The 71769-nt window shown below is 33.3% G+C and overlaps 10 protein-coding genes across 10 annotated transcripts; 9 read left to right on the top strand and 1 right to left on the bottom strand.

Moving 5' to 3' along the window:
* Positions 1–20056: 20056 nt before the first annotated feature.
* On the top strand, positions 20057–27044 carry LOC119611993. Its single transcript, XM_037967699.1, has 2 exons — positions 20057–20596; positions 26264–27044. Exon 2 carries the CDS (start codon positions 26270–26272, stop codon positions 26969–26971), a length of 702 nt encoding a protein of 233 aa, XP_037823627.1. The 5' UTR covers positions 20057–20596; positions 26264–26269; the 3' UTR covers positions 26972–27044.
* LOC119611991 lies at positions 22153–24516 on the top strand. Its single transcript, XM_037967697.1, has one exon. It carries the CDS (start codon positions 22153–22155, stop codon positions 24514–24516), a length of 2364 nt encoding a protein of 787 aa, XP_037823625.1.
* Positions 25254–26213, top strand: LOC119611990. Its single transcript, XM_037967696.1, has one exon. It carries the CDS (start codon positions 25254–25256, stop codon positions 26211–26213), a length of 960 nt encoding a protein of 319 aa, XP_037823624.1.
* A 17180-nt stretch (positions 27045–44224) lies between the features above and the next one.
* Positions 44225–46009, top strand: LOC119611998 (chitinase-like protein Idgf1). Its single transcript, XM_037967703.1, has 3 exons — positions 44225–44412; positions 44473–44997; positions 45204–46009. Exons 1-3 carry the CDS (start codon positions 44280–44282, stop codon positions 45911–45913), a joined length of 1368 nt encoding a protein of 455 aa, XP_037823631.1. The 5' UTR covers positions 44225–44279; the 3' UTR covers positions 45914–46009.
* Positions 46010–48460: 2451 nt separating this feature from the next.
* Positions 48461–50997, top strand: LOC119611995 (chitinase-like protein Idgf1). Its single transcript, XM_037967701.1, has 3 exons — positions 48461–48665; positions 48732–49283; positions 50278–50997. Exons 1-3 carry the CDS (start codon positions 48548–48550, stop codon positions 50928–50930), a joined length of 1323 nt encoding a protein of 440 aa, XP_037823629.1. The 5' UTR covers positions 48461–48547; the 3' UTR covers positions 50931–50997.
* A 542-nt stretch (positions 50998–51539) lies between these two features.
* LOC119611992 (chitinase-like protein Idgf2) lies at positions 51540–59090 on the top strand. The gene is made up of 3 exons (XM_037967698.1): positions 51540–51783; positions 57749–58306; positions 58371–59090. Exons 1-3 carry the CDS (start codon positions 51678–51680, stop codon positions 59021–59023), a joined length of 1317 nt encoding a protein of 438 aa, XP_037823626.1. The 5' UTR covers positions 51540–51677; the 3' UTR covers positions 59024–59090.
* Positions 59091–60568: 1478 nt separating this feature from the next.
* LOC119611994 (chitinase-like protein Idgf3) lies at positions 60569–62242 on the top strand. Its single transcript, XM_037967700.1, has 3 exons — positions 60569–60796; positions 60861–61412; positions 61475–62242. The coding sequence occupies exons 1-3, from the start codon at positions 60688–60690 to the stop codon at positions 62131–62133; spliced, it is 1320 nt and encodes a 439-aa protein (XP_037823628.1). The 5' UTR covers positions 60569–60687; the 3' UTR covers positions 62134–62242.
* A 2672-nt stretch (positions 62243–64914) lies between these two features.
* Positions 64915–66527, top strand: LOC119611997 (chitinase-like protein Idgf3). The gene is made up of 3 exons (XM_037967702.1): positions 64915–65149; positions 65224–65775; positions 65840–66527. Exons 2-3 carry the CDS (start codon positions 65607–65609, stop codon positions 66472–66474), a joined length of 804 nt encoding a protein of 267 aa, XP_037823630.1. The 5' UTR covers positions 64915–65149; positions 65224–65606; the 3' UTR covers positions 66475–66527.
* A 1823-nt stretch (positions 66528–68350) lies between these two features.
* Positions 68351–69840, top strand: LOC119611999 (chitinase-like protein Idgf3). The gene is made up of 3 exons (XM_037967704.1): positions 68351–68498; positions 68560–69117; positions 69173–69840. Exons 1-3 carry the CDS (start codon positions 68390–68392, stop codon positions 69829–69831), a joined length of 1326 nt encoding a protein of 441 aa, XP_037823632.1. The 5' UTR covers positions 68351–68389; the 3' UTR covers positions 69832–69840.
* Positions 69841–71257: 1417 nt separating this feature from the next.
* Positions 71258–71754, bottom strand: LOC119611989 (chitinase-like protein Idgf4; the record flags this gene model as incomplete). Its single annotated transcript, XM_037967695.1, is given in 2 exon segments — positions 71258–71502; positions 71505–71754. Coding segments are annotated over 2 exon segments (495 nt in total), but the record flags the coding sequence as incomplete, so codon positions are not given.
* Positions 71755–71769: the final 15 nt, after the last annotated feature.

Genomic DNA, 71769 nt, shown 5'->3' with positions numbered 1-71769 from the left:
GACAGATACCCATTAGATAAGCGACTGTGGGCCTAAGCGTTGGGAATGAGTTGGTAGTATAAATACAAGGCTTCCAGGCTACTTTTTATACCCACCATCAAAAAAATTGGTGGTATATTGTTTTTGTCATTCCGTTTGTAACACATTGAAATATTCGTCTAAGACCCATAAAAGTATATATATTCTGGGTTCTTATTAGATTCTAAGACGATCTAGCCATGTCCGTCCGTCTGTCACTGTCTGTCTGTTGAAAACACGATAGAGTCCAAACGTAGCTAGCGAGCTGAAATTTTGCACAGATACTTCTAGTTGATGCAGTTTGTTTGGTATTGAAAATGGGCAACATCAGTCCACCATTTCGCCTAGCCCCCATATAAGGCCCCTTTCAGAAAATGACTTTATCGCCCATAACCGGCTAACAGAAGCATCAATAGCGGTGAAATTCGGCACAAACACGATTTATTGGAACCTAAATCTCTTTGTAAAATTTCATAAGGATAGGTCCATAATTGACCCTACCCCCCATATAAAGTCCCCTTCAGAAAATGACTTTATCATCCATAACTGGCTAAGAGAAGCATCAATAGCGGTGAAATTCGGCACACATATATTTAATGAGAACCTGAATCTCTTTGTAAAATTTTATAAGAATCGGTCCATAATTGAACCTACCCCCCATATAAAGTCCCCATCAGAAAATTACTTTATCGCCCATAACTGGCTTAGAGAAGCATCAATAGCGGTGAAATTCGGCACAAACATGTTTTATAAGAATTTAAATCTCTTTGTAAAATTTTATAAGGATCGGTTCATAATTGACCATACCCCCCATATAAGGTCCCCTTCAGAAAATGACTTACTGACTCAAAAGTGTAAGTACAGGAGTAAAATTCTACATAAACAAGTTTTGTGCGAGCCAAAAGTTCTTCATCAGATTTTATAAAGATCGGTTATCCCCCTTGTAAGGTCCCCTTCTAAAAATGACTTTAAAGCTCATTACTAGCTTAAAACTGCGAGTATAGCGATGAAATTCGACTTAAACAATTTTCGTATTACTTAAAATCTCCCACTAAATTTTATGAGGATCAGTCTGTAATTGACCCTACCCCCCTATAAGGTCCCCTTCAGAAAGTGACTTTTACGCTCATTACTGACTCAAAAATGCGATTACAGCAGTGAAATTCTACGTAAATAAGTTTTGTACTAGCCAAAAACTTTTTATCAAATTTTATGGGGATCGGTCCATAACTGACCCCACCCTCCATATAAAGTCCCCCTCAGATAGTGATTGTAACGCTCGTTACTGGCTGTAACGCTCAAATGTGACTACAGCGATGAAATTTCACATAAACAAGTTTTGTATGAGCCCCCACCATATACCCCTATTAATGTCCCCATTAGAAAATGACTTTAAAGCTCATTACTGGCTCAAAAATGCGACATAAACAATATTTGTATGTACAAAAATCGTTCTAAATTTTAGAAGTATCGATCCATAATTGACTTATACGTAAAGGGCGCCTTTAACGTTCATTACTGGCATACAAATACGAGTAGATATATGCAATTCAACATAAGTGTTATGGGAACTGAAATCTTCCTACCGACATTGATGAAGATGGATCGATAAATAATTAACTCTCATTAGTTGCTTAAAATTACGACTTACGAACATAATTTATGTACGAAAGTTTATAAAAATTGGTCTATAATTGACCCTTATATAAGATTCACTCCAGAGAATCACTTTAACTCTCATGTATGGCTCAAAAGTTCTTCCAAATTACGGTAGTTTTTTAGGAACTGGAATTTTTCAACTGAATTTGATGAGGATCGGTCGATAACTAAACAAACACCCATTTTCGGTTTCCTTCAGATAATTACTTTAAATCTCATGACTGAACTAAAGATACAAGTAATAATTGAGTCTACCCTCCATATAACCACTCTTACAAAAAAACAGTTTATGGTTATAAATATTGGATCAAACAAAATTAATATCTTTAATTCGGAACAGCACGGTCCATGCTTAAGCCCTTATTAAATTCCCTCTTCCAAATATTTCCCTGATGTTCATATTAATATCGACATTATGATTCAACATAGATCGATAATATCAAAGTTTATTTATAAGGATGATTTGATGGTGGGTATATAAGATTCGGCATGGCCGAATATAACACTCTTACTTGTTAATAATAGACATTGCGACCAAAATGTTCAAAAGAACAATAGCATTTTGTTTCGATGCAACCAGAAGAGGAATTTAAATGTTCGAAGGTTCGATCGCAGTTTAGTTCGATGTGAACAGTTAATACGTGTGATTTTTTCTCAATGATTGTCACGAATAATGGGTTGAGTGACAAGTGAGACCATTCAGGGCTTACCACAATGTGTTCTCTGTGAGTAAAAACTTGTCTTTGGTTTATTTGATGGATTCGTATTTCGGTCTCCCGATTACGTCTCTAGATGCTGTTACCGAATCAACAAAGACCACCCAATCTGCGCTTTTGTAAAGTGAAGTGATATTTCTGCATCTAGTTAAGCAATAGGGCAGCAATGGTCAGATATAATGGTCAATTATTCGAGCTAAGTGCTGGCACATGGACCAACGGAACAAAACCTGGGCGCTGGTAAGTCGTCTCTAGCTCACCCTATGGTTGAAAAACTACCACCATGAAATAGGCCGTTTCGCAGGTGTTATCGTAAAGCACTCAAGTTGTCATCACCACACTACTTCATAAACGGTTGGAAGTTGTGTGAAAGACAAAGGTTCGAAAATTCTTTGAAGAAACAAGATTATACTGGTTATCCCAGAGATCAGACGGATTATGCCAAAGATCTCCAAAGCTCAATCATATGATTTTTGGGTTTTGACTTTCATCAAATTATATCAGCCAGTCTTATGGAAAATTCACACTGATCGGCCAAAGCAACACACTGTTCGGCCAAAGCAACGATGGAATTGAGTTCGGGAATTACATGACATCGCCTTCAATGATCAAATCATTAATAATGTATTATAAAAGGGTTCGCTCTAGTAAAATCTCACCAAAAAACTATGACCTATAGAGCTATTAGACCAAGTGGAAATTCCATGTTAATATTAAACATTTGATGAGACAAATCTAATGAAAGTATAACAAATATTCCAAAAATCTTAAAAAAGACTTTTCCTTGCAATTGTTTCTAACTAGAACTAAACATTTTTAACTCCAATTAAAAAAGATTTGCAATATGATCTATTATATCAAATTCAAGCAAAGCATTCAAAGTTTCAGAAAATATTTTCTGCAAAATAGTGTTTTCAAAACAACACTACAAAACCATTAAGAAATTCCTCTTAGTTTTAGTTCCTTTAAAATAACTTCCGCATAAATACCCCCATTTATTCATTGCTCTTCAACTTCGTCATCATCATCATCATATCCCACTGATACCTGATCTTTAGAAAACAAATAAATGAAATCCAAACTATTTGACTAACAAGCTCATTACAATTAAACAAAACAAAAAATAAATGTAAAAGACACCCAAATAATCACTGCTACCGCTGCTACAGCAACTAAATGTTAAGAAGGATAATGTTAAGGAAACAAGGCAGGATAATGTAAACACAAAACAAATCTTAAGTTTCATTATTAGTAGTGGTAGTGGAGTAGCAACACAACTATACAATTGTACAAGAAGACAAAACCTTTATTTACTCTTACAATTCAGTTGTTGGCCTATTTTTTTTGGCGAGATTAGAAAGATTTAGGATTGTTAGTTTGAGTGTGTGAAACTTAATGGGTGTATATGAGTCATATGTTTTTAGGAATTACATATAATAGAAGTCGAATAAATAATACAAATGATGACAATGCTTTATTTGTCTAAAGGACTTGGCTTGTTCTATATTTCGATGTATATGTGTAATGGATATGAAAAAATATTACACATGGGCAAACATTTTAACCAAAACATGATGATGTGAGGAGCACTAGAGTAGTTAACAAACTAATCCGTGGACTAGTCAATAGTTAATACCATAGACTAGTCAATAGTGGAGTCTATAGACTAGTCCTTAACCTAGTCAATAAACTAGTCCTTAGTCTAGTCAATAAATGACTAATAGTATACGCACAATTGGGACGAACGACGAATTTTTCGGAACGAATATTCGTCATCAGAAATAGAACACACTTTGGTATATGAAAGTGTACACAATCATTGCGTATGACGAAATTCGTCTTATTTCTATTTCTTACACAGACGAACGACGAATTAATTGGGGAAAATTGTTAATTGGGGAAAATTCCGGTAGCCCGAATTTGCTGAAATTTGGCGGTTGTGAGTACAGCTAATGACAATACAATATTATGTTCGAATATTCGAAATTATATTCGAAAATTCGATGTTATGTTCGAAAAATTTTTTATGCTCTTAAAATAATCTCTGGTTCATAAAAACTAAAAATAAAATTTTCGAAAATTCGAACTTAAGTTCGAAAAATTTTTAAAGCCATTAAAACCACTTGATGACACTACATTGCTATATTGGAATATTTAAAATTAAGTTCGAAAATCCGAAGTAATGCTCGAAAAAATTTTGAAGCTGTTAAAATAATCTCAAAATTTGGGATATTCACAAATATATAATTTTAGTTCTTTTCGAGGCCAATTTCTTACATTTTCTAATTTCGAAATAATGTTCGAATAAATTTTAAAGCTGTTAAAATTATCTCAAAATCGTGGAGATTCATAAAAATATAATTTTTGTTCCTTTTTCTTACTTTTTCCAATTTCGAACAAATAAATTTTGAAACGAATTCGCAGTACGAATAATTTGATTGTGTTCCATTCGACGAATTTACGCAACGAATTTTTGTCGACTAGTTCGTTGTGCTATACGAAATTTGTCGTTCGTCCCAATTGTGCGTATACCATAATTCATAGACTAGTCAATCGTCTATTCAATAGTCCCGTCCATGAACTAGTCAATAGTCTAGTCCACAGACTAGTGAATAGAAAAGTCAATAGCCTAGACCGTAAACTAGTCTAAGTATAGACTAAATAGACGAGTTGGTGAGCTAGTAAATAGATCAGTCCAAAGACTAGACCATAGTCTAGTCAACAGTCAAGTGCATAGACTAGTCCATAGGCTAATCAATAGACTAGTCTATAGGCTTATTAGTGAACTAGTTCACAGTCCATAGTCAATAGACTATTAAAAAGAACAGTCAATAGTTCATAGACCAGTCAATAGCCTAGACAGTAAACTAGTCAAAGTATAGACTAGTTGATAGCCTAGTCAGTAGACAATTACGTACGTTCATAGACTAGTCCGTGGACTATTCCATAGACTAGTCAATTTACTAGTCTATGGAATAGTCTATTAACTAGTCCTCGGACTATTCTATGAACTAGTCTATGTAATATTCTATTGACTACCCTATCAATTCGTCATCCTTAGACTAGTCAATAGACTTGTCCATTGACTAGTCAATAGACTTGTCCATAGACTCGTCAATAGTCTAGTCCATGGGCTATTCAATAGACTAGACCATAGATTATCCTACAGGCTTGTCAGTGGACTAGTCAATATACAATTAAATAGAACAGTCAATAGTTCATAGACATGTCAATAGGCTAGACCGTAAAATAGTCTAAGTATTGACTGGTCCATTATCTAATCCATAGACTAGTCTTTCGACTACTCAATAGTTTACTTCCTACAAATAGGAATTCCCTTTCTTCCCACGAATACCAACTATCTCGTAACCAATACAAGTGTAACAGTCGTTTATACCAAATACTCGACTGTAATTAAATAAGGAATAAGAAAATACTCAGCCGTATTAATGAGAGGTTTTTGTTTTTTTTGGCGCTAATCTAGTGTTGAATACATTTAGATTCTTGACGGTATATTTTCACAAACCAACTTGTCACACAGATATAAATCAAATAGACAATACACTCTTAAACCAAAAGAAAACAATGTAAAAAAGAAATCCATAACACAATGAACAGACAGTCATACATATAAGTAAAGACAAACATACATACTCAGTGATTTCAAGGATTTGCAAAAAAACAAAAAAATCAGCAGAAAAAGAAAAACTCTATTCAATAGCAAAAGATTCTAGATACAACAGGCAAGCAATGATGATTTTACGCTTCGTCGCCATTAGAAGACGTCAACGAAATTAATACTTATGTGTGTGTGTGTTTGAGTAATGGAATCTAGTGGCCATAGATAACAAAAACATGTCCTGTTCGTACAAGATGCGTACAAAATGTTATTTAATCCTTATTGTTATATTTTGACTGACTACTATTTATTACTGAAACAAACATACAGATACTCATTATTAGCGTAAAATTGCAAAAGGATAATGGTTACGCATATGAATACATGTATGAACAGTATTTAAGATGTATGTGAGATACAGTGGTTTTCGTTGCTATTTACTTGGGATACAAATTTTATTACTGTTAAGTTGGAAAATTGATGGATTGGTTGAAGGATACGTGGTACACTTCCGAGTGAAATTTTAACGCCTTTACTTTGGATAACAACGACTAATGGAATCCGGAGGACCCTAGCCGAGAAAGGACTTTAACCTGTCTGCTATGTAGATGATGTCGTTATACTTTTAAGTGGAAAGTATCCAAATCGTAGAGGCCCTTAACAAGACCAAGGGCTAAATGATAACTAGGCGAAGACTGGAAGTTGATTGGGCCATGATCACTACTTCAACCAAAGCGTTGGACAAATTGCTGATTATTTCCCAAATTGTCCCCCCGGAGCATGATATTTTTAAGATCTTCCTTCATCTAGGTGTTATTGCAATCCGAGAGAAAAGATGTGCTACCATTACCTCTAGTCTGCCGGTACTGTCAAATGTATTCTCGATCTTTCCTTGAAATGATTTGACCTAAGGTCGCAGAGTGTCGGCTATTATATTTTCCCGGTTATTGGAGAGGTCTCTTCGGGATGCACATGGTGGCTGAGGCTTAAACCCAAACACGAGGAAAGAGAATGTTGGGTGAAAGACTGATGGATGATGAAGTCTATAATTCGGGATAAGTTCGGTGCTGTTGCCGAGACAACAGATACCCTGCAGAGTACTTAAATGAGTTAGTGTTATGTGTATGTGATACAGGATGGATGTAGGGTTCCTTACCCACCCGTATACCTAGAGTGAATGTGTCGGATGAATGAGAAGTGTGTTGGGTTGAATGGGTATGTTCTGGGTTTACTCTGTTCATACCAAATTTCTCTGTGAGTAAGAACAAGTCCTCTGCTTACTTGAAGGATTTATGTTTCGGTCAACCGAACATGTCTCTGGGGACAGTTGCTGACTCAACAGATTCTATCCCATCTGCGTGGTTGTAAACAAAAGTGATGTTTTTGCATCTCGGATGTTAAACAGTGATTGTGCAGTCAGTGATTGGATAGCTCGAGTTCTTGAGAAAAAATATTGTATATGGATCGGCTAGAGCATGCTCAAAATTTGCCACCTGCATGACCATTTGAAGACACTCAAATAGGCGGTGGTGAGTCTTCTACCAAACTCACCCAGTAATTGTGAAAGTTCCACTGTGAAATAGACCGAAAGGCAGAGAATTGTCTAAAGTCGACAATCACACAGCAGACTTGGAATGAAACCCCACAAAGCGTTTACCTAGGAACCATAAAAGCATACTAGCGAAAGTCCGTGCTATAACGGAATATGAGAATGGATTAAAATAAATATGGCGTCAACAATTATTTGTTGATAGTCAGAAGGCAATTAGGGAGATATCAGCTAATAAGTTAAGGTCGTATTAGACTGCAAGAGAGCCATAACCGAATACTCTTCCACTGTTAAGCTCAGTATCGCAAAGCCGCTATGGAATAATCGGTAATAAAAGCGCGAAATCACGTACTATGCGGGGAATGTAACTTGAGAACATCAACTTGACTGCAAAACTGTTCGACACAACTAATTCTGAATTCAAAATATGTACGAGAGAATCCTTTACGGCGACTTCGAATAACGGAACGGTGGTTAAGATCATATAGATCCAATATCTGCCTCCAAAGCGTGGATAGAAGAGTGAAACGCTAGAACACTTCCTTACTATTGTCAGGCTTTCCTTGAATTTAGATCAGAATACCTTGGCAGATATGTTATTCCAGATATAACATCCCTCACAAACACTGAATGGAAAATTCCAAAAAATATGTAAAGAAAACAACATTTTCCATATTGAAGAGCGTAAACGAGGCCCGATAGTGTCCTATGGATCCTTTCATTTAACCTCATATGTTACCAACTATACATAAAACCTCGAGTAACCAACCCTGTGGAAGTGGACTTGCATAGGTCTGCAAACTTCAAATACCTGCCAACTTGATTGAAGAAACTTGATTTACAGGTATTCTGGGAAGACCGATTCTTGAATCCAAAAATATTCGTAATGTTGCTTAACAAACATTAGTGGATTTCATAATCAACACAAACCACTGTGTCCACATTCCACCTTATTCAGGAATGCGTAGTTTCCATATATTTAAAACTTTATAATTGTGTTGCTGTTCTTTACAACAATTCACTGCAAGAAGTTGCAAAAAGGTTGCCATTATATGTTGTAGTTGTTTTCATGTACATGTGTATTTCTTTTCCTACAAGTACTTGTAGTTTGTCAGTGTAATTGCTTGTTGTGTCATTCTTAATTTTGAAGTATTATTTTTAAGGATTTATGGTTGCCGGTAGTTTATAATGTTAGTTTTCTTTTGTTTGTTACCTATTTCCCATTTCTTAGATTAAATGCAGCATATTGCGTAATATTTTCTATTATAGTTTTCCCTCTTACTTTTGTTCCATTTGGTTTTTTGCAATTTTAAAGAAAACTTTCCCATAGAGATTTTGTAGTTCAATAAATCCTTAAGTAGTTTTGTATAATACATTCCTACATACATATACATAAGTATGTATGAGTGTAAGTAAAGAAAAAGGTGAAAAATGTCAATTAAAACAATGCCGAGATAAAGAAAAAGGCATGTTACTATTATAATGGCAGCATTTACAAGTATGTAGTTGTGGCAAGGAGATTAATATCAAAATGTTCAAACACCCAAAACACAGCAGGTGATTGTAGCAAGAAGTTTATTTATAAGAAATAGAAAGAAGAAGTTTGTTAATTAACTACATATTTATATGTACTTACGTATTTTGTAATTCTTTTCATTGATTTTATTACAATAGTTGTACATATACAACAGAGGAACTTTACTGACTCGTATTCCTTAGCCCACGTTTCTGATTCGCCTATAAAGAATGTTTTGAATAGGCGAATCGAAGCAATATATACCACGTTTTAAAATTTTTAATTATAAAGGGTTTTAGATTTCGCAAGTTCTGTTGTACAATCACTGGAAGGTTGGTAAGTACAACTTTCATCAGGCAATTAGTCGACGTAAATGAAAGTATGAAATAACTATGTGACCCTTTAAATCCTGATGTTCTATATAGATCAGGCGCGGATGCATGGGGGGAAGGGAAATGTATTTATATTTATATAATATTTATTTGAAAGAGGCTTTATATGGGGTGCTAGGGGCTAATATGGACCAAGCCCGATAAAGTTTTGTAAATGTATTTATATTTATATAATATTTATTTGTGCTGAATTTCATCGCGATATTTGTGTTTATAAGTTAATTTTGGCCATTCAAGTAATTTTCTGAAGGGGATTTTGTATGGGAGCTAGGGTCAAGTGAGGCCCGATCTTTATGAAATTTGGCAAGGTCATAAATACTTGTATGAAACTTAGTTGTGCCGCTTTTTATCTATATACAGGTATATTTAACATAATTATGAGCTCTCCCCTTTTCGGGGGGTTTCTAAATGGGTTATGAACCAGAAAAGTGTCAATATATCTTTTGTTTAACGTGCCTGCATTATTGGTTGATGGCGAGAGAATCCTATACGACGACTTGGAATAACGTAACGGTAAGTAACACCACTTTAAACCTATGGCTGTCCCCAATGAAGAGGAAAACGAGAAGTCTGCTCCTAGATTAAGTAATATAAAACTACATACTTGTCACAACAGATACGAATACGGCAACATCTGAACAAACTTAGATGGACCAAAACGAATGCAGAGCATGACGAGGGAAAAGTGCCACGATTTCTTATTATTGCCAGACTTTCGTCGAAATTAGATCTAAATATATTGGGAGCGATGTTATTCCAGATATAACATCCCACAGAAACACTGATTGGAAAATTTAAAAAAAAACTATGTAATGAAAACTGAGTTTCAAAACATCGACAACGTTTTCCATATTAAAGAGAGTGCAAGAGATCCGATAGCGGCCTTAGTAGGTGTATTTACACGAATCCTTTTATCAAGCTAATATGAACCGGAAAGTGTCCATATTTTGTTACAAAGATGTCTTGTGCTGAACATGGTAAGGTGCGATCTAACAAAGGGCGAAGAGTTAACGGCGGATTATACCATTAAGAAGACTCTCAAACTATATATTTCTAACGTGGCAACTCTAGATTCATCAACAGCTTTTAGAAGCATATTTGGTAGACCGAAATATGCCAATGAATCATGCTTCAGGCCATTAACTTCAACTTCAGGCCTTTAACTATATAATCTTGCATGCAAGTAAATGCCGTGGTCTATTACTTAACTAGATTTCTGGCCTTGATGGTCTAACCCAGGTACACTTAACGACGTTACACATAATGATACATATAGGTGGCATTCTTCGAACGTAGCTCGGTCTGACTATTTACAAGCACTTTGCTAAAGAGCTGAAGCTGAATAAAACGATAGCGAAAGAGCTAATCACTGAGTACTAACGATGCTCAACCCAGTGATCATAATTGCTCTCGGAATCTTCTATGTTGTGGATGCTTACAAGCCGACTACCCATCAACCTATTTTAATATGGCAACAGCCTCAAGAGACATATTTGGCAGTCCTAAATATTCCAATATCTCATACATCAGGTCCTTTATCAATATTATATTTTGACTATTTGGGTTTCAATCACAATTTCTTTATAACAGCACCAAAGCCTCTGGACATAACTAACAAGTGGTCTCGTCAATGCGTGAGCATGACTATCGCCATCAATGTCCCTATATCGAGTAAGACATGTAAAGTTTAACGAACAATGTCTCGTTATATTCTTTAGAAAATCAAGGCTCTCTTCGAGCACTTTAGATATCTTCTATCAAGTTAATTTCTGGTTTGAAAGCAAGGAATCAGGAATCCTTGCATCTTTCGAGTTTATGCCAAAACCAAGAGGAGGATGACTGGCTGAGGTAAAACGTTAAAGTTGAATTCATATAGACTTATTCCTTAACTTTTCCTGTTAATATTATTATGTGTAATTTCACTTAAATTCACGAAAAATTTATTACAAAAGGTTTTGGTACTTTTGTAAAACTTGACAGAGAGAGATTGTGGCTCCATTGAAACTGTGTCGAATTTAATCACTATATTCGTATTTTTAAGCCGGTAATGAGCGTTAATGTAATTTTCTGAAGGGGACCTTATATGGGAGTAGGGTCAATTATGGTCCGATCCTCATAAAATTTGGTAGGAAGATTTTGGATCATATGAAACTTATTTGTGTCGAATTTCATCGCTGTACTTATACTTTTAAAACAGTTATGCCCGTTAAAGCTGTTTTTCTGCGGTCCACTTGTATGGGGGTTATCCGAAAACGTGGACCGATATTGCCCATTTTCAATACCAAACAAACCTTACTTATAGAGAATATTTGTGGAAATATTTCAATCCTCTAGATCGTTCCTTTCGGACTCTATAGTGCTTTCAACAGACAAACAGATGGACAAATATATCTAGATCGTCTTAGAATTTATTAAGGACCCAGAATATATATACTTTTGCAGGTCTATAACCAATATTTCGATGTGTTACAAATGGAATGACAAAACCAATATACCCCCATCTTTTTTGATGGTGAGTATAAAAAGGTCTTGGGACGCCGGTGTCCCGTATATGTGAAATAGTTTAAAACCAGAAATCGGAAGATCAGGTTGTATGGGGGCTAATGGACCGATTTCAACCATTTTCATTAGGCATCGTTCTTGTGCCAAAAAACATATGATCCAAATTTTATCAAAATATTGTGGAAACACGAACAGCAAGACAGCCTGCTGGACTGTCGGATATGTTTTAATAGAAAGTGATTCTGAGTCGATCGGTATACTTTAAAGTGTGGGACCAATATTTTTGTGCGTTAAAAACATCAGTACAAACGCATAATACCTCCCCGTAGAGTGGTTTTGATTAAATAATATATCATATTATACACGAAATTTTCGTAAATATTACGAAAAAAGTAGTTACTATTTCTTCATTTCATAAAGTAAATTTTAGATTATTTTCAGTGTATATTAAAATGATACTGAATTTTTGGCATCCGCTACATCAGGGTTATAGTTCATTTATTTTGCCATTAGCTTTTTTGCATTTTTATCAATTTTTATTATTTTCCTGTTTATCTCTTAAATTATCTTCCTTATTGTCTAAATGTATTAAAAAAAAACATAAACCACCACATTAAAATTATTAAGAAAAAATATGCTTAATTGAAATTATTACTAACAAATGTGGTGCAAAGGGAGGAAAATTATGAAGCAATGGGGTTGTAACAGAAAAAACATAAGATAAAAATTTATTTAACACCGTTTGCAACAAAATACACCTGAGTCCTTAACTCAGGAATACTTTATCGTCTTGGTTTCTGTATTATTTCTTTGAAAACAATACTTGAAAACAACAATTGCTGCTGCTGAAGATGATGTTGCGTGCCACACATTATTCTGCACAAAACATTAGAAAGAAAATACGAAAAACTTAAATTATTAAAATAAATTAAACTAAGTCTTGGCAAAGTGGAGGGGGGGGGGACAGAGGAGTCAGACACAAGTGTTGCAAAGTCCATAAATACCACACCAGCAAAGTAACAATGTAAAGGGGTCTTAGAAAATGTCAGAATAACAAGAAAAACTTCTAATGGAAATTATTGAGTTACCAAGGAATTAAATAAACTTTGAAATGAAATATTTGGAAAATTATAATTAGAAAATTAATAGAATTGAAAAATGAAAAAAAACACTGGAAATGATGTTTACAGTTAAAATTGAATTTAGCTATAAAAAATATAGTATGTATATTGTATTTTTTAATAAACTTCTTAATATTCAATTAATTTTTGTTTAAAGTTTAAATTTATAATTGCTAACAGCAATCCCAACTTGAAATAGATAGATATTCTAAAATATTAGCTAACAAAATTTCTAGCAACTAAAATTCTCTTAAACAAATTTACTTAATTTTGTTTTTGTCCATTCATTGTACTACAATTCTTCAATTCTTTTGATTGCAATAATTTTGCATTTTTTCTTATCAGTCTCTTTGTATCTAAACTACATTATTAAGTTTGTACAAGTTGCAACTTTAACAAAATTACAGCAAAATTTTATAAAAAAAAAGTATAACATTTTTTTTATTTATTCTCTATAGTATGTGCGGATTATAGACGCAAAACAACGCCTAAAAGGCAATTTATTTAAATAAGCAACAGAAGCAACTGCTACCAACTAAAAATCGACTGAAAATAACTGCAACAACAATAATAACAGAAACAAAATACAACAACTGAACTACCAAATAAACTGCCAACTTGCCACAAGTAACAAAATACTTCAACTAGACTTTATTTTTTTATATTACATAACAACAAATGTAATAATAGCAACAACAACAGCTGCAGCAACAATAGTATTCTTAAGCAATAGTAGTTGCAAAGATGAAAAAAAAAATTTAAGACTGCACCTAATAAGCCATAGAATAGTATAAATATTCTAATACAGATACCTCGCAGAGACAGTGGGCCAAACTAAAAAAATTCATTAGAACAGACCTAGAACTGAACTAGAAGTGAACTAGAACAGAACTAGAACTGAACTAGAACTGAACTAGAACTGAACTAGAACTGAACTAGAACTGAACTAGAAGTGAACTAGAAGTGAACTAGAAGTGAACTAGAAGTGAACTAGAACTGAACAAGAACTGAACTAGAAATGAACTAGAACTAGAACTGAACTAGAATCGAAATAGAACTGAACTAGAACAGAACTAGAACTGAACTAGAACTGAACTAGAACTGAACTTGAACTGAACTAGAACTGAACTAGAACTGAACTAGAACTGAACTAGAACTGAACTAGAACTGAACTAGAACTGAACTAGAACTGAACTAGAACTGAACTAGAACTGAACTAGAACTGAACTAGAACTGAACTAGAACTGAACTAGAACTGAACTAGAACTGAACTAGAACTGAACTAGAACTGAACTAGAACTGAACTAGAACTGAACTAGAACTGAACTAGAACTGAACTAGAACTGAACTAAACTGAACTAGAACTGAACTAGAACTGAACTAGAAATGAACTAGAACTGAACTAGAACTGAACTAGAACTGAACTAGAACTGAACTAGAACAGAACTAGAACTGAACTAGAACTGAACTAGAACAGAACTAGAACTGAACTAGAACTGAACTAGAACTGAACTAGAACTGAACTAGAACTGAACTAGAACTGAACTAGAACTGAACTAGAACTGAACTAGAACTGAACTAGAACTGAACTAGAACTGAACTAGAACTAGAACTGAACTAGAACTGAACTAGAACTGAACTAGAACTGAACTAGAACTGAACTAGAACTGAACTAGAACTGAACTAGAACTGAACTAGAACTGAACTAGAACTGAACTAGAACTGAACTAGAACTGAACTAGAACTGAACTAGAACTGAACTAGAACTGAACTAGAACTGAACTAGAACTGAACTAGAACTGAACTAGAACTGAACTAGAACTGAACTAGAACTGAACTAGAACTGAACTAGAAATGAACTAGAACTGAACTAGAACTGAACTAGAACTGAACTAGAACTGACTAACTAGAACTGAACTAGAACTGAACTAGAACTGAACTAGAACTGAACTAGAACTGAACTAGAACTGAACTAGAAACTGAACTAGACTGAACTAGAACTGAACTAGAACTGAACTAGAACTGAAACTAGAACTGAACTAGAACGAACTAGAACTGAACTAGAACTGAACTAGACTGACTAGAACTGAACTAGAACTGAACTAACAGAACTGAACAAGAACTGAACTAGAACTGAACTAGAACTGAACTGAACTTGAACTGAACTAGAACTAAACTAGAACTAAACTAGAACTAAACTAGAACTGAACTAGAACTGAAATAGAATCTGAAATGAACTAGAACTGAACTAGAACTGAACTAAAACTGAACTAGAACTGAACTAGAACTGAACTAGAACTGAACTAGAACTTAACTTGAACTGAACTAGAACTGAACTAGAACTGAACTAGAACTGAACTAGAACTGAACTAGAACTGAACTAGAACTGAACTAGAACTAGAACTGAACTAGAACTGAACTAGAACTGAACTAGAACTGAACTAGAACTGAACTAGAACTGAACTAGAACTGAACTAGAACTGAACTAGAACTAAACAAGAACTGAACTAGAACTGAACTAGAACTGAACTAGAACTGAACTAGAACTGAACTAGAACTGAACTAGAACTGAACTAGAACTGAACTAGAACTGAACTAGAACTGAACTAGAACTGAACTAGAACTGAACTAGAACTGAACTAGAACTGAACTAGAACTGAACTAGAACTGAACTAGAACTGAACTAGAACTGAACTAGAACAAGAACTGAACTAGAACTGAACTAGAACTGAACTGAACTTGAACTGAACTAGAACTAAACTAGAACTAAACTCAGTGATGCCAAGTGTAGGGATTTTTCCCTTTTTGTAGGGATTTTTTTCAAAAATTTCACGTGTAGGGAAAAAGGGAAAGATTTCTTACTATTGTCAAATTGTAGGGATTTTTCAAATGCATAGTTTTTAACAACTAAAAATATACTCTTTCATGTATTAAACTTTTAAATTAAAAATGAAATCAGTTTTAAGTGTATCGTTAGTAAAAATTCCGCTTGTAATTTCTACAATATATGTACCTACATATCGCTACAAGACTGGCATAATCCAAAATTCGGCTTTCTTGAACTAAGGTCTTCAAAACATGCGACATACTAAAATCTTTCATATAGATTTATGAAATTTCAAATATGTCTATTATTTTCGATGTGAAATCGATTTTTTGTAAACGTAAAAACTAAAACCCACGTTTTTGTGAATATTAGACAACTAAAAATTTAATTTCAATTTAGATGAGAAACATATTAACCTCAACTATCTGAATCTGGATTTTTAAAACCCCTTGATTTGTTTAAAAGTTATTAAAAAAATAGTTAAATGTCATTAAATATTCATATCCATTTTTCGTGAAACGACTTTTTGGATTATGCCAATCCTGTAGGGCGATATATTCTGACTCCTTATAGATAGAGTAGTCGGGGGCTTAATGCAGTAACTCAGGATTGAAAAAATGAATTTAATGTTCTGAAAATTTATAAAAGTAAACCGCAAAAAGTAAACGCAAAAGTAAACCTTATTTAAAATAATTATTTTATGAAAATTTTTTTGTTGGAGGCACATAAAATAAATTTTTATCACGATTCGATATACTGCCATAAATCTTTCAATTGTTTTTTTTTAATCTTAACTGAAGAGTCAGGGTTGGAAGATTTGTATGATGTAAAATTGAAAGAAAAAAAAATTTAAAATTTAAATTCTAGAAATTTCATTCCTAAAAATTAAAAAAAAAATACATACATATATTTATATTATAAAACGGAGCTAATATTTTAGTTTTTGATGCTATTTTTATATTTTTTTAAGATAAACTTTGAAAAAAAATGGAAAAAAGTAGTGTAGGGAAAAATGTAGGGAAAATAAAAAGTGGGTGTAGGGAAAAAAGGGATTTTTTCTCATAAGCGTAGGGATTTCTGAAAAAAATCTCCTGGCATCACTGACTAAACTAGAACTAAACTAGAACTGAACTAGAACTGAAATAGAATCTGAAATGAACTAGAACTGAACTAGAACTGAACTAAAACTGAACTAGAACTGAACTAGAACTGAACTAGAACTGAACTAGAACTTAACTTGAACTGAACTAGAACTGAACTAGAACTGAACTAGAACTGAACTAGAACTAGAACTATAGAACTAGAACTGAACTAGAACTGAACTAGAACTGAACTAGAACTGAACTAGAACTGAACTAGAACTGAACTAGAACTGAACTAGAACTGAACTAGAACTAGAACTAGAAACTAGAACTAGACTAGAACTAGAACTGAACTGAACTAGAACTGAACTAGAACTGAACTAGAACTACTGAACTAGAACTGAACTAGAACTGAACTAGAACTGAACTAGAACTGAACTAGAACTGAACTAGAACTGAACTAGAACTGAACTTAGAACTGAACTAGAACTGAACTGAACTAGAACTGAACTAGAACTGAACTAGAACTGAACTAGAACGAGAACTGAACTAGAACTGAACTAGAACTGAACTAGAACTGAACTATTGAACTAGAACTGAACTAGAACTGAACTAGAACTGAACTAGAACTGAACTAGAACTGAACTAGAACTGAACTAGAACTGAACTAGAACTGAACTAGAACTGAACTAGAACTGAACTAGAACTGAACTAGAACTGAACTATAACTGAACTAGAACTGAACTAGAACTGAACTAGAACTGAACTAGAACTGAACTAGAACTGAACTGGAACTGAACTAGAACTAGAACTGAACTAGAACTGAACTAGAACTGAACTAGAACTGAACTAGAACTGAACTAGAACTAGAACTGAACTAGAACTGAACTAGAACTGAACTAGAACTGAACTAGAACTGAACTAGAACTGAACTAGAACTGAACTAGAACTGAACTAGAACTAGAACTGAACTAGAACTGAACTAGAACTGAACTAGAACTGAACTAGAACTGAACTAGAACTGAACTAGAACTGAACTAGAACTGAACTAGAACTGAACTAGAACTGAACTAGAACTGAACTAGAACTGAACTAGAACTGAACTAGAACTGAACTAGAACTGAACTAGAACTGAACTAGAACTGAACTAGAACTGAACTAGAACTGAACTAGAACTGAACTAGAACTGAACTAGAACTGAACTAGAACTGAACTAGAACTGAACTGAACTAGAACTGAACTAGAACTGAAGATGACATATTTTGATCCAAGAGAATACAAAACTAAATCAAGTGATGTTAAGTTCAAATCAAATTTTGTTAGTTAAAATTTTATGAGCCATATTCTTAGACAGTAAGTCCCATTGTGCGATAGGGGAAAATTATTTATATATGTATGTACGTATATACAGAATGTTAAAGTTTTTAACTACAAAACATTCCTTGAGTATGAAAAATAAGCAGTAGAAACGTCGACATACAGCATTCACTGACAAAAACCACGGCAACAATACCAACAACTGAAAGTATTCGAAGAAATCCTAAGAAAAACGGTGGTAATAATGAACTTGCAAGCGCTAAACTTTGATTGACTGTTGATGATATTTGCGCGAGCTGCTGGTATGAAAAGTATTGATGATGTTGACGATAGAATGTGGATGATTGTTGTTGTATTTTGCAAATATCATAATGATGTTAGACAATATGGATTGGAGGAAGAAGAATAAATATTTTGTATAATATACATTTTGAATTGCAATTATAGCTGCAAGTTAAAAGACGCCATATTGAACGTTATGAGGACTATACATAAGTCTGACTGGGTTTAAGTTATTTTGAAGTGAATAGCGGTAAGGAGGTAAAGAGGGTAACAAGAACAGCTTCAAATATACTTGATATTCTGAAATTAAAATGCAACTTTAAAAACTCTTTAAATAATTTCTCTTCTTCAAACCACCAAAAGTAACTGACCTATAAAATTCAGTTTGTATGGGTGAGAATGTGTGTGTGTGTGTGTGTATAAATCAGTGTTTGAATATTTTAAAGCAAATTAACTGATCCTTTTGGCCTGTGGTTATTTAAATTTATCTTATGAATAATTGTTTTTCTGACCATTCATTTATGAAAATGTGTGTAAACAAATTTGCACAAACTCATTTATAACAAAAAAAAATATATATATATATTTTAACACATTCATACAACAAAAAAATGTGTTCAACTTAATTCATTTCACTGTAAATAATTAAAACACATATAATAAAGGAGTATGAAAATAATATTTAACAAAAAAAGCGACAAATTTGCTCATTGAAAGTCTATTGTTATTTTTGTACAAATAAGGTCTAAAAAATACGGATTCATAAAAATTGTCCTTTTTTTGGTCGTTCTGCACACACACACAAACTCCCACGTTGTTGGACAGAGCACCCATTTAAACCTCAAATAAATAATGGGGTTTATTTTTAACAAAATTCATTGAGTGTAAAATTTCATATATGTAAACACTTGTTTTGCCATGAACAATGTCCAGTTTTTATTACGGTTTTTTTAAATATGCACTTTGAGGAATTTAGGGTTATTTATTATTAAATAATAAAATGTGAAAGTGCTTCGATTTTGGCCTAAAAGTTTCCGAGAAGTACATCATTTTAAATTCAAAGAAACACCGATTTGGGACGACATATAATTTAAATTTAATAATTTCAAGAGGGGGTCAAGACGAGCTAAGAATGAGTCTTGGAAGCGTTTCTGTGAGGAACTGGAGAGTACCACAGAGGCATCTCGTCTACGTAAGGTGCTATGCAAATACTCCGGTACGCCTGGATTCTTGGTAAGACCGGATGGTAAATTTCCGAAACTCTGGAACTCCTTATGGAGGCACACTTTCCGGGTTGAAGGGATGATGAAAATGGGCGGAGCCATCTTTTATGCCCTAAAAATCTCCAGGGCCAGACGGTACATTTCCAGCGCTACTACAAAAATCTATTGTCACCGTGCCATGGTTAATTATTATATTTAGGAGCAGCCTGGTATTTATCCCTGTTTATATGGTCGTCTGCTTGTCGATGTAAACGTTTAACTTTTCTCTCCCATCTAAACCCCACTACATACGTTGCCACTATCTGGCAACATCGTATGTAGTGTGGTGAGTTTGCGTTTGCTGACAACTACATGGCTTGTGCTTTTTTCTCCTTTTTTTTATTATTAACTTTTGCATCGAGCTATCAGACGGACATATTGGTTTGAAATAAGTAAAATTACAAATTAAAACAAACTAAGGAGTAAAGAAACTTAAAATTGAAAGTAAATTTAATTGTAACTAAATAGAGCTTAAAACAAATAAACCAAATTTAAAACAAATAATAAGAAGAAATAAAACAAACAAAAGTGAACTAAAGCCAAAATAAGGGTTGTTTTTTTCTTTCGTACAAGAAGTGTGTGTGTGCAGTACAAAATCTACAACCTGCACAATAGCCAGCCGCAAGTGGATTAGACCAGCTCCAAACACCGACCACCAAAAGTGCACCAGCTCCAACCAGGTAAAAATCGAGGAATTAAACATTGGTCCTTCGCCCGTCCTAAAAAAAATAAAGGTGCGTAATAAATTTTCATTTAAAAAGTGCAAAGTGTGGTCCATAATTTGTGTCTCGAAAAGTGAGGTTAGATAACCTTAACAATTGCAACAAAAAGTTATAAAAAGGTGCCATTTTTGTTTGCTTCGGTTCCAGATTTTTGTATTTGTAGCTCATTTGAGAGCCAAAAATTTGTCGTCCATCTTTTTTTTCCACATTTTTTAATATTAAAGTGAAAATTTATTGGAATTCAAACGGTGGTTCTGTTCAACTCTTGTTGTTTTTATTTATTGCAAACTTCAGTGGTTCTCTTCATTACCTGTTTGTTTGTTACAAAGCGGTGGTTCTCTTTTAAGTTTGATATTGTTATGAAAATTTGTAGTTCTTATTAGTCGTTTCTCTTTTATTGGAAAAATATAGTTCGAATTTTTCAATAGTCTCTCTTAAACTAAAATCTTTAAATATGTCGATTTTTGAAAAATTTATAATAGCAGCGGACGAAATAACTAGCACTGAGACAATGCTAAAAAGTGAAGATTTTTCGAATTATACAGATGAGGCTTTTGAATTCGAAAAAAATGAGTTAAATAAGGCATGGGAAAATTATAAAAGTCTTTATGATGAATGTTCCGCTGACACGATAGAGAAAAAGAAGGAATTAATAATGGTTCAAACAAAGCATCCACAAGTACGAAAAACATATGTGAGATGCATTAATATAATTTCAAAAGCTAAGAAACTTTTAGATAAAAAAAAATGAGAATTCAGAAACAGGAGGTCCCAATCTTTGTGGTTCCATAGCTGTACCTCCATGTGATACGGGTATTTTTCATGGGGACTATGAATCGTGGCCCACATTTAGGGACATGTTTACTGCAATTTATATAAATAACAGTAGACTTAGCCCAGTTGAGAAACTATTTTACTTATTTAGAAAAACAGATGGTGAAGCCAGGGATATTAACAGAAATGTAGCTCTAACCGCAGAGAATTTTAATATAGCTTGGAATAACTTAAAGGTTCAATACGAAAATAAACGTGTTTTGATTAACAGTCAATTAAAATTGCTTTTTAATTTGGCTCCATGACAACAGGAATCGGCTTGTGAAATTAAAAGACTGCAAAGAGAAATAAATAATTGTATGGCTATTCTTAAGTTGTATAATGTAGACATTAATTCGTGGGACCCAATTTTTGTATTCCAATGTTCATCGAGGCTCACAGAATGCTCACTTAATTTGTGGGAACAATCGGTGGGAAACAAGACAGAGGTTCCCAAATGGGAAGAATTAAACAATTTTTTAACTGATCGATTTCATGCCCTAGAGAGTGTTTCGGACATTATTACAATAAACAGTGCACATTCCAGTGGTTCCCAAACAAATGCTACTCAAATAGCATCAAAAACTAAACAATTTAAATCACACCATACTAAAGTCAGCTCATTTCAATGTAAATTATGCAAAGAAAACCACAAATTAAGTTCTTGTAGCATGTTTATGAACATGGATTACAAAACTAGGGTATCAACATTAAAAAAATTCAGGTTTTGCTTCAATTGCCTTACTATTGGCCATATGTATGGCGATTGTAGTAGTCCTAATGGTTGCTCTAAATGCAAACGAAAGCATCACACTCTAATGCATAGAGAATTCATAAAGAAACCTATTCAAAATCAGACTAATTCTTCTCAAAGTGAAGTTCAAAATTCTCAAAACATTGTTCCCCAACCACAATCATCAAACATTGCAGGTCCGTCTGGAATAGTTCAATCGCATCACACATCTGTTTCTAAAAAAGTTATGTTAGCTACAGCTTGGGTCAATATTATTAATGGTGGTATTTTTTATAAAGCTCGTGCTCTTATAGATCCTTGCTCTGATGAGAGTTTTATTTCTGAAAAACTGCAAAAATTATTAAAGTTGCCCACTAACCCTGTTTCAGCAGAAATTACTGGCCTTGGTGGCGACATTATAAGTAGATCATCTAAAATAGCATCCTTTGTAATTACCTCTGTTTATGATCCACAATTATCCGTTAATGTACAAGCATTAGTAGTCTCTCGTGTAACTGGAAATGTTCCAACGCATTCATTCAATCCAGTAGATTATGAAAACTTACCTAAACTAAATTATGCAGATCCAAAATTTTTTAAATGTGATCAAATTGATCTCTTGTTAGGAGGAGATTTATATCCTTTAATACTTCGTGGTGGAGTAAAACATGGAATTTTTGAGTCCTTAGTTGCCCAAGAAACCATTTTTGGTTGGATTATTACAGGTCCAACCCCAAATAATGTTTCCCCTCGTATATTAAGAGTGTCTCATATGATAAAAGTTACAATTAATGACCATTTGACAAAATTTTGGGAATTAGAGGAAGTTTCTCATAAGAAAATTTTATCAGAAGAGGATAAAAAATGTGAAGAAATATATCGCTCTACTACCACTCGGGATTCTGAAGGAAGATATACTGTCAGTTTGCCCTTTAAAAACAGTTTTAAGTCACTTGGTCCAAATAGACATATTGCTCTTAGTCAATATTTAAGAAGTGAGAAAATGCTACTACGTAAACCTGAATTTAAGGCCCAGTATGATGAGGTCCTAAAAGAATATTTATCACTAGGACATATGGAAATGCTTGAAAATACGTCATATGGTTCAGGATATTATTTACCTCATCATGGTGTTTTTAAGCCAGAAAGTACAACTACAAAATTAAGAGTAGTATTTAATGCCTCTTGCAAATCATCTACTGGCAAAAGTCTGAATGATTTGTTGTACACTGGCCCAATTTTACAAACAGATTTAGTAGCTCTAATATTAAAATGGAGATTTTATGAGTTTGTTTTTAACGCTGACATCTCAAAAATGTATCGTCAGATCTATATAAAACAAGAACATAAAGCATTCCAGAAAATTTTGTTTCGTAGTTCTGATAATAAGGAAATTGAAGATTTTCAATTAAAAACAGTTACATTCGGTGTAAATTGTGCCCCATATTTAGCTCTTAGGACCCTGCTTCAATTAGCTGATGATGAAGAGCAAACTTTTCCCCTTGGCTCACAAATTCTTCGTGAATTTATGTATGTAGACGATGCTCTAGTAGGAGCTCATTCTATATCAGACGCTCTAGAGGCAAGAAACCAATTAATTGGTATAATGAATACTGCAGGGTTTGAGTTAAGAAAATGGACCTCAAACAGCAAGCAAATTTTAAAAAATCTGCACGAAAGTCATCTTCTAAATTCATCCTTTTTGTCGCTCGATGATAAAAGCACTACGAAAATGCTTGGCGTTCGTTGGAATGCAGCTGGTGATTATTTTTATTTTTATGCTGAGAAAATAGGACTAAAGACAAGTTATACAAAACGAGAAGTTCTTTCAGTTATAGCTCGTCTTTTTGATCCTGCAGGATGGTTAGCTCCTGTAGTGATCACAGCTAAAATATTAATGCAAAATATGTGGCTCGATAAAATCGAGTGGGATGATTGTATTAAACCATTAACGTTAAAAAAATGGCAAGATTTCATTTCAAAATATAATGATATAAATTACATTAAGCTTTCTCGGTGGGTACAGTTTAGTCCAAATTATAAAATTGAATTTCATGGCTTTTGTGACTCATCAGAATTAGCATATGCAGCCAATATTTACGTAAGGGTAGAAACTAATTGTAACGTCTATACAAATTTGCTCGTTTGCAAAACAAAAGTAGCTCCGATAAAAAAGCCATCTTTGCCCCGTTTGGAATTGTGTGGAGCAGTCCTTTTAGCAAATTTGATCGAAAGTGTAATTCCAAATTTGAATATTAATTTGTATTCCCTATATTTGTGGTCCGACTCAACGATAGTTCTTGCGTGGCTACGAAAGCCTCCTTGTACTTGGAAAACCTTTGTAGCAAACAGAGTAGCCACAGTACTAGTTTCTGGTTTCACATAGCATCTGGTGATAATCCTGCTGATCTAGCAACCCGGGGGCTGATGCCTTTGGAGTTGAAAGACAATAACCTATGGTGGCACGGTCCTAAATGGCTTAAATCGAATAAATCGACTTGGCCCAAAGGCCCTTTAGTATATGAAACTTCAGAAGAGGCAAAGGAAGTTCAAGTTAATATTGCTAGATCGATAGAAAAAGAAGATTTTCTTAACCGTTTCTCAAGTTTGCCCAGAGCTTATCATGTAATTGCTTACATCTTTAGATTTTACAATCTAGCTAGTAAGAGCAGACGAAAGTCCTTTAATTATGGCTCTCTTAGAATTTCAGCTCAGGAACTTTTTTTCGTACGTCAGCGGTTATTTTTCTTGTCGCAGCAATTTCACTTTGCGACCGAATTCAACAGTTTGTCAACAAAGAAGAAAATTGATCCTCGTAGTCCTTTATTAACTCTTACTCCGTTTTTAGATAGAAATAACCTTATTCGCGCTAACGGTCGTCTTGGCTCAACCAAGTGTTTATCCTACAATGAACGTCATCCTATTATACTTGCATATAATAGCACGATAGCACGTTTATATGTAGAATTTGTGCATTTACTAGTTTATCATGGAGGTCCTCGCTTAGTTCTCAACATTGTTCGACAAGAATGCTGGATACTAAAGGTAAAAAACTTAATAAAAACCGTCATTCACAATTGCAAAGTTTGCACATTATACCGGAAAAAGTTACAAAATCAAATTATGGCAGACTTGCCTATTGAAAGAACTACCTTTAGTCGCCCTTTCACTAATACCGGCGTTGACTTTGCTGGCCCTTTCGAAATTAAAAGTTTTACAGGCAGATACTCTCGTATTTCAAAAGGTTATGTGTGTCTCTTTGTCTGTTTTTCTACGAAGGCTATTCATCTGGAAGCAGTAAGTGATCTGTCTACTCCTGCGTTTTTAGCCGCTTTAGCTCGTTTTATAGCACGTCGTGGTTGCCCAAGTCGTATTTTCTCCGATAATGGTAGAAATTTTGTAGGTGCTGCACGAGAACTAGAGTCTAATTTTGGAAAACTTGTAAAAGAACTGCGAGATACAGCTGTTGAAAAATATGGTCATCAACATTTAGAATGGAGTTTCATCCCTGCTGCAGCCCCACATATGGGTGGATTGTGGGAAGCTGGCGTGAAGAGTCTGAAAATACACTTCAAGAAAACTGTAGGCCAATCAAAATTCACCTTTGAGGAGTTTGCTACACTTTTAGCAAGAATAGAAGCGTGTCTCAACTCTCGTCCATTAGGTCCTATATCAGAAAATATTGATGATTTGTCTGCCCTAACACCTGGCCATTTTTTAATAGGTTCTGCTTTACTTACTCCGGCTGATCCAGAAGAAACAGAATTGGCTCATAATATACTCAATAGGTGGCGAAAAGTAAAAGCTCTGCAACAGGAACTCTGTCACCGTTGGAAAGAGGAGTACTTAAAAGAACTGCAAAAACGCAATAAATGGAAACATCCTCAAACCAACCTGAAAGAAAATGACCTTGTGGCCTTAAAAAATGAACCATGTAGTCCCACAGAATGGCGGTTAGGTCGTATTGTAAAAGTTTTTCCTGGTCCTGACGGTAAAGTTCGGGTGGCTGATTTCAGAACGCAAAATGGCATAATTACTCGACCAATACACAAATTAGTTCTGCTCCCTAATTGCTCTGATTAAATTTCCATAAACACCTTCTTTAAAATAATCTTGCCCAATTAAAATTTCAGGTTAATATGGACTTCAATACTGAATTTGGATGCCCTCTTTGCAATAGATACCATTCTATTCGCGTCTGTTCCAAATTCATGGTGATGCCCGTGGAACTCAAACTTAGAGTGGTGGCTCAGCACTTATTGTGCTACAATTGTCTAGCCCAATCACACAGTCGCTCAGAATGCAGAAGCATCGATCGGTGCCGGCGTTGTATGCAGGACCATAACACCTTACTGCATCCTACACCGCAAGAAAGTATTTGGTTCCCGATGACAGCGACGGTACGAGTGGTAACAAAATTTTCCACGGACGCATTCGTGCGTGCTCTAATTGACCCCACAGCAGCCAGATCCTCTATCATGCAGAGTGAAATAGACGGCCTCGAATTGGGTGTTCATCAGGGCCGCACGAACATAGTGGTATACCATAGCCACGAGGAAAAGAGAAGAATAAATGTAGAATGCGTAGTGGAAAAGAGAAGATTTGGCTGTACCCCTTCAGCAAGTATTGACCGCGCTGATAAATATCCACGTCCAAGGGCAGTTGATCGTGCAAATGCGGACGTACACTGGCATATTAGTCGCCCATATCAGTTGATATTAGGAGCAGACGCCATGAGCCGTGTTTTATTAGGACCAGCTACAAGACGTCCTGGACAGATATACGCCCAAAACACCATCTTTGGGATTGCATATTTCGGTGAAGGCATAAAAAGAACCTAGAAATTTGTCTTACTTTTAAACATTTGTTGCCCATGAGAGGCATTTGAATTCATATTGAAATTATTGTTTTTGTTATATATATATTTGTCGTCCTACGAGGCGTTTGAATCAACATTGAATTTAAAATTGCTGTTATTTTTTATTTAATTACATTCATTTAACTATAAGAAAGATGATCTTATGTAGTTCAGTATTAGTGATTTAATTATATGAATTCCTATTTAATTTGTAATACATATAAAATAAAATAAGAATATATTTAAAAGTTATTTAATTTTTCAAATATAAATTGTTATTAATAATAAGTTAATTTTGGTTGCACCACCGTTGCAAGGGTGGCGGTAATGTTTATATGGTCGTCTGCTTGTCGATGTAAACGTTTAACTTTTCTCTCCCATCTAAACCCCACTACATACGTTGCCACTATCTGGCAACATCGTATGTAGTGTGGTGAGTTTGCGTTTGCTGACAACTACATGGCTTGTGCTTTTTTCTCCTTTTTTTTATTATTAACTTTTGCATCGAGCTATCAGACGGACATATTGGTTTGAAATAAGTAAAATTACAAATTAAAACAAACTAAGGAGTAAAGAAACTTAAAATTGAAAGTAAATTTAATTGTAACTAAATAGAGCTTAAAACAAATAAACCAAATTTAAAACAAATAATAAGAAGAAATAAAACAAACAAAAGTGAACTAAAGCCAAAATAAGGGTTGTTTTTTTTCTTTCGTACAAGAAGTGTGTGTGTGCAGTACAAAATCTACAACCTGCACACTAGCCAGCCGCAAGTGGATTAGACCAGCTCCAAACACCGGCCACCAAAAGTGCACCAGCTCCAACCAGGTAAAAATCGAGGAATTAAACAATCCCCAAAGCTGGAAAAGTGAACCATAGTACCGCCAAAGACTATAGACCGATCAGTCTATCATCGTTTTTATTGAAAACACTAGAAAAATTGGTTAATATCCATGTCAGCGACATCATCTCTCCTGATAATTTCAGTGGGGCACAACATGCATATCTTAAAGGGTGGTCGGTGGAGACAGCCTTGCACGACGTTGTCGGACTTGACTTAAAAGAGTGTGTTATGGCATATTTCTTAGACATAGAGGGTGCGTTTAAGAAATCGATACATTGGATGACCTGGGTGTTGATCAACGGATAAGAAATTGGACAGAAAACATGCTCAAGAGTAACTCTAATATGGGTATTGGGAAAGAAAAGTTGTGACAAGGGGCACACCACAAGGTGGTCTCATCTCTCCACTTATGTGCAATATTGCCGTAAACAAAATCTTTTTCAGACTCAGTAGGATGGGCTTCAAAGTAGTCGCATATGCTGACGACGTTATGCTTCTTATTCAAGGGAACTTCTTTCCCATAATAAGTGTACCCATGGGATCAGCACTCTGTGGGTGTCAATTCTGCCCAAAGCGAACTGGTTCTTTTCGCAAAACAGCAGAATTCAGACCTCCATGATTGGATGGTACCACTCTGAATACTTCAAGCGAAGCCAAATATCTTGGCATTATTTTAGACTCTAAGCTCTCGTGGAAACGTAGTGGTGAGAGTCGAATGAAGAAGGCACTATGTACCTTCTATATATGTAAGAAATCCTTTGAGAAAGATGGGGTGGCAAACCATACATAGTACACTAGATGTATACCGCGGTCATAGAACCTATTTTGACCTACAGGGCTCTTGTTTGGTCTAGAGCGGTGGACACCAAGACTCACCTTTCTATTCAAAGCAAGGTACAACGATTAGCATGTCTAGAGACGATGCTATATATAACTTTTCTTGATATATGCATACATCAAATGCATTTCGGCTAAATCTGCTCTACGACTTGAACAGTCGAACGGATTGAAGCATGATCGTATTGGTCGCGGCACTATCCTACATAGGCAGGACAATCATGGGGCAGTAAACGGACTACATAGTACCTACACCGAATTTAATAAGTCATTTAAAACGATAATACCGACAACGAACGATTGTGTTGCGAAATTTCTTCTAAGGGATGACGTGATCACAATCTACACTGATGGTTCAAAGACAGAAATAGGCACGGGCTCGGGAATTTTCTCCGATAAACTTGATCTTCTGTTGTTTCTTCGACTACCTGACACCTGCACGGTCTTTCAGGCAGAAATATATGCCATCATTGCAGCCACGAGAAGACTCCGAGAACTGAATCTCGCAAATTCGACTATACATGTCTACTTGGACAGCCTTGTATCAATAAAGGCTCTTACCTCCAACGTAATTAAGTCTAAATGTCTTCTCAATTATATTCAATCATTAGCACAACTGACAGAACATCACGTTGAGTTGATATGGGTTCTAGGACATGGGAGCATCTTGGGAAATGAAATATCTTATGAATGCGGAACCAAAGGGTCGTTCCTACACTTAACCCTTGCGGAAAGGGATATTCACACTCCCCCGCTGACTCTATCGTAATTGATAGATGACTGAGCACTGAGTGAGACGGCACTCAGGTGGTCAAATATCACAACTTGCAGAGAGACTGTTAGAACGTATATGCTACCCACGTTATAGCTACTATAGAAGTTGTTTCGACGAGTAATCGGTACAACACTTTCTATGTAACTGCCCAGAAGAGCACTTGGTAGATGTTATTTAGATCTCTTTTCCATGATCTGTAATTTACCAGTTAGAAGCATAATTGCGTTCTTACTAAGAGACAAGAGAGTCCTAGTCCTATCTGTTATCAGAATGGGCTAGAGCAGTCTCGATATTCTACTAATGGTGATATTTGACCACCTGAGTTCCGTCTCACTCAATGTCCAGTCATCTATCAATTTTGATAGGGACGTCAGGAGAGTGTGAATATTCTTGTGCGCAAGGGTTAAGTCTAGGGACGACCCTTTGGTTGCGCACTCCTCAGATATTTCAATTCCTGGATGTCCTCATTTCATTAGGGCAAATGAGTAGAGTATTTTTGGTACTCAGTCCAAGTAAACCCCCAACAAGTGCCTAGTATAAAGTATGTTAAACATATTAAAACTGCCCTTCATAATTCCAGAAAAAATGTATTTCACTTCTGTTCTTTTCTTTTTTAGCTGAAAGTGTCTTAAATCAAAATTATTATTACTATTATTTCAAAGGCTTAACATAAAGAAAACAAGGAAATAAATTTAAATGAATTATTGAATCCATTAGTAAATCCACTTAAGACAAACAACAACAAAAAAAGTACTAAATACTTTGGCAGTTTATGTAGAACAAATGTACTTTTCTATATAAGTACTATTTAATATTCGTATGTTTTTTGTTGTTGCTAATGTTATTTTTAAGATTTTCGAAAAAGAAAAATCTCCAAGGAAAATTATACACTTGGTTAAACTTTATTTTAAAACAATAACAATAACTCTACAACAACCAAATAAAAAAAATGAATCTTAAATTAAATAAAAGTATATTTGTATGGAACATAATAAAAGGACCAGAGATTCACTCACTCAACTCTTTATGTATTCGACGACTTAAACTTACCAAAGTTTATGGAAAATTTTACATAAAACTTAAAACAACAATTAAAAATCATTAGAAATTAATGTATTGCTAATGTAGCAACAACACAAATGCAAAAAGACTTACCGCGCGCCATCAATGAGATACAATTGCAAAAGTTCTTTTTAGAAAAACAAAATTATATTTACAACTTCAATTGTAAAAGAGGGTTAAAAGTAAAATACAACAACAATTATAATGAAAATGTTAAAGGGTTGTCTGTGGGAAGGTCTATAATTTTCCTTTTAGCATTAGCAGAGAAATAAAAAACCAAAGAAAAACATTATTTGCATAGAAAAATACTAGTAGAGAAAACAAGATACAAATGAATTATACTTTTACCTTTTTGTTTTGCTATTTTGAGAAAAGTATATCTGCTACTTTGTGTAACATTAGACAACTACATAGAGGAAGTAAGTACTATCCAAGGAATATTGAATTGTTAAGAGTTTTAAGTGGTAATTCAATTCAACAACCATTCAACAATTATTCATTTGAAATGATTTAATGACAAGTGAGGTAGTGGTCGAATACATTGAATCTTTTCCCGCATATATAAGGATTTAATGAAAATTTACTATCCAAAGGAAATCTACCCAAAATTTACTAAAAAAAATAAATTAACTCATTGAAAAAAAGTACATATATAGAAAATTTCCTATATAAAGGAAATTTTAAGAACATTTTATTTAAAAGTTTATTTACAAAAAAAATCTCAGGGAAATTTCTAAAAAATTTCCTATTAAAGAGAAATTTCTAGAAAAATTCCTATAAAAGGGAATTTTCCTATAAAAGGGAAATTTCTAGAAAATTTAAGGAAATTTATAGAAATTTTCTTAAAAAAAGGAAACTTATAGAAAATTTCCTAAAAAGGGAAGTTCATAGAAAATTTCCTATAAGAGGGAAATTTATAGAAAATTTCCTATAAAAGGGAAATTTATAAAAAATTTCTTAAAAAAATGAAATGTATAGAAAATTTCCTAAAAAAAAATTTCCTATAAAAGCGAAATTTATTGAAAATTTCCTATAAAAGGGAAATTTATAAAAAAAAATCCTATAAAAGGGAAATGTATAAAAAATTTCCTATAAAAGGGAATAAAAAATTTCCTATAAAAGGGAAATTTATAAAAAATTTCCTATAAAATGGAAATTTATAAAAAATTTCCATTAAAAGGGAAATTTATAAAAATTTCTTATAAAAGGGAAATTTATAGAAAATGTCCTATAAAAGGGAAATTTATAGAAAATGCCCTATAAAAGGGAAATTTGTAGAAAATGTCCTATAAAAGGGAAAATTTATAGAAAATTTCTCATAGAAAGGAAATTTATAGAAAATTTCCCATAGAAAGGAAATTTATAGAAAATTTCCTATAGAAAGGAAATTTATAGAAAATTTCCTATAAAAAGGAAATTTATAGAAAATTTCCTATAAAAAGGAAATTTATAGAAAATTTACTATAAAAGGGAAACTTAGAGAAAATTTCCTATAAAAAGGAAATTTATAGAAAATTTCCTATAAAAAGGAAATTTATAGAAAATTTCCTATAAAGAGGAAATTTATAGAAAATTTCCTATAAAGGGGAAATTTATAGAAAATTTCCTATAAAAGGGAAATTTATAGAAAATTTCCTACAAAAGGGAAATTTTATGAAAATTTCCTACAAAAGGGAAATTTTATGAAAATTTCCTACAAAAGGGAAATTTTATGAAAATTTCCTATAAAAAGGAAATTTTATGAAAATTTCCTAGAAAAAGGAAATTTTATGAAAATTTCCTAGAAAAAGGAAATTTTATGAAAACTTCCTATAAAAAGGAAATTTTATGAAAGTTTCCTATAAAAGGAAATTTAATGAAAACTTCCTATAAACAGGAAATTTAATGAAAACTTCCTATAAACAGGAAATTTAATGAAAACTTCCTATAAACAGGAAATTTTATGAAAATTTCCTATAAAAAGGAAATTTTATCAAAATTTCCTATAAAAAAGAAAAGAAATTTTATGAAAAAGGAAATTTTATAAAAATTCCCTATAAAAAGGAAATTTTACGAAAATTTCCCATAAAAAGGAAAATTTATGAAAATTTTCTTTTTAAAAGAGGAAATTTTATGAAAATTTCCTATAAAAAGGAAGTTTTATAAAAATTTCATATAAAAAGAAAATTTATCGAAAATTTACAAAAATTTCCCAAAATTGCTAATTTTACAAAAAATTCTCAAAAATTGAAATTAATTAAAAAAAATTATATAACAAGTTAGAGTGCTATATTCGGCTATGCCGAATCTTAAATACCCTCCACCAGCAAGCTACTTTTTATTGAAACCCATTTAACTATCTAATTTTTAGATAACTTGACAAAATTTTTGTTTCCTTATTGAGGGTACTCACATTTATGCATATGTCAAACTAATTTTAATTAGGTCGAGAAAAATGTATATTAATAGGCCAGTTTGAAAACATTTTAATATAATGATTAACTGTACACAGAACATACTCATTTTGAATTTTATCCGGATATAATCATTTAATTACGAATTAAGTGGTATTAAGTGATTTTCAGAAGTATACCTTATATGGGAGCTAAGACAACCTATGGACCGATCCGGAAGAAAAAATCCGTAGAATGATTTATATATACAAAATACACATTTATGTCGAATTTTATCCCGATAACTTTGATTGTTAATGTGCATTTGAGTAATTTTCGGAAATGGTCCTTATATGGGAGTTGTGACCAATTATCAACCGATAAGGAAAAAATTCGTATAATGATTTATATGCCAAAAAAATTCAAGTCGAATTTTACTACAATAGATTTATTAATTAATGAAATATGTGCGTTTAGGTGATTTTCGGAAGTGAACTTTATATGTATAGGAGCTACGACCTTACACAAAACATATTTGTGTCGAATTTTATCAAGATATCTTTATTTGTTAATGAAATATGTGCGTTTAAGTGATTTTTTTGAAGCAGCTATTACCATATATGGAACAATCCGGAAAAAAATTGGTAGAATGATTTATATGCTCACAAAATATATTCAAGTCGTACTTTATCCAAATAGCTTTATTATTCAAAGAAATATGTGCGTTTAAGTGATTTTCGTAAGTGGACCCTCTATGGGAGCCTTTCCGGAAAAAATTTCGTAGTGATTCATATAAAGACAAAATATATTTGTCGAATTTTATCAAGATAACTTTATTTGACAATGAAATATGTATTTTTAAGTGATTTTCGGAAATGGGGTTATATGAGAGCTATGACCAATAATGGACCGATCCGTAAAAAATATGGTATCGTATTTTTGTCGAACTTTGTCCCAATAGCTTTAGAATTCAATGAGATATATGTGTTTAAGTGATTTTCGGAAGTGGACCTTATATGGGAGCTATGACCAATTATGGGCCTATCCGGAAAAAATTTAGTGGAATAATTCATATTTATACGATATATATTTATGTCGAATTTTATCACGACAGCTTTATTTGACAATGAAATATGTATTTTTAAGTGATTTTCGGAAATGGGGTTATATGGGAGCTATGACCAATAATGGACCGATCCGTAACAAATTTAGTAAAATGATTTGTATGTATACAAAACATATTTGTGTCAAATTTTATCCCGATATCTTTATAATTCAATGAAATATATGTGTTTAAGTGATTTTCGGAAGTGGACTTTATATGGGAGCTATGACCAATTATGGACCTATCCGGAAGAAATTTCGTAGAGTGATTTATATTTAGACTAAACATATTTGTGTCGAATTTCATCAAGATAGCTTTATGACAATGAAATATGAGCTTTTAAATGATTTTTGGAAGTGGGCCTTATATGGGAGCTATGACCAATAATGGACCGATCCGTAACAAAATTAGTAAAATGATTTGTATGTATACATAACATATGTGTGTCGAATTTTATCCCGATATCTTTATAATTAAATGAAATATATGTGTTTAAGTGATTTTCGGAAGTGGACTTTATATGGGAGCTATGACCAATTATGGACCTATCCGGAAAAAATTTCGTAGAGTGATTTATATTTAGACTAAACATATTTGTGTCGATTTCATCAAGATAGCTTTATATGACAATGAAATATGAGCTTTTAAATGATTTTCGGAAGTGGGCCTTATATGGGAGCTATGACCAATAATCGACCGATCCGTAAAAAATTTCGTAGAATGATTTGTATGTACACGAAACATGTTTAACTCGAATTTTATCACAATAGCTTTATTCATCAATGAAATATGTGCGTTTAGGTGATTTTCGGAAGTGGACCTTGTATGGGAGCTATGGCCAATTGTGGACCGACTGAGATCTGCGTTGACAGTTCATATTATATTTGCATGTGCAAAATTTTGTGCTGATACCGATATATTTGAGGGAGTTATTAGCGATAAACTAATTTCCGGGAATATATACCTTTGTATGGGGGCTATGGGAAATATTGGATCGATTCTAAAGATTTTCAACATAATTGATCACTGCCATGAAAAAATAATGTGTGACAAAATTTATCGAAATATCTTTAGTAGTTTCTGAGAAAACTTCAAAAAAATTATGAAAAAAACGTAATTTTTTTCGAGGTAGTCTGAAATTTTTACTCATAGCTTTTTACGTTGTGAACCGATTTTGCTGATTTCCAATACCAAACTGCTTAGGATAACAATAAATATTTTGGGTGAATTTGGTTGATTTCCTTTGCTTAGTTTTAACGTGAGCGTGTTTTACACAGACAGACAGACAGACGGACAGACGGACATAGCTAAATCGACTCAGAATTTCATAAGGACCCAGAATATATATACTTTGTTGGGTCTTAGATGAATATTTCTTGGTGTTACACACGGAACGACAAACTTATATATACCCTCTATAACCACTGATGGTGGTGGAGGGTATAAAAATGAATTTTTACGAAAAAAAAGAAAAATTGATCGAAAATTTCTAATTAAAGGAAATTTTATCGAAAATGTCTTAATAAAGGAAATTTTACTAATAACACCTGAAATAAAGGATCGTTGGATTGGACCACTAAAATGGGGACAATTCCATCGAGAGCATGACGATTTGCCTTCTCTTTACGAATATAGAGCAAATTAATCGCTAGAACATACTCTCTGTGATTGCCAGGCTTTCATCGAAATTAGATATATATGCGGGGGAACGATGATAGATCAGATAGATCAGACACAGTACTAATAGGAACATTTTAAGGAACTACACATCTGGATTTCTGAACTTTGTACGATAATTTATTTATATATGTATGTATAAAAGAGTACCGTTACTGACTGACTGATTCATCATCGCACAGCCCAAACGGCTGAACCTAGAATAATAAAATTTTGACAGTAGATGTGTTTTTGGTTATATAGATCCACTAAAAATGGATTTTAGTAAATTTGTACATTTAAGGTGTAAAAAAGGGAAAAAACGGGTAAAACAGGTTTTCTAATTATTTTACCTAATATTAGTGATACAAGAAAAATTTTAAATGCACCTGTATCTACTCTTAAAATAAGCAGATGGGTGTCTGGAACTTTTTTGAAATTCGTACTTTTAAGGGGTGAAAATGTTTAACAAAGGTGATTTTGGTACCTTTTTTGGCCCTTTATAACTTTTTATAAAGGGTACTTCAGATTGTACATTTATAATGGTTAACCGGAATAAATCCTTATTAAATGAGAATTTGTTGAGAGAGATTTTTCCTTTTTCCGGTACTTTTTGATATTTTTACGAAATTGAACATAGAAATATAAAATTTAAAATATAGAGACCTTAGTGAATGAGAATCTACTGAAAGGGACTTTTGGTACTTTTTCATTCATCAAATTATATTTTTTGAATTGTGTATAATATTGAACACAGAAACATAAAATGTTTGATTAAATAAGAGGTATTTTATAGTACTTTTTTTCAAATAGTAATTTCGAAATTTTCTATAATGTGGAAGCTAAACGAATGAAACTAAAAATACAATCTTCTTCCTGAATGCGAGTTTATTCACGTAATATTGAACGTAAAAACTGAAACATTAAAAAAATTTTAAATCAATTTTAATTTTCTATAAAAGTAAACAAAATTTTGTATGTATTTAATATTGGTTAGGGTAGCGAAGCACCCAGGGTATGCTAGTACATTCATAAATCTCTTTATAGGTTTTTTCACCAACATAATCCATTAAAAGGATCGAACAACAGGTCCAATAACGGCCTAATGAATTTTTAGAGAAAGTCCTTAAATTGGAAAATTATCGAAACTTTTTAAAAATGGAAACCCAAAAAACATGGTCTACAACTGTAAACTCATAACAGTTTGACGTAGCAAACACTTCTTTGCTTACTTAACATTTCTACTCCCACTGTTTATAAAGCAGTACAGTACAATTTATGATTTTCAAATGAATGCGATTTTAATGAAAATATTATTTTAACTTTTCGGAATTAAATAGTTACAACATAAGAAAAGGGTGATAAACGGCTACACAATAAGAAGATTCCCCAGAAATATGACTAGAAGATAGCAAAAAAAAAAACAGTAAAACTTGTAGTCATGTTGTTGAGAACATTTGTAAAAATTTACATACAACAAAAAAGAGTTCATTTGAGAATGTCTAAAAAATAAACAAAAATATAAACAAGTAAGAAATTATAGTCGGGCGAGGCCGACCATATAATACCCTACACCTTTGACAAAAATATAATGTGATTTAGTTGCCATAATAAAGCATTTAAGTTGAATTGTACCTTGCCTTAGATATACATACTTAAGCCGTTTATTGTTGAATAAAATTGTGAACATTTAAGTGAAATTTTGATGGGGGCTTTTCATAGGGGCTAGGGTCATATAAGAACCTATTATTATGGAATTCGTGGGGGTCATCAAGTCTTGTATACAACTTGTTTATTGCAGCTTTTTGTCGAGATATGAGTATATTAAACATAATTATGAACTTAAAAGCCCTTTTCGGCGGGTTCAGTTGTATGGGGTCTAGGTGAAATAATGGACCGATGTAAACCATTTTCAACAGGCTTCATCTACGGTACCATAAAAGATCATGTGCCATTGAATTATCTTCAAAATTGCGACCTGTAGTTTGATTACAAGTTTTAAAAGCCCTATTCGGGGGTTCAGTTGTATGGGGGCTAGGTGAAATAATGGACCGATGGTAACCATTTTCAATAGGCTTCGTCCCTGGGACAATATAAGATCATGTACCAAATTTCATTGAATTATCTTCAAAATTGCGACCTGTAGTTTGATTACAAGGTTTACATGGACGGACGGACGGACATAGCTAAATCGATTCAGAAAATGATTCTGAGCCGATTGGTATACTTTAAGGTGGGTATAGGACCAATATTATTGTGCGTTACAAACATCAGCACAAACCCAATATACCCTCCCCAATAAAGTGGTGTAGGGTATAAAAAATCACAACGAACTTCTAAAACCTTAAGGCTTTTTCCTATTTGTTGCAAAGAAGAGCATAAAGGGGTTTAATGTTGGATTTTATCCGGCTACTTTTACTACTCGGTCTGCCTTTGTCAGTGAGAGTTTGAGATTTAAAACAGGTGTTGGGTTTTTCTTTCTAAGTGGATTTAAGTTTTTAATTAATGCTTGTAAAAATTTAATTATTTTTGTTAATTCTTTTTTTTGCCAGAGAAAAAAACTTTAATAAATTTTATTGAAAAAAATTTTGTTATTTGTGAAAAAATGTATTTAATATTTTCATATAATTTATTTACAAACCACTTAATTTGTTTTTATTTAATCAGATTCTGTGTTAATTGTGCAATTTTTTAACCGTTACAAATTTTTTTGCATAAATAAAAGTATGCATTTTAGCAGGGGCGTTATGTGAGGGTTAAGTTCATTAGAATAAAAATGGAGGTTTATAGAGGTGGTATTCCTCGTACTTGATGGGTCTCTAGAGTCCTTACAATCATGCTAAAGGACTGTAGTTAATCGAATATCTTTGTAATCCGAAGTAGTCCAGAATTTCTATTAGAGTACTTACTATCTAGTTGAGGCTAAAGTACGAATACGTCTCAAGAAGTTAAAGATTGGATACCGCAAAGTTGGAATCACAACAGACACTTTGAGGTGCCCCTTGCACTTGTACGAGGGCTTAATAGATTCCAGAGATCCCGTAGGATTGCTAAAGAACTGCAGTAAGATGAGTGTCACTGTAATCCGAATTAGTCCATTTCTATTATACCACTATCTAGGTTCAGCAAAAGTACGAATATGTCTCAATAAGCCCAAGATTGGATATCGCATAGTTGAAATCAAGCAGACACCTCGAGGTTATTGCACTGGGCTCTTCGAACTGTTTCAGGAAGATTCTCAGCTGTCTACTATAGGCGAAAAATGGTCTAACTCAATCCCAATTGCCAACCCATAGGTATTCGACAATAATCGTCATCGGAGAATCATTGTTACGGACAAAAGTATCCTGGTTTCACTACTGAAAAAATGCTATATACAGATCAAGATTCTACACAAGATGAGCAAAATATAGAACTATATAGGGAGATATAGGTTAAAGGATGGTGGACGTCTGACGTAAGAAATAAGAACTGGAAAGACGTTAGTGTGTGAAACTCGAAAAACTGCCTGGAGGAATGAGTCCTGGAAGTTCTTTAAGAAAATAAAACTCCAAGCTGAAGGATAATAGTTGAAATATAGTAATAGACGCTCAGACAATGGAGAAAAAAATTCTGTTAATTGAGATTTGTCTCCCGATATCATGGCAGCATTGACGTACTAACATCTAACCATAAGTATATACAAAATCAATATCTTACCTGATGAATTATGAATCCAGTACGATGCATGTACCAATTACTATGTAACATAATGTCTGAAGAATGAATGCCTCAGAGACCGCAATTGTATTACCAGATATCTTTTGATAACCTGGAAGCCAATATAATCATATTGTGGAATGTTTCGCTATTTTATTTAGCGATGCCCGGCGTTCTAGGACCAAGTCTGATGTAGGTTAAATACTCTTAGGGCTTCCAGGTTATCGGTATATACTATTCGATTAATCATCCTCGTTTATTCGATAAAACCTTCCCACCGGGGACATGTTACCTTGATGAAAGACCCCATCTTGGTATGTTTGGATCCAATACCTCTGGTCTGCCGGGACTATAAACTGGTGATGATCAGATGTATTTCTTTGGAATGATTTGATTTGGAGTCGGACCAGAGAACCACATAATCTGGTACTACGGTGGCCTGTTTCCCCAGGACTTTGTCCTGGCTGGTCAATTGGTTTAGGTTTCTTCGTGATCCACGTAGGCGCTGTGGTTTAAACCCAAATTCGCGGGAAGAGAATGTCGGTTAAAGGACTGATGCACGATGAAATCTATAATTTGGGATAAGTTCGGTAATGTTGCCGAAGTCAACAGATACTGCACAGAGGAGTGACTTTGGAATTTACCTTTGTATATGATACAGGATGAATGTACGGATATTACCCGCCCTTATATCTAGAGTGAGTGTGTTGGATGTTGTTCTCAATGAGTGTGTCGGATGAATGAGAAATGTGCTGGGTTGAATGATGATGGATGAAAGGTATCTTATATTAGTGATACAAATGAATTTTCCTTTCTTGTCCAGGTATGTTCAGGGAAAATTTTGTTCATACCAGATTTACCACAGTGTGTTTTCTGTGAGTAAGAAAAAAGTCCTCACCTTATTTAATGGATTTGTGTTTCGGACTACCTAGGTGCTGTTGCCGACTCAACCGAGGACAACAAGCATATGTGGTTGTAAACGGAAATGATGTTTTTACATCTCGGAAGTTAAGCAATGGGACAGCAATGGTCATATATTGGATAGCATGAGTACTTGAGCAAAGTGCTTGTACATGGACCGGCAGAACCATGTATAAAAAGGGGCTTTGGTGAGTCCTCACACCTCACCTTGTGGATGAAAAATAATGACCGTGAAGTATGCCTATACGGCAGGTGTTCGCATAAAGCATTTCGACGTTCATTCGATAAAACCTAAGTCACTTCCCAGCCCGTTTTATAGCTGATAACTCAGCCTTAACAAAGCTGAAAATTAAGCCTGAAGAAAGGAGATTGATCAGATCGATACTATAAATGGTACTGAGTACTAATTGAATTGATTACCACTTAACCAGTTATCTTGAGCTATAGACCAATTGGTACTTTAAGATCTTTATATACTATAACTTCACTTAAAGAGATTTCCAGAGACAAGGTTCCTGCCTTGGCTACTTTACTGCTCTTTTGGCTGAAATCTAAAGTTATATTGATGAATCCACAAAAAAGGATTTCAAATATCCACGCCCCTGTTAAAATATGTTATTAATATATTTCATATGAACTTTTTTGCATTAATGTTAATATTAATTTATTTTTTGTACATTTTGCTATTAAATAATTCGTTTTTTTTTTTTTTTCGTTAATACTTAATTCTTGTACACAGTTTTTTAATGTAATTAAAAAAACAATTGTTTAACATAAAAAATTCATAGCTTTCAGTTAAGGGTTTTTTATCGTTCTCAGAGTTTTTTTTTTGGTGAATGTTCTGTCATATCAATATGGCTGGTGGTGCTGTAACATTATTACATTTATGATTTTAAATTATATTCACTTGTAAATTTGTTTTCACACTTTTTTATAGTGAATTCTTTATTTTATATTAAATTAAGCAGAGATTCTTAAACAGTTTACAGAAACTAAAAATTTTCCAAAAAATAAGGAAAACATTTAAAATGTTAATAAAGATTCTTTAATAATCATCTAGGGTTGTAATTAGCTTTACTTTTTTTATAGTGATTTAACATTATTTAAGATTCTGTGCCTTTAGCATTAACTGCATATGAAAAAATTAAAATATTTATTAATGTCTCATTTTATTTCATTCGATATTGTCATGTTTATAAAAGTTTCATGTGGTTTTTTCAAAGGCCTTTAATTATTATTTATAATGTTGTTTCTTTCATTGAGTTTCCTTTTTTGCTGCCGTTTGCATTGAGTTATTAAAAATTATAATAATTAAAACATTTTTTTAAATTATTTTTTAAGCAAAAAAAAAAAAAAATATTGGTTAGTTGGTTTTATTGCAGATCAATATCGTAAATATGGACGAAATGAGAAACGAAATTTCAGATCGAAAGTTCTGGTGGGTTAGTCAAAAATTTCTTTTGACATTGTATTAAATAGTTTAACTGCAAAAATTAGAAATTAGGTTTTGTGAACTCCAGTTGAATGAACTAAGCGGGGCAATCACGTAGAAGGTGTTTGTTTTATTGACATAGTGGACCACCTGAGTACTGTTTCTTCTCTCGGACATTCACCGATCATAATCAACAACGCGACTAAAGAAACAGACTATAGTCCAGACTGGATTAGTCCTGACTAGAATCCAGACTAGACTAAAGACTAAGCCATAGTACAGATTATATTTATACTATAGCATAGTCCAGACTATAGAATATGCGATATTCCTGATGATAAACCAGACTATAACCTTGATTAAAGTCTAGACTAAAACCTAGATGAAAGTCATTACTATAGTCTAATTTATTTAGTGGTTTTAGATATCACTATATTCCAGCCAATGGAGCAGAATATAGTCATGCATATAGACCAGACTACGGAGTGTGGTATAGACCGGTGTAGTGCAGAACATGTACTTAATTAGTTAGCTAGTCAGTTAGTTAGTTAGTTAGTAAGTTAGTTAGTTAGTTAGATAGTTAGTTAGTTAGTTAGTTAGTTAGTTAGTTAGTTAGTTAGTAGTTAGTTAGTTAGTAGTTAGTTAGTTAGTTAGTTAGTTAGTTAGTTAGTTAGTTAGTTAGTTAGTTAGTATAGTTAGTTAGTTAGTTAGTTCGTTAGTTAGTTAGTTAGTTAGTTAGTTAGTTAGTTAGTTAGTTAGTTAGTAGTTAGTTAGTTAGTTAGTTAGTTAGTTAGTTAGTTAGTTAGTTAGTTAGTTAGTTAGTTAGGTAGTAGTAGTTAGTTAGTTAGTTAGTTAGTTAGTTAGTTAGTTCGTTAGTTCGTTAGTTAGTTAGTTAGTTAGTTAGTTAGTTAGTTAGTTAGCTTAGTTAGTTCTTTAGTTAGTTCGTTAGTTAGTAGGTTAGTTAGTTAGGTAGTTAGTTTTAGTTAGTTAGTTAGTTAGTTAGTTAGTTAGTTAGTTAGTTAGTTAGTTAGTTAGTTAGTTAGTTAGTTTTGGATTTCTACGCAATAAAATGCAATGAGACCGGTTTTTATACCCTACACCACTTAGTGGGGAGGGTATATTGGGTTTGTGCTGATGTTTGTAACGCACAATAATATTGGTCCTATACCCAGCTTAAAGTATACCAATCGGCTCAGAATCATTTTCTGAATCGATTTAGCTATGTCCGTCCGTCTGTCCGTCCGTCCATGTAAACCTTGTAATCAAACTACAGGTCGCAATTTTGAAGATAATTCAATGAAATTTGGTACATGATCTTATATTGTCCCAGGGACGAAGCCTATTGAAAATGGTTAAGATCGGTCCATTATTTCACCTAGCCCCCATACAACTGAACCCCCCATAGGGCTTGTAATCCTTGTAATCAAACTACAGGTGGCAATTTTGAAGATAATTCAATGAAATTTGGTACATGGTCTTATATTGTCCCAGGGACGAAGCCTATTGAAAATGGTTAACATCGGTCCATTATTTCACCTAGCCCCCATACAACTGAACCCCTCGAATAGGGCTTTTAAAACTTGTAATTAAACTACAGGTCGCAATTTAGGAGATAATTCAATGAAATTTGGCACATGATCTTTTATGGTACCGTAGATGAAGCCTGTTGAAAATGGTTTACATCGGTCCATTATTTCACCTAGCCCCCATACAACTGAACCCCTCGAATTGGGCTTTTAAAACTTGTAATCAAACTACAGGTCGCAATTTTGGAGATAATTCAATGAAATTTGGCACATGATCTTTTATGATACCATAGACGAAGCCTATTGAAAATGGTTACCATCGGTCCATTATTTCAGCTAGCCCCCATACAACTGAACCCCCGAATAGGGCTTTTAAAACTTGTAATCAAACTACAGGTCGCAATTTTGGAGATAATTCAATGAAATTTGGCACATGATCTTTTATGGTACCGTAGATGAAGCCTGTTGAAAATGGTTTACATCGGTCCATTATTTCACCTAGCCCCCATACAACTGAACCCGCCGAAAAGGGCTTTTAAGTTCATAATTATGTTTAATATACTCATATCTCGACAAAAAGCTGCAATAAACAAGTTGTATACAAGACTTGATGACCCCCACGAATTCCATAATAATAGGTTCTTATATGACTCTAGCCCCTACGAAAAGCCCCCATCAAAATTTCACTTAAATGTTCACAATTTTATTCAACAATAAACGGCTTAAGTATGTATATCTAAGGCAAGGTACAATTCAACTTAAATGCTTTATTATGGCAACTAAATCACATTATATTTTTGTCAAAGGTGTAGGGTATTATATGGTCGGCCTCGCCCGACTATAATTTCTTACTTGTTACAATTAATGTGGTTTTTACAACTCTCGTAAATTAATGCATCAACCGATTTGTCATGCTGTGAATTTTTCTTTAAAACCACATTATGGCTAATTATACTTCATTATTGCATTAAAGTAGACATCTTCATATTTATTCAGTATAAAATAATTTCAGTTTCATTTAAACAGCCTTAAAGGCAACTTAAACGAAAGTAAATACTACAAATGTTCAGACTAAAACTGGCAATATTAACTCTTGTGGGGGTTATATATTTCTCGTCATCTGCTAAGGGACAGGGGCAACCAGTATCAAAACGACTAGTATGTTATTACGATGCTGTTAGTCCTATAAAACCAGGTAAGGTAACAAATACATTGAGATCCTCAAACTCTGATCTTGTTTCCTTTTCGTACACAGAATCTACCTACAATTTTGAAAAATACTTTTCGAAAGCTCTTGCCAACTGCAGTCATCTGGTCTATAGTTACGCTCAAATTCTACCACAAACCTTCGAAGTAGGGAAAATAAGATTGGATCCAAAACCCAGCGATTTGAAAGCACAATTTCCCCATTTAAAGATATTCTTAAGTGTGGGTGGTGATAAAACGGAATTATCTCCACAATATTTACAATTCTTGGAAGCTGGCATTGTCAGACAAGAACATTTCAATGAAAATGTGAGAACCTTCTTAAAACTCAATCATTTTGATGGTTTGGACTTGTCATTTCCATTGCCACACAATAAACCACGACAAGTTCATACAGGTTGGGGTAGATTAGTCAAAAATGTGAAGAAAATTTTTACTGGTGATGAAGTTATTGATGAGAAAGCGCCGAATCATAAGCGGCAATATACGGACTTTGTTAAGGGTTTAAAGAACGACCTTGTGAAGGTGAATATACAGTTATCGATGACGGTATTGCCAAATGTTAATTCGTCGTGTGAGTATTTTGAAGAGTGCATTAATTTTTAGATTCTATAGCAGTTTCTTAAAAGTTTTCAATGATTTTGGCAATTTCCATTTGAGTTTAAATTTTATAAAAAATCGAAAAATGTTTTAAAATATTAATCTACAAAATTTAAATTTTCGTAAATGTCACTAGATTTTATTAATATCATAAATAATTGATTCAAATTTATTCTACAGGGTACTTTGACATCTTTAAAATTCACAATGACTTCGAATTCATCAACCTCTTCGCATTTGATTTTCTTACACCCGATCGAAATCCCGAGGAGGCTGACTATACTGCACCTATTTACTTCAAAGACGGTGCCGATCGTTTACCTCACTACAATATTGAATATCAAGTCGATCATTGGATAAACAATGGCTGTCCAGCAAATAAACTTAATCTCGGTATAGCAACATATGGTCGTGCCTGGAGGCTGACTACTGATTCCGGGTTATCTGGTGTTCCAGTAGTCGAAAGCACTGATGGTGCTGCTGATCAAGGAAAAATATCTCAAATGCCTGGCCTTCTTAGTTGGCCCGAAATTTGCATAAAATTGCGTACTAAAGGCCTATTACAGAAGGTAGTAGATCAAGAGCATAAGTATGGCAATTATGCCTTCCGACCGGCTGATAACATTGGCAACAATGGTATTTGGATAAGTTTCGATGATCCCGAGTTTGCTGGCTTTAAAGCGGAGTACGCTAAACAGCGTGGCTTGGGCGGGGTGACTTTGTTTGATTTGCAACATGATGATTATCAACGATTTTGCATGGGTCCCCCATTTCCGATATTAACTCGCATAAGCCAGGTTTTGGGAATATTACATCAAAAGTACAAGCATACTGTACCCATCAATAATAACGTTATTCCCGAATATTTTTTAAATAAACAGTTTCCTTAGTTTTCCAACGAATATGTTATAGTTTTTAAGACAAATTTCTACTTTATATGTATTTTAATAAAACGTCCTATATTTTATATATTCCTAGACTTGGAATTTTAGTTTTTTTTATTTAAGATTTTCTCAGAAATCACTTTAGATTATTTTCTTTAAACGGCAAAACACGTTTCTCTATTTTGTTGTAGTCATGTGTTTTAAAATTTACTATGAATTCTGTATTTTTCAATTCTCAAAACATTTCTACCGAAAATTTTGTCATACATATTTGTTTAATAATTTAAATATAGATTAATGTTCTAATCATTATGAGTACTTAGTACGTAATACGTAATCACTCATTAAAACAATAACGAAACACAATTTTGTCTGATTCATATCAAAATTCTGGAAAGAGTTGTACGACTTTTGATATTGAATAATACAAATACAAACAAATAAAACAACGGAAAGAAACAAATATAAATAAATTAGCAAGTACTGACTAAATACTGTTCTATATGACGTTTTTGTAATGTGTTTTGAATTTTTAAATAAAAACCCAGTAAATGTTTTGCAATTCAGATCATGTTTAGCACTAAACGAATTTAATTTTAAAGAAGTGTTCATTCGCCAGATATTGTGACTCTTGGTATAAGTAGCACTTCTTCCTTTCAGCAATCAAGGTCAAAAACAGAATCAGTAAAGTATCTTGGGACCATTCAATATTATTGAAATTCGGTCCTATTCAATAACAATCTAGTCTATAGTATATTCTATAGTCTAGTCGATAGTATATTCTATAGTCTAGTCTATAATATATTCTATAGTCTATTCTATAGTCATCTATTAGTCTATAGTCTAGTCTATAGTCTAGTCTATAGTCTAGTCTATAGTCTAGTCTATAGTCTAGTCTATAGTCTAGTCTATAGTCTAGTCTATAGTCTAGTCTATAGTCTAGTCTATAGTCTAGTCTATAGTCTAGTCTATAGTCTAGTCTATAGTCTAGTCTATAGTCTAGTCTATAGTCTAGTCTATAGTCTAGTCTATAGTCTAGTCTATAGTCTAGTCTATAGTCTAGTCTATAGTCTAGTCTATAGTCTAGTCTATAGTCTAGTCTATAGTCTAGTCTATAGTCTAGTCTATAGTCTAGTCTATAGTCTAGTCTATAGTCTAGTCTATAGTCTAGTCTATAGTCTAGTCTATAGTCTAGTCTATAGTCTAGTCTATAGTCTAGTCTATAGTCTAGTCTATAGTCTAGTCTATAGTCTAGTCTATAGTCTAGTCTATAGTCTAGTCTATAGTCTAGTCTATAGTCTAGTCTATAGTCTAGTCTATAGTCTAGTCTATAGTCTAGTCTATAGTCTAGTCTATAGTCTAGTCTATAGTCTAGTCTATAGTCTAGTCTATAGTCTAGTCTAGTCTAGTCTATAGTCTAGTCTATAGTCTAGTCTATAGTCTAGTCTATAGTCTAGTCTATATTCTAGTGTATAATCTAGTCTATAGTCTAGTCTATAGTCTAGTCTATAGTCTAGTCTATAGTCTAGTCTATAGTCTAGTCTATAGTCTTGTCTATAGTCTAGTCTATAGTCTAGTCTATAGTCTAGTCTATAGTCTAGTCTATAGTCTAGTCTATAGTCTAGTATATAGTCCAGTCTATAGTCTAGTCTATAGTCTAGTCCACAGTCTAGTCTATAGTCTAGTCTATAGTCTAGTCTATAGCCTAGTCTATAGCCTATTTTATAGTCTAGTATATAATCTATAGTCTCGTTTATAGCCTAGTTTATAGTCTATAGTCGAATATATAGTTTAGTTTCCACGTTTTCTATGGTCTTGACTATAGTCTAGGACACAGTATTGATGATTCTGTCTATAGTCTGGACTACAGTGTAGTATATTGTCTGTGCTATAATCTAGCCTATGCCGTAAGTAGAACCATAATTTATTCTATAGTCTGAAATAGATTTAGAAATATAGTTTGTATAGTATTCAGTGTAGTCCAAATAACAGTTAGATGTGTAGTCTGGACTATAGTATTTGGAATATAGTCTGGACTATAGGATTTGGAATATCGTCTATTTAGTAGTTTTGACTTTAATCTAAACTAAATACTTATCTATATTCAACTCGATAGCATGACTTATATTATGGTCTTTGGTATGTACTATAATATAGTCTGGACTGTAACCATGCCTTTATTCTTGACTATAGTCTAGTCTTTAGTTTATGCTATAGTCTAGTCTTTAGTTTACCCGATATTGTTTTTGATTAAGGGTAGAAATAAAGTTAAAATGTTTCTTTTCTCTTAAGATTTTTGAGTTGAAGTACCACAGTAGAATCAGACATCTTCTGTCACTTAAGTAATAGCAGTAAAATTTTTAATTTAAAAGAAGTATTTAAAATTCCAAAACAATTTCGCTGGGTTATATTATTCATTTATTAAAATCTTGAAAAAAACAAAACAAATCAAAAATATTAAAAAAACAAACCTCGGATTTGATAAGAAACTTGTCTCGAATTAATCGTACATAAAAATACTAACATCGTATTTTAGCCATTAAAGCTGCTATTCAAAAATCAGTTGCAATTTAAAACTCGTTCGAAACACTACAGAGAACAAACAAGTATTTATTGCAAATAGTAATAATTCCACAAAATATGAAAAAGCTACTTATAAATTCTTTAGCACTTTTGTGCTTAATACAAAGTTCCTTGGCTCAACAGACAAATAAACGATTAGTTTGTTATTACGACTCAGAAAGTTCCACTAGAGCAGGTAAGGTTTTGTACAATTAAAATTGGCGTGTAGTTCGATTAAATCATATCAATATATAATTTACAGCCTTTGCTCAATTACCACAACATGAATTGGAATATGGTTTACAATTCTGCACCCATTTGGTTTATGGCTATGCTGGTCTAACACGTGAGACTTATGATATCTACAGTCTAAATGTGGATCGTGATATGTTCCACTATCGCCAAATAACCGCTATGAAATCGAAATTTCCTCATTTGAAAATATTTTTAAGTGTGGGTGGTGATAAGGATATCGATACAGTGGATCCTAATAAATACATACACTTTTTGGAGGGTGGTAAACCTCTATATCAAAATTTCATACAGTCCTCGATTAATCTGCTTAAGACTAACGGTTTCGATGGTCTCGATTTGGCTTTCCAATTTCCTCGTAATAAACCACGTAAAGTTCACTCACAAATTGGTATGGTCTGGAAAAAGTTTAAGAAATTGTTTACGGGAAATTTCATTGTCGATACAGAGGCAGAGATCCATAAAGAACAGTTTACGGATTTTGTGGGTGATTTGAAAAATGCCTATAACATTGCTAATTTGTCATTGAGTTTGACAGTGTTGCCGAATGTTAATTCAACATGTAAGTATGGACATTTTTGATTGATTAGTGATTATCGAATAGTTCTTAATATTGTAAAGTATTTCACGATTTGATGTATAGTTTGGACTATATTGTAGCCTAGTCAAATCTATAGGCTGAGCTATAGTATGGACTATAGTCTGGTAAAAAGTCAGGACTATTGTTTAGTCTAAAGTCTGGACTTTAGTTTATTCTAAAATCAGACCTATAGTTTAGTCTATAGTCAAGTTGATAATTTGAAATATAGTTTGGATTATAAGTTGGATTGGATTATAGTCCATAGTCTCGACTATAGCTTGATCTGTATTCTAGACAATAGCCTATTCTATATTCTGGTCTAGTCTTTAGCATGGACAATAGTCTAGTCTATAGTCTGGACTACAGTCTATACTGTAATCAAAACCTGAGTTTGGATGTGAATACGTAGTGTAGTCTACAATCTGGCCTATAGTCTAGTCGATAGTCTGTACTATAGACTGGTAGATAGTCTGAACTACAATTTGAACTTAATTTTGACTACGATATGCCTAGATAACAGACAAATCTACAGTCTGAAGTCAAGTATAATGTCAGAAATAGAGTCTTGTCTAAAGTCAGAACTATAGTATAAAATATAGTTTGGATTATAAGTTGGATTGATCTATATTCCAGATAATAGTATATTCTATAATCTGGAATATAGTCTATCTTATAGTCTGAACTATGGTTTTGGCTTTAGATTGGCCAATAAAGTGTATAGTCTGGACTATAGTATATAAGTAGTATGAACTGTAGTCTGGATTGTAACGCGGTATACATGAAATATATAAAGTCTATTCTAGTCTATAGTCTGCCATATAGTCTAGGCTACAGTCTGGCCAATAGTCTGGACTATGGACAAGCCAATAGTTTGGTTTACAGGCTGGACTACTATCTGAAAAACTGCATATTTTAGTACAACTTATAACTTACTTGAAACCCTAAATTATATTTTTATATCTTTACATCCATCTAGGGTACTTTGATATTCCCAAAATCCACAATCAATTCGAGTATATCAACCTATTTGCCTTCGATTTCCTCACACCCGAACGTAATCCTGAAGAAGCCGACTACACTGCACCCATTTATCTCAAAGATGAACAGAATCGTTTGCCTCACTATAACATCGACTTTCAAGTACAACATTGGATTACTAATGGCTGTCCGGCCAATAAACTTAACTTGGGCATTGCTACTTATGCACGAACCTGGAAAATAACCACCGATTCTGGATTGACGGGCATGCCTGTGGTGCCAGCTACCCAAGGAGCAGCAGAGGCAGGTTTACAATCGAAAAAGGAAGGTCTCCTTAGTTGGCCTGAAGTATGTGCCAAAGTGACCATAACACCGGCTGGAGATTATAGAGGTGCCAATGCTCCCGTACGCAAAGTAACCGATTTAGAGCATAAATATGGTAATTATGCTTTTCGTCCAGCCGATGAAAATGAAGAACATGGCATTTGGATGAGTTTTGATGATCCAGACTTTGCTGCCATTAAGGCTGAATATGCCGTACAGAAGGGTATGGGTGGTGTGGCCCTGTACGATATTAGTTATGATGATTTTAGAGGCTTATGTACGGGCGCCAAATATCCCATTTTGCGTTCGGTTAAAAGTTATTTATAGATTACGTTTAGTTATTAAGGAAATTTCTAGATTTTAGTGAAAAAAAAAATATATTTTTAAAAAAAAATTGCCTCGTAATTTATTATACAATTTGCTAAGTATTGACCTTAAGTGTGAGTATATTTTTCATGCTTGTGTTTTAGAGATTAAAACCTTAAATAATGTATATGTACATGTTCAAATACTAAGAAATTGAAATAAATAATTTAAAATATTTATTTCCCCTATCGTAGTATCAACTAAATCTATATACTTTGCAAACAAACGCCAAAAAAAAACTACAAAACTATATTTAATTTACTTAAAGCTAAGCGATAAGCTGATTGACAGACTGACTACTTAGCATACACAATAGTAACGTGATCACTATAGTTGCTCTGATGCGCTGACGTTGTCATTGCTGACAATTCTGTCAGCTTTTATAAAAATATAAACAAACAGAAATTTAAATACTTTGTATTATTGTGCTCAGCATCTTATTATTATCTTTATCATTCTCAAAAAAATAAAGCTTTAACTCGAAAAGTTCTAATTGCCTATTGTTCGTTTTATGTAAATATAAAATATTTCAAGTTTTAAATGCTCCATTTAAGCTCTATTTTAATTGAAGAAATTTAGTGTCATTTAAACTTTTAGAGATTACGGTTGTTATAGCGCTTCGTATTGTCTCTTAAATATTTTTCGTAAAATTCTCGTTCCAGTGCATAATAGTATTAGTATTAACTGATCAACATAGAGAAGAACATCATGAAATTGCTAATTTTATTATCGCTAGTAGCCGGCATATATGGCGCTACTAATGGCACCGCTAATCTTATGTGTTATTATGATTCGGGCAGTTTTATACGTGAAGGTAAATTTCGAAATATTTATATTGGTTTGAAGAAATAATTATGTATTATATTGTATGTGTGGTTAAATATATATATAGTTATTAATATTATACAGTGTGTGGAAAAATTGCTATATATGTATATATAACAATATTAGATGCGATTTTACCCGGGAAAAGACTGCTTCTTTTTGAAATTCCAAGCAAGTGTTGAAATACATTTCTGTATAAGAGATGCTGATCCCATTAAAGCCGTTTTCACGTTATCATAGAGTGTTCCCAACTTTATACCAGAATCAAAAATCTGAAACCATTTATTATATATTGTTGAAAATAGTCCAAACCGGTAAAAACAATTAGTAAAGTAGCCAATTCTACCAATTATACTGGAATCTTTAAGACTGATTTAACCAAGCATGATTATCGTTCTACCGTTGAAATAGTGACGTCAAAATAAGGGACCCCTATAAATACTTTTATTCTTAATAGCTCTAATATTGGGACAAAGTTATGTGTCTCCAGTACGTCTAGCCCATAAATCTAACGGTCGAAACTAAGCAGAGTTTTAATGTCTATTAAATTATTAAGTTAATTGCCGGAAATGATTTCCGATATAAAAATTTCCTAACAATAGAAAATATTTTCACACATCTATTAACACCTACTTATATTTCTGAGTTACTATTTTAAATATAAGTTAGAAAATATAGTCGATCATGCGACTATATAATACTCTACACCACACATATACATTGTGAAGTAAGAAATATTATGAGGCTAAGCCCATGATTATGGTTATGAGTAATTATAATTACTCATGGTCCTCTTATAAGGACTGCCTAAATCACATAACTATTTATGTATGTATATTATTATTAAGATTAAATCCAATATAAATCAACATAGCTATAAAGAACGCACCATTATAGCAATTATCCCTTTGGTGTAGGGTATCATACGATCGCTCATGAGCAACTATAATTTCTTTCTTGTTATACCGTAACCACCATCAAAAAATATTGATTTTGTCATTCCGTTTGCGAAATATTGGTCATATACCCACAAAAGTATGTACATACATATATTGTGTCTCCTTATTAAGTTCTAAGACGTTCTGAGCATGTTCGTCTGTAAGACTGTTGGGACCACATGGTAGAAGCTAGGTTGAAAATTGTCACAAATATTCTCTATTGAAAAGTTTTATTTGATATTAAAAATGACCAACATCGGTCCATTTATACGCCTAGTATCCATATAAGTGGCCATTCGGAATACAGTTTAAAGAGCCATAAATAAGTCAAATGGGCAACAGTCAGGATAAAAATTAGAGATAGTCAGTAATCAACGTGGAATTATATTGCAATGTATGGCGGACAGCGCAGTAGTCAGTTAGTTAGTTAGTTAGTTAGCTAGTTAGTTAGTTAGTTAGTTAGTTAGTTAGTTAGTTAGTTAGTCAGTTAGTTAGTTAGTTAGTTAGTTAGTTAGTTAGTTAGTTAGTAGTTAGTTAGTTAGTTAGTTAGTTAGTTTTAGTTAGTAGTTAGTTAGTTAGTTAGTTAGTTAGTTAGTAGTTAGTTAGTAGTTAGTTAGTTAGTTTAGTTAGTTAGTTAGTTAGTTCGTTAGTTAGTTAGTTGTTAGTTAGTTAGTTAGTAGTTAGTTAGTTAGTTAGTAGTTAGTTAGTTAGTTAGTTAGTGTTAGTTAGTAGTTAGTTAGTTAGTTAGTTAGTTTAGTAGTTAGTTAGTAGTTAGTTAGTAGTTAGTTAGTTAGTTAGTTAGTTAGTTAGTTAGTAGAGTTAGTAGTTAGTTAGTAGTTAGTTAGTTAGTTAGTTAGTTAGTTAGTTAGTAGTTAGTTAGTTAGTTAGTTAGTTAGTTAGTTAGTTAGTTAGTTAGTTAGTTAGTTAGTTAGTTAGTTAGTAGTTAGTAGTTAGTTAGTTAGTTAGTTAGTTAGTTAGTTAGTAGTTAGTTAGTAGTTAGTTAGTTAGTTAGTTAGTTAGTTAGTTAGTAGTTAGTGTTTTTCGTTAGTTAGTTTAGTTAGTTCGTAGTTAGTTAGTTCGTGTTCGGTTCGTTTTCGTTCGTTAGTTCGTTCGTTGTCGTTCGTTGTTAGTTTCGTTCGTTCGTTCGTTCTTTCGTTCGTTCGTTCGTTCTTCGTTCTTTTTGTTCTTTCGTGTTCGTTCTCGTTCGTAGTTTTCGTTCGTTCGTTCGTTTTGTAGTTGTTTGTTGTAGTTCGGTTGTTGTTAGTTAGTTAGTAGTGTCGTTAGTTGTTCGTTGTTCGTTGTTAGTTAGTTTCGTTAGTTCGTCGTTAGTTGTTCTTTGTTCGTTTCGTAGTTAGTTCGTTAGTTAGTTGTTCGTTGTAGTTAGTAGGTAGTTCCCCCTTTTTCAGCTCTTCAAGAAATTGGCTCGCTATTTGCTCGGGGGTATTCCCCAAAAATATATTTTAAAACAAAACAAAGTCTTAATTACGTTGTAAATTTATTTACTAAAAAATATTTTCGTAATTAGTTAATATGTAGTTATTTTGCAATACTTAAAATAATGAGTAAATGTTGTATAATTAAGTAGCAATAAAGTAAAATTGCTAATTGTTAAGAAATAATAAAGTAAATTGACATTAGTTTCTAGTATAGACGTAGGGTTAGACATAGATGTTTCGGTGATCTCATTCATAGTAAATATGTGCAACGTATTTGCAAAATATTGGAACAAACTCTCAAAATTTCTGTCCACATGCCAGCCAATAGGAATTTGCTATTAATGAAGAAACTATAAAATTGTTCAATGCTATTATTATATCCGAAAGAAACATTATAAATTTTTACAAAAATTCGTTTTTTCATAGGGAATTTTTTTTAACTAAAGTTGAATTTTTTTGTCACCCACTGTAGCAAAGTATAAAATGTAGAACAAAACAAAGCATTCAATGAACTATAAATAACACAGGTCAGTAGCTTATCAATGTATTGCTTTACTTACAATATCTATACATAATACTAAAAATAAAAAAAAAATTACTTGAGACTTAAATCCACTATAAAATTCTAGAGAAATCATTTAAATAACAAAAAATCCCCCAGCCCCACAGTGCTCACTAAACAATGAAAGCGAAAACAGAATAAATAAACAAAAAAGTAAACAATTTAAATAAATACGAATAAACAAATAACAAAAAAGGTCTTTTGTGGTCGTCGGTGCTAAAATATCAACAAACTAAATAATTAAATGTTATTAAAATTTAATTGAAATTCTCATATTTCAATGAGAACATAAACACGTCGCATGGCACCTGATCAGCATTAACTACGTTTATAAAATGTTTTGAGAAAAAAAGTGTATTAAATGAGTCATGAAGTCGGAAATAAAACTTGTATCTACTTAGACTTATTTAAATTACTAAAGTATCATGTTTACTTGATTATCAACAATAAATCATGAAAAATATTAAACGCTTAAGTTGTCGCTGGAGATTGTACGAGATCATCGGAAATAATAAATAATAAATAGTTTGTGAGACAAATTAAGATGTAGTGTTTATACACGATTACATATAGAATATTCAAGTTTTTACAATGATCATGTATGAATATTTAATGGAATTTAAATGTTTAAAGTTTGTTTGTTTTTTATGGTAAGTGGGCGACAGTGTTGTCAATAATTTAGTTGACATTTGTAAAGTTTTCAATGGATTAAACCGTTAAAATGTTTTATTGCCAAATCGATCTATAAGGTTTGGCATTGGACAAAATCGGTCACATAGACAAAATGTTCTATTTTTTGGAAGCTTTGAAAATTTTGTCGGAGCTTAATGTAAGAAAATCTCCGGGTCCAGATGCCATGTCAGCTAATATTCTTAGGAAATGTTCTACCTCACTCGCACATCCAACCAATTCCTAAAAAATGGACTCCTCAAACCTCAAAAAACTACCCCTCAATTGCGATTTGCTCCACGTTCTCGAAATTTATGGAAAGTCTTTTTAACTACTACCCGGTAATTTACTTAAAAACAACCGATAGACAATATGGATTCCGAACTGCTCGTTCTACTAGAGACATAATGGCCCATGTGTGTTAACAGTGGTGTTGATCAATTCACTGCATGATAGTTGCACTCGACATTTCAACAACATTTTTTCTGCACTAATCTCTAAAGTAGTATCATTGGATTTGGAAACGAATTTTCCTTTTTACCCACCATCAAAAAATATTTGAATACATTTGAAATATTTGTCTAAGACCCATCGAAGTATACCTATATAAACAAGTTTTATTGGAACTAAAATCACTCTGTAATATTTTATACGGATCGGTCCATATCTGACCCAACCCTATCATAAAGTCCACCTCAAAAAATGACTTTAACGCTCATAATTTGCTACAAAATTCTGTAAACATTTATAAGGATCGGTCAATTATTGAACCTACCCAACCCCAAACCCAAGTTTATGAACAAAATTATCGATTTATAAAGTATAGGACCTTCAAAAATTCACATGTTTGATAGTTGAAGATGGGATAAGTTTTAATAAATATATACATATATAAAACCCAGGGCTCCGATTTCATTCAAACACTTTTTAAATTATCATAAACGACTTTCTATCTATCACCTTTAATCGAATTAATACATTCTTGGACGAATGTAATATCTGCCACTCGTATTCTTTTGTCTATGGACCTGATTCTTCTGGAGTCAATCTTGCAAGACTAAATCGTTAAATCGGGATCTAATGAGGTTTTGAACTTGGAGAAAACTAAAACGAGTTGGCTCCAATGCCTAATTTCAAAGCCCTTCACAAACGACTGCTTTTACCAAACCTCTGCATTAATGAGTCAGATAGCTTTTCGATTTTGAACACCGGTAAAATAGCCATATCTACCTAATTTCGAAGGAAACATTGATATGTTTAGGTTTTTTTTCGGGAAGTTGTATAAGATTCTTCACCGCCTTCAATCGACTTCTTATATAAGCTATATATGTACATATATCCCAACGAAAATGGTATATTATTTCCACGTATGAACTGGAGCGCTTAGCCATTACTAGAAACACCTACTTATCTAACTGTACAGATGTTGTTCAAGAGAGAACACTAATATTATATGTATACGGACCGCACACTTTTGACCGTGATTCAAGATTCTCACTTTAATCTCACTCACTTTTTATTGATTGGTACAGCGACTTAAAATAACTATCACGATCAAATTTGACAAAGCCTCACCAACATTCAAGGAGATAGATCCATATTCGAACTTATCCCGATTAGCTTCCTGCAAAAAAAATGTAGGTATCTTTAAGTTTATAGTCTAAAATAAATCGTTTTGAGATAAAATCAGACATAAAAGTTTTATTATATGATATAGGTTACACTATGACAGTCAAGTCCCCATAGAGGATTCCAAAAAATCGGTTAATGATTGTCCCCTACTATGGAACAATCTTCAAAAATCTGTTTAAATGTACTTAATCATGAAATAATGTTTATTTTTTATACAATAAATATTACTTACTCGGAACACCGATCAATTTTTATTGGATCCATAAAACGGCATGATATAAATCTTCACAAATTTGTTAGATTCATTTGCGACTCAAGATTATACTTCACAATTTATATTTTCAGTTAAACGAAATGTACTACTAAATTTTGACTTGGCTATGCATATGGGTAAATATTTCTAAAAGAAAAGTATGTCCAATTTGCACCCATTTCTTAAATTTACTTAAACATTAAGCCAACATTAGGGCCACGGTTTTTCATGATATTAATCGCATGCTGTTTAAATTTTATCTAACAATAATGAAATACCTGAAATCTATAAAAACGATACGTTAGCCTCACAGTTATTTACTTTGTGATGTCACACCGACTTGCGTTATATTTATATGTTTTCAACCTTAATTTATCATATTAAAAGGTGTTAATTAATATGTTTTATTAAAAAATCGAATTCATTACTTCACCTCCTCTGTTTCGCTCTTCTCTTCCAAACAGGTTTGGGCAAGCTATTAAATCCCGATCTAGAACTTGCTCTACAATTCTGTTCTCACTTGGTTTATGGTTCATTGGGTATCAAACCTGATCTCTACCAGGTCTACAGTTTACATGAAGATTTAGATGTACATAGACATCAGTTTTCCGAAATAACATCTCTAAAAAGGAAATATCCTCATTTGAAGATATTACTCAGTATTGGTGGCGATAAAGACATAGATCCCGATCATCCTAATAAATATATTGAATTGTTAGAGGGTGAACGTGTCAAACAGACCGCCTTTATTAATACCGCCTATTCGATGGTACGCTCTTATGGCTTTGATGGTATCGATTTAGCCTTCCAGTTTCCAAAAAATAAACCGCGCAAAGTTCATTCCGATATTGGTTCCATCTGGAAAAAGTTTAAGAAAGTCTTTACTGGAGACTTTATTGTGGATCCCAATGCTGATATGCACAAGGAGCAGTTTACTACTTTAGTGCGTGATTTGAGAAATGCCTTGAAACCCGATGGTTTGATGTTGACCCTAACTGTACTTCCTAATGTTAACTCGACTTGTAAGCTTTATTACTTAATATTAAAAAATATATAAATCATAATTAATTTATCTGTTTATTTTAGGGTACTTTGATGTCCCTGCTGTTTCCAGTTTGGTTGACTATGTCAATTTGGCTGCCTTTGATTTCCTTACACCTGAACGCAATCCCCAAGAAGCCGATTTTACTGCTCCATTATATGAACTCTACGATCAAAATCGTTTACCTCACTATAATGCCGATTATCAAGTATCTTACTGGTTACAAAATCAATGTCCTGCTCATAAAATTATTTTGGGTATGACTACTTATGGTCGTGCGTGGAAGCTAACTTCTGATTCCGGCTCTACTGGTGTGCCCGTTGTGCCCAAAACTGAAGGTCCCGCTGAGGCTGGCATGCAAAGTCAAACTCCTGGTCTTCTAAGTTGGCCAGAAATTTGTGCTAAATTACCCAATCCTGCCAATGCTTTCCTTAAGGGTGCCGATGCTCCTCTTAGACGTGTTAGTGATCCCACCAAACGTTACGGCACTTACGCTTATCGTCCAGCTGATGATAATGGTGAACATGGCATTTGGATCAGTTATGAAGATCCCGATTCCGCTTCGAATAAGGCCAGTTATGTTAGATCTAAAGGTTTGGGTGGCCTGTCTTTGTTTGATTTAAGTTATGATGACTTCCGTGGTCTGTGCACCGGTGATAAATATCCTTTATTGAGGGCGGCCAAATATCGTTTGTAATTGTTTAATTATTTTGAAGTTTATTTGAAAAGAAGGACTAAATAAAGTAAAAGATTTTATTACATTATTTAACTTGTTATTGCTTTTTGAACTCAGTCGGCGAATTATGGATTATGACAATACTAGACTTGGCTAGGACTAGACTAGGACTAGACTAGGACTAGACTAGGACTAGACTAAGACTAGACAAGGACTAGACTAGGACTAGACTAGGACTAGACAAAGACTAGACAAAGACTAGACAAAGACTAGACAAAGACTAGACTAGGACTAGACTAAGACTAGACTAGGACTAGACTATGACTAGACTATGACTAGACTATGACTATGACTAACTATGACTAGACTATGACTAGACTATGACTAGACTATGACTAGACTATGACTATGACTAGACTATGACTAGACTATACTAGACTAGACTATGACTAGACTATGACTAGACTATGACTAGACTATGACTAGACTATGACTAGACTATGACTAGACTATGACTAGACTATGACTAGACTATGACTAGACTATGACTAGACTATGACTAGACTATGACTAGACTATGACTAGACTATGACTAGACTATGACTAGACTATGACTAGACTATGACTAGACTATCGACTAGACTAGGCTAGACTATGACTAGACTATGACTAGACTATGACTAGACTATGACTAGACTATGACTAGACTATGACTAGACTATGACTAGACTATGACTAGACTATGACTAGACTATGACTAGACTATGACTAGACTATGACTAGACTATGACTAGACTATGACTAGACTATGACTAGACTATGACTAGACTATGACTAGACTATGACTAGACTATGACTAGACTATGACTAGACTATGACTAGACTATGACTAGACTATGACTAGACTATGACTAGACTATGACTAGACTATGACTAGACTATGACTAGACTATGACTAGACTATGACTAGACTATGACTAGACTATGACTAGACTATAGCTTTGCTGTGATAAAATGCCTTGCAGATTTCCGTAACAAAATTTTTTCGTCGTAAATGTTCTTTGTTTGAATATTTATAATTTTATGAGTCCGCGCGTTTTGACAATTACAATATTTAATTAGCAATAATTAATAAACAATTTGTTTTTGTTTATATTTCTAATATATATTTTGTTTAGTATTCTTTGGATAAAATCAATTGATAAACATGTTTTTATTGCATCCAAAAATGATCGATAATACAGATATTTGAATTATTGAACGTGTTTGGTGATTTACATTTATGTGTGAGTGTCATTCGTGCGAATGAAGCTTTTGCTCTCTGAGTTTAATTGTCGCAAAAAGCTCAGCTTACAATTAAAATTCTCCCAAAGTGTGAATTTGTTTGTTTATTTATTTAAATCCATTTCAATTGTCTACACACATAAACCACAACAAATCTTTTGTATTCTCATAGAAAATCCCCTTTCAAACCCCCTCTTAGCCCATTTTAACAAACGTTTGACCTCATAGAAATCAAAACACAGAATTTTAATATATAAAATACTGATAAGTTCTCATATAAACTAGACATCGTTGACTTACAATCACAATATTTAATTCAGTTTTAGTTAAACCGTGAATGAATTCACAACGTGATCTACAATTGAACGCAATACACAGTGAGTGAGTCAGATTAGAAGACAATGAAATTTTGTTTAAGTTTGCTTTTGGCACTGGCCGTGTGTCAGCTGACACTGGCTGCTGGCCCCAATATGGTTTGCTTTTATGATGCATCCAGTGTGGACAGAGATGGTAAATAAATATAAATATAACTCTTTCAAAAGTCAGTGATTAATGACTAAATGTACATTTTCAGGTTTGGCTAAGTTTTCAACGGCAGACTTTGATATTGCTTTACAATTTTGCACCCATTTAATCTACGGTTATGCTGGTATTAATTCCGAGAATTTCCATTTAAAAAGTTTAAATACCCAACGTGACCTGCAGAGACGTCACTTTGCTACTATAACTGATATGAAAGAGAAATTCCCTCATATTAAATTCTTGTTGAGTGTTGGAGGCGATAAAGATTTCGAAAATCCTGACAAATATGTACAACTATTGGAGGGCGGCGCCGAGAAGCACAGGGCTTTCGCTGAATCAGCTCGTGAACTATTGCGTAGTTATAATTTTGATGGTTTGGACTTAGCCTTCCAATTGCCACGCAATAAACCTCGTAAGGTACACTCTGGAGCCGGTAGTGCTTGGAAATCTTTTAAGAAACTTTTTACTGGTGACTTTGTTGTCGATGAGAAGGCCGATGAACATAAAGAGCAGTTTACCAATTTTGTGGGCACTTTAAAATCTATATTTAGTCCAAATAATCTCATGATCTCTTTAACCGTTTTACCAAACGTTAATTCTACATGTAAGTATTCAAAATTTTTAATATTTAATACTTTTAATATAATGATAAAATCTTTCTTTTAGGGTACTTCAATGCTGCTGCTTTGGAAAGCCACTTAGACTTTGTTAATTTGGCTGCTTTCGATTTTACTACACCCACACGCAATCCCGAGGAAGCTGACTATACCGCTCCTCTTTATCCCATACCTTTAGAGGGTAATCGCCAGCCTCATTACAATGTTGATTTCCAAGTTGATCATTGGATTTCTCAACGTTTCCCTCATAATAAAATCAATGTTGGCGTTGCTAGCTATGGTCGAGCTTGGAAAATGACATCAGATTCTAATGCTAATGGTTTCCCTATTGTGTCGGACACCAATGGTGCTGCTGATCCCGGACCACAAACTCTACAAGGTGGCCTTTTGGACTGGGCTGAGGTTTGCTTGAAATTACCTAACCCCACTAATGTTGGTAAATCTGGCGCTGATGCTCCTTTGCGCCGTGTTGCTGATCCTACCAAGAAATACGGTACTTATGCCTTCCGTCCTGCCGATGAGAATGGTGAACATGGCATTTGGGTCAGTTATGAAGATCCTGATACTGCTTCTACAAAGGCAGCCTATGTTAAGACTCGCGGTTTAGGCGGTGTGGCCTTGTTCGATTTGAGTCTGGATGATTTTAATGGCCAGTGTACGGGTGATAAATTCCCCATGTTAAGAGCCATGAAATATAGATTGTTGTAGATGTTTTTTTGTTATTAACTAAATATTTTTTATAATTAACTCATATTAAAATATATATCACGTAAAATGTGAGCCAAAATCTAAAGCTTAAAGCTTTCGTTAAAAATTATGAAAAAAATTGTAATATAATTTATGAACAAATAATTTTTTAATAAGAATTAAATATAATTTCTTGGAATTAACTAAGAAAAGTTTTTATACTTAACAAAAACTTGTTAATAATTTGTTAACAAAACCTTACTAATAAAATTGTTTTTGTAATGATATTTACAAGCTTTTATTTTTTGCTCTTTTTTAAGTTTATCAAGTCAGCAAGGTTCAGTATGTGTAACAGAATTTAGAAAAAAATTCCGTAGTTCCAATAGTCTGAAATTCGCCAAGTATGAAGAAAACTTTAGCAATATTATCGCAGCGGAAACTTGCTAATGATTTGTACTTATACCAGAATTTACTTTTCAATGACTTCTATATACCGTATGCATTACTTTTAAGTAGCCTGGTAATTGTGTTCAGTTTTGCCATTGGCTGGAAGGAACATTTTACAGAGCTTTTAACTCATTACTTTTCCATGCAAGGTTATGCTGGGTACAATTCCTAAACCCAATAAAGAGTGATATATTACAGATAGAGCTAACAAACTAACTAACTAACTAACTAACTAACTAACTAACTAACTAACTAACTAACTAACTAACTAACTAACTAACTAACTAACTAACTAACTAACTAACTAACTAACTAACTAACTACTAACTAACTAACTAACTAACTAACTAACTAACTAACTAACTAACTAACTAACTAACTAACTAACTAACTAACTAACTAACTAACTAACTAACTAACTAACTAACTAACTAACTAACTAACTAACTAACTACTAACTAACTAACTAACTAACTAACTAACTAACTAACTAACTAACTAACTAACTAACTAACTAACTAACTAACTAACTAACTAACTAACTAACTACTAACTAACTAACTAACTAACTAACTAACTAACTAACTAACTAACTAACTAACTAACTAACTAACTAACTACTAACTAACTAACTAACTTACTAACTAACTAACTAACTACTAACTAACTAACTACTAACTAACTAACTAACTAACTACTAACTAACTAACTAACTAACTAACTAACTAACTAACTAACTAACTAACTAACTACTAACTAACTAACTAACTAACTAACTAACTAACTAACTACTAACTACTAACTACTAACTAACTAACTAACTAACTAACTAACTACTAACTAACTACTAACTAACGAACTAACTAACTAACTAACTAACTAACTAACTAACTAACTAACTAACTAACTAACTAACTAACTAACTTACTAACTAACTAACTAACTAACTAACTAACTAACTAACTAACTAACTACTAACTAACTAACTAACTACTAACTAACTAACTAACTAACTAACGTACTAACTAACTAACTAACTAACTAACTAACTTACTCGAAACTAAACTAACTAACTAACTACTAACCTAAAACTAACTAACTAACGAACTAACTAACCTAACTAACTAAACGAACTAACTAACTAACTAACTAACTAACTAACTAATAACTAACTAACTAACTAACTAACTAACACAAACTAACTTTCAGAGTCGTGGCAAGCGTACCATTTTCTTATCATAGTAGTGCAGGAGCGTCATTAATGACTCTAATGTGGTAAAAACTTATTAAAGACGTTGGTAAGGTATATATCATATTAAGTATATGTAAGTCTAGTGTGGCCTTCGGAGGGCTAGTTGTTACTGTTCTAGTCTGTTAGGCCGGAGGTGGTGGGAATCGAACCCCCTCCGGGAAAAAGAGACACTATGGGAGTCAAGGATGTCCCGTGGACAACTTTTTTTGAAGGAATACCTCTCAAACGATGCGTATTAATGTAATAAATACGAGAAAAATAAAACAAAAAAAGTTCCCTACCAGCGATTGAAAATCTTGATCTCAGTACAATATGCTCAAAAAATATTTTCTGCAATCTTTTCGAAATGGGTTTCAAAAATTCCATAATTTTGAGCTTATGGCGGCAAAAATAATTAAAATTTTTGTTACACTATTCCTAGTTTGCAAAACGACTATTAGTGTATTATGAGGGGTATATAAATTTCAAAATAATCTAAAAATAATTAGAGAATTAATAATTCTCTAAAAAGTACGGCAATTTTGACACCTATTTCAATTACAAGCGAAAGCCAACTCAAAATCATTTAATGGGTCAAAAATACTCTACAAAAATTTTAAAATTTGTTTTCTCGTAATCAGCTCAAAATTATGAAATTTTTGAGACCCATTTCAAAATAATCGAAAATACTTTATTTTTCACAAATTATACTGAGGTCAGGATTTTCAATAGCTGGTAGGGAACTAAGGACCATTCGAAAACAAATATATTTTATTTTTCTGGTGTTCAGTACATTAATACGCATCGATTGAGAGGTATTCCTACATGAAATTCTTAAAAAGGCTGTTCCTCGGGACACTCTAATATACATCCTCCTTTCAAACTAACTAACTGAGTCCCGAGTACTACATTTTAGTTTTTCCGTCAAATATTTGCCAAGTGTGAACGTGCGTGCTATTTTAACCACATATCTACATCTACATAATATTTGTAAAATAAGTTCAAAAAAGAGATATCTTTAAAACTTAACTCTCCAAAAGCTCTGCCTTATTTCTAAAAATATTTAGCTTTTAACTGGCTAAGTATTAATCAGATAATTACTACATATATTTCATATGTGTGACCTGTAGCCAAAAAAAAACTGATAAGACATTTTGCTAATTGACTACAAAACTTTCGGAAAGAGATTCAAAACGATTTAGTTTTCATTCAAACCAAGTGAGAAGAACAACATTTGGGAAATTGACGCAATGAAATTATTTTTTAATTTAAGTTTGACACTAATATTGTGTCATTTGGCAAATGCTTTGGGGCCATACACCGTATGTTTCTACGATGCTAACGGTGTGGGAAGAGAAGGTAAACAAATGGAAATACCACTAATTGATTTTAATTTTTATGAGTTAATAAGTTTTAATTTGATTTTCTCTTAGGTTAAGCCAAATTCTCTCTTAACGATTTAGAAACAGCTTTAAATTTTTGCACTCATTTGGTGTATGGTTATGTGGGTCTTAATCCAGAAACTTTCCGTTTGGCTTCCCTAAATAATGACCGTGATGTTAAGAGCAGACATTTCCTTAAGGTTACCGATTTAAAGGAAAAGTATCCGTATGTTAAATTTTTATTAAGTGTTGGTGGTGACAAAGATCTGGGGGGTTCTGAGAAGTACATACAACTGTTGGAGGGCGACCAAGAAAAACAACAAAATTTCATTGATTCTGCTAAGTATTTGGTGCGTAGTTTAAACTTTGATGGCTTAGATTTGGCATTCCAATTGCCACAAAACAAAGCACGCAAGGTTCACTCTTCTTTGGGCATGGCTTGGAAATCTACCAAGAAACTATTTACCGGTGACTTTGTAGTCGATAAACAGGCCGATGAACATAAGCAGCAATTAACTGAATTGGTGAAAAAGCTTAAGACCTCATTTGCTGAAAATGATTTGTTATTGAGTTTAACCGTTTTGCCAAATGTCAATTCATCATGTAAGTTTAAATAAAGAAAATTACTTGTATTTCTTAACTTCTAATAAATGTCTCTTATCAACAGGGTATTTTAATGTTCCCGCCTTAATTAATCAAGTAGACTTCGTTAATCTGGCTGCCTTTGATTTCACCACTCCCGAACGTAATCCTTATGAGGCAGACTATACGGCACCATTGTATGCTCCCACTTTAGAGGGCAACCGTTTGTCTCACTACAATGTTGATTATCAAGTTGAGCATTGGACTTCCCAACGATTCCCCAAGACTAAAATCAATGTAGGTATTGCTACTTATGGTCGTGCCTGGAAAATGACTTTGGATTCTAAATCGGAAGGTTATCCTATCATACCCTCAACTGATGGTGCTGCTGAGGCCGGCCCGCAAACTAAAGTATCTGGCCTTTTAAGCTGGCCAGAGATTTGTTTAAAATTACAACCCAAAGCTCAGTATTCTCTGCGCCGTTTTGCCGATCCCACTAAAAAACATGGTACTTATGCCTTCCGTGCTGCCGATGAGAATGGTGAACATGGTACTTGGGTTAGTTATGATGATCCTGAGGTAGCAGCTACTAAAGCAGCTTATGTTATGTCCAAGGGTTTGGGCGGTGTGGCTTTATTTGATTTAACTCTGAATGATTTTCGTGGTCAGTGTACTGGTGATCAGTTTCCTATTTTAAGGGCTATTAAGTATAAGTTGTAAAAGTTAAAAAAAAAATATAAATTTTTAATTAATAAACTTTAAAATAATATACAATTTTACTTTGAGCATTTCCAGTTTATCCATCGAATCTGAACTTCATGGTCACAGAGTCCATCTATCGACATAAAATGTATAATCCAACTCAAACCTGTAACGTGTATGTTACAAACCTGTATCGTTAGCCTAGTTCTTTTCAGAAAATTTTACCGGAGAGGCAAAGAAGCGTAATAACTTTTCATTCAGAGATCCTAGTCGGTCCTAGTAACGTGTAAGTTAGCCTAGTACCAAGTCCTTTTCAGAAAATTTGACAGGAAAAGGAAAGAAACGTAATAACTTTTCAGTCAGAGATCCTTGCACCATTGTGAGTCATTATTTGGCAGCCAAAGTAATTAAAGTTGTTGACTTCCGAAATAACCTTGCATTAAGCATCATGGATTTGGTCTTATTTGATACTTTTCAGCGATTGTCTTTATTTTACTTTGCATATAGTTCTGTCTTGAGGAAATCAACGCGATATCTTCAGCATACGATAAATCTATCACAAATTCTCTGATGATTTAAACGGTTAAAGGCCTTCTCGAAATCAACAACTTCTAATTTATTATACCCTACACCACTTTAGTGGGGAGGGTATATTGGATTTGTGCTGATGTTTGTAACATACAAAAATATTCGTCCTAGACCCACCTTAAAGTATACCAATCGGCTTAGAATCGTTTTCTGAGTCGATTAAGCTATGTCCGTCCGTCCGTCCGTCTGGCTGGCTGTCCATGTAAACTTTGTGCGCAAGGTACAGGTCGCAATTTGCAAGATTATTGGATGAAATTTGGCACGCACGTTTTATTTGACCCAAGGACGATGCCTATTGAAAATGGTTAAAATCGGTCCATTCACCTAGCCCCCATAGAACAGAACCCCCCGAAAAGGGCTTTTGAGCTCATAATTATGATAAATATACAGACATATCGATAAAATGCGGCACAACTATGTTTTACAGAAGCTCCCATACAAAGTCCCCTTCAGAAAAGTACTTGAATGTCCCAAATTAACTTATAAACACAAAGATGAAATTTAGCACAATAAAATATTATGTAAATATAAATATATTCACAAAATTTTATCGGGCTTGGTCCATATTTGCCCCTAGCCCCCATATAAAGCCTCTTTCAGAAAATTAGTTTTTCATACATAAATTGCTTAAATGTATCGGAACAAGGGAATATTGAAGATAAATGCTTTATTATGAAAAATAAATCACATTTAATATTCATAACTGGTGTAGGGTATCATATGGTAGGCCACGCCCGACTATACTTTCTTACTTGTTGTTGATTGAACTCGTTAATTTCTTCCATACATAAAGATTGTGGTCTGAACTTTGCTTGTTAGCTTCGAACTGGACCGATATCCGGTCCAGGATAATATATTTGATAACGCTTTACAATATCCAAATTATGTATATCATATTTTGTATTAGTAGTCACAGTTTTGTGACAATAGGAAGAGCAGATGTCGAAGTACCGACCGAATATAGCCTAATACCTATTCCAATAGTTAGACCTCCCACTCCCGAATCTCCCAGGCAACTTCGACCCAATTTTAACTGTAAACCTTGACAGTAAAAATTATCGTTCAGCAATCAAGTCTAGAATATTATCGTTTATAAGTCACGTACTAAGGCATTGTTTGAGCGAGATTAATCAGCATTACCAAAAATTTCTCTTTATAATAATTAGCGACAAATGAGATAATGATCAACTCAGAAAATAATTAATCGTTCTAAAGGCAAACAACTGAAACTGATAAGTTTTGATTTCAAACTTAAGAGCACATTTTATAAACAAATAAAAACAAACAAATCAGTATAATTTTTAAAGTCCAAGACAAGAAACACATTTCTGTATAGAAATATAAAATGAAATTTTATTTAATATTATATATAACACTACTATTGGGACATATAACGCTGGCGGTACAACAAAATATTATTTGTTACTACGATGCTGTCAGTCAGGATAGACAAGGTATTTCTTAAATTTTAACTAACAAATATTGAAAAAAACTAAATAGTTTTTTATATATCAGGTTTTGCCCAATTTACTTTAGAGGATTTAGAGAAATCACTAGAATTTTGTACTCATGTCGTTTACGGTTATGCCGGTATCAATGCACAAACTTTGCAAATGACCAGCCTCAATACACAACGTGATATCGAAGGGCGTCACTTTACGGAAGTTACCGCTTTAAAGGAAAAGTACCCGCACATTAAATTTCTACTCAGTTTGGGTGGAGATAAAGATATTGGTCTTGATTTGAATAATAAATATATGGAGCTATTAGAAGCTGGTTCTGATACACAGAAGTCGTTTATAGAATCTGTTTTGTATTTGTTGCGCAGTTATAAATTTGATGGTCTCGATTTGGCATATCAGTTTCCGCGTAATAATTATTATGGTAAAGTAATAATTGATGCCCCCTGGAAGTCATTAAAGAAATTATTTATAAAGAAATTTAATGAAACCGAAACTAAAGTAGATGATCATAAAACTCAATTCTCAATGTTGGTACAGAACCTTAGAAACGCTTTAAAGCCACATGATCTAATGTTAAGCTTGACCGTGCTGCCAAATGTAAATGCTTCTCGTAAGTTACTGCATTCTATCTATAACATAACCCTAATTTTATTTTTTCTTTACAGATTTTTTTAATGCTTCAGCTTTAATACCCCATTTGGATTTCATTAATTTACAAACTTTTGATTTTACCACACCCGAGTTAACACCCTCTGAGGCCACCTATACAGCTCCCTTATATTCTGTACCTCTACAGGGTACTCGTAATGTTCAGCACAGTGTTGACTATCAGGTTAACTATTGGCTGGCCCAGCGTATATCCCATAATAAGATAAATGTCGGTATTGCTGCTTATGGTCGTGCTTGGAAAATGACTACCGATTCTAAGACAAATGGTTTTCCCAAAGTGTTAGCTACTAATGGTCCTGCTTCAGCTGGTTATATAACAAAACTTCCCGGTGTCTTAACTTGGCCCGAAATTTGCCCTATGCTGCCAAATATGCTTAATGTCAATAAAAGCGGTCCTCATGCTCCATTACTTAATGTCTTAGATCCTCATAAGGATTTTGTCACATATGCTTTTCGTCCGGCCGATGAGAATGGTGAATACGGCATGTGGGTTAGTTATGATGATCCCAGAATAGTGGCCATTAAGGCAGCTTATGTTAAACGTCGCCATTTGGGTGGTATTGCTTTATATGATGTGAGTCTCGATGACTTTCATGGTCTTTGTAATGGTGATACATTTCCGATGTTGAGATACATTAAATATACATTTTTATGAAAATAAGTATTTAAAGATCACTTTTGTAATTTGTTTTTAATAATGAAGGGTTAACAGAATCGAAAAATGTAGAATTTAGAACATATGAGCCCATATTCATCCATATCCAGGCATTAACAGCTAAGATAAATTTACCATATACCGATGGTTCGTAAAAGGAACATTCAATCGAGAAAGCCTATAACCAGTATTACAAAATTTCGGTATTAATATAACAGAAAAGACGTTGAAGACCTTATTTGGGAGCAATGACCAATAATGGACCGATCCGAAAAAATTATTTATTATTCAAGTCGAATTTTATCCTAATAGCTTTATTCATCATGTTTTTAAGTGTTTTTCGGAAGTAGACCTTATATGGGAGCTATGACAAATTATGGACTGATCCGGAAAAGGTGATTTATTATTCAAGTCGAATTTTATCCCGGTAGCTTATTTTATCAATGAAATATGTATGTGCTTTTAAGTGATTTTCGAAGGTGGTCTTTATAACCAATTGTGGACTGATCTGCTTTATAGTGATTTTCGAAAGTGGACCTTATGTGGGAGATATGACCAATTATGGACCGATCCAGAAAAATTGCACATAGTGAATCATATATATACTCAAAACATATCCATGTCAATTTTATCCAGATAGTTTTTTGGAACAATGAAATATTTGCTTTTAAGTGTTTTTCGAAAGTATATGTGAACTATGACCAATTGTGAACTGATCTTGGAAATATTTCACTGAATGAAATTTCATTTAGCTTGATCTGAATTTTATCTCGTTAGCTTCTTTCATCAAGGAAATATGTGCTTTTAAGTGATACGGAAGGGGATCTTATATGGAGATATGGCCAAATATAGTGATTTATGTACATATATTTAAAACTTATCCGTGTCGAATTTTATACCGCAAAGTGACCAGTTGTGGTCTGATCCAGGACAAAAATTTTACTGAATGATTTATATATGTATGTATAATGTATGTATATATATATATATATATATATACTACCAAGTGAACATTTTGTTCCAGGGCCATGCGGAGATCATTTGTTCCTATAATGCTATAAACTATTGTATTACGGAACCATATTTTACAAGAATTTTCCAATATCATATCTTGACGGGTTCTTTTGAATCACCTTTCTTAATTGTTTAACTATTTCCAAGTTTACACTAACTTTGTCTATTCCATAATCTCCTACTATCTATACAAAGCGACCCTCTGAAATCAAATAATGAGCAGAAAGACTATGGGTCTTATTCATAAAATTTTATCAAATGTTCATACAAAATTTGAGCTATAAACTTTTGATAAATCTTTATGAATAAGACCCTAAATATTTTATAGATAAATATGGGATTTATTCAATTAAACACATGGTAAATACGAAAACTATATTAAAAACAATAATTTATTTAATTTTACAGTTTTTTAAGATAATGTTCTAGTCAATCTATATCTAATGGTAAATTTTTCACCTCTTCACTCACCATGTATATCATCTAAACTCAAATCGATTAAGCCCATACCACCTAAATTATGATGTCGAATAAAATCTGCCTTCACTCCAGCCGTCTTAAAGTTCTCGTAACTAATCCAAATACCAAAATTACCTTTACTTTTATTGGCTGGACGAAAAGCGTAAACAGATTTTACTTTGAGAACAGTTACTTTTTTAACTTAGAATCACGTATTTTTTCACATATCTCAGGATATGATAGAAAACCGGGAGTATATGTATGAGGACCAGCGGCAGCAGGACCATCGGTAAAGTAAACTGGGGGCACACCATTGCTATTCGAGTTTTTGTTCATTTTCCAAGAACGACCGTAAGCAGCAATGCCAATAACTATTTTGTATCGGTGAACCTTTTGCGAATGCCAAAATCTATAAAAATCTTCAATATTTCGCAAAGACAAATCAGGATTATGTAGAAGTGTTGA

This window comes from Lucilia sericata, unplaced genomic scaffold (assembly GCF_015586225.1).
Source record: "Lucilia sericata isolate MDLA Ls3-8-SP2 unplaced genomic scaffold, ASM1558622v1 Contig001577F_arrow, whole genome shotgun sequence".
Classification (NCBI taxonomy): domain Eukaryota; kingdom Metazoa; phylum Arthropoda; class Insecta; order Diptera; family Calliphoridae; genus Lucilia; species Lucilia sericata.
Note: the sequence above shows the minus strand (reverse complement) of the source record. Positions and strands in the feature narration are given on the sequence as shown.

Coding starts and splice junctions, on each gene's coding strand:
- LOC119611990 (XM_037967696.1), top strand. CDS start 25,254: ATGGCAGACTTGCCTATTGAAAGAACTACCTTTAGTCGCCCTTTCACT.
- LOC119611999 (XM_037967704.1), top strand. CDS start 68,390: ATGAAATTTTATTTAATATTATATATAACACTACTATTGGGACATATA. Junction 68,499..68,559: donor TGTCAGTCAGGATAGACAAG/GTATTTCTTAAA, acceptor TTTATATATCAG/GTTTTGCCCAATTTACTTTA. Junction 69,118..69,172: donor GCCAAATGTAAATGCTTCTC/GTAAGTTACTGC, acceptor TTTTCTTTACAG/ATTTTTTTAATGCTTCAGCT.
- LOC119611995 (XM_037967701.1), top strand. CDS start 48,548: ATGAAAAAGCTACTTATAAATTCTTTAGCACTTTTGTGCTTAATACAA. Junction 48,666..48,731: donor AGAAAGTTCCACTAGAGCAG/GTAAGGTTTTGT, acceptor TATAATTTACAG/CCTTTGCTCAATTACCACAA. Junction 49,284..50,277: donor GCCGAATGTTAATTCAACAT/GTAAGTATGGAC, acceptor ACATCCATCTAG/GGTACTTTGATATTCCCAAA.
- LOC119611993 (XM_037967699.1), top strand. CDS start 26,270: ATGGACTTCAATACTGAATTTGGATGCCCTCTTTGCAATAGATACCAT.
- LOC119611991 (XM_037967697.1), top strand. CDS start 22,153: ATGTATGGCGATTGTAGTAGTCCTAATGGTTGCTCTAAATGCAAACGA.
- LOC119611994 (XM_037967700.1), top strand. CDS start 60,688: ATGAAATTTTGTTTAAGTTTGCTTTTGGCACTGGCCGTGTGTCAGCTG. Junction 60,797..60,860: donor ATCCAGTGTGGACAGAGATG/GTAAATAAATAT, acceptor GTACATTTTCAG/GTTTGGCTAAGTTTTCAACG. Junction 61,413..61,474: donor ACCAAACGTTAATTCTACAT/GTAAGTATTCAA, acceptor TCTTTCTTTTAG/GGTACTTCAATGCTGCTGCT.
- LOC119611998 (XM_037967703.1), top strand. CDS start 44,280: ATGTTCAGACTAAAACTGGCAATATTAACTCTTGTGGGGGTTATATAT. Junction 44,413..44,472: donor TGTTAGTCCTATAAAACCAG/GTAAGGTAACAA, acceptor TTTCGTACACAG/AATCTACCTACAATTTTGAA. Junction 44,998..45,203: donor GCCAAATGTTAATTCGTCGT/GTGAGTATTTTG, acceptor TTTATTCTACAG/GGTACTTTGACATCTTTAAA.
- LOC119611992 (XM_037967698.1), top strand. CDS start 51,678: ATGAAATTGCTAATTTTATTATCGCTAGTAGCCGGCATATATGGCGCT. Junction 51,784..57,748: donor GGGCAGTTTTATACGTGAAG/GTAAATTTCGAA, acceptor TCTTCCAAACAG/GTTTGGGCAAGCTATTAAAT. Junction 58,307..58,370: donor TCCTAATGTTAACTCGACTT/GTAAGCTTTATT, acceptor TGTTTATTTTAG/GGTACTTTGATGTCCCTGCT.
- LOC119611997 (XM_037967702.1), top strand. CDS start 65,607: ATGGCTTGGAAATCTACCAAGAAACTATTTACCGGTGACTTTGTAGTC. Junction 65,776..65,839: donor GCCAAATGTCAATTCATCAT/GTAAGTTTAAAT, acceptor TCTTATCAACAG/GGTATTTTAATGTTCCCGCC.